Source organism: Dipodomys spectabilis, unplaced genomic scaffold (assembly GCF_019054845.1).
Source record: "Dipodomys spectabilis isolate Male_0828 unplaced genomic scaffold, ASM1905484v1 ptg000036l, whole genome shotgun sequence".
In the NCBI taxonomy this organism is placed as follows: Eukaryota; Metazoa; Chordata; class Mammalia; order Rodentia; family Heteromyidae; genus Dipodomys; species Dipodomys spectabilis.
In genome coordinates, this window is record NW_024870713.1 from 530,040 (window position 1) to 602,128 (window position 72,089).

General features: G+C 40.2%; 2 protein-coding genes and 1 pseudogene across 2 annotated transcripts; all 3 read right to left on the reverse strand.

Moving 5' to 3' along the window:
* Window positions 1–11,212: 11,212 nt before the first annotated feature.
* Sft2d2 (SFT2 domain containing 2) lies at window positions 11,213–23,286 on the reverse strand. The gene is made up of 8 exons (XM_042677319.1): window positions 23,120–23,286; window positions 18,447–18,533; window positions 18,123–18,208; window positions 15,250–15,331; window positions 13,823–13,861; window positions 13,680–13,735; window positions 12,597–12,626; window positions 11,213–11,955 (listed from the first exon to the last, which is right to left on the reverse strand). The coding sequence occupies exons 1-8, from the start codon at window positions 23,180–23,182 to the stop codon at window positions 11,916–11,918; spliced, it is 483 nt and encodes a 160-aa protein (XP_042533253.1). The 5' UTR covers window positions 23,183–23,286; the 3' UTR covers window positions 11,213–11,915.
* Window positions 23,287–24,852: 1,566 nt separating this feature from the next.
* Window positions 24,853–25,987, reverse strand: LOC122106057 (annotated as a pseudogene).
* A 2,029-nt stretch (window positions 25,988–28,016) lies between these two features.
* On the reverse strand, window positions 28,017–57,488 carry Tiprl (TOR signaling pathway regulator). Its single transcript, XM_042677318.1, has 7 exons — window positions 57,296–57,488; window positions 53,327–53,506; window positions 52,043–52,142; window positions 38,341–38,472; window positions 31,348–31,443; window positions 30,592–30,654; window positions 28,017–29,636 (listed from the first exon to the last, which is right to left on the reverse strand). The coding sequence occupies exons 1-7, from the start codon at window positions 57,397–57,399 to the stop codon at window positions 29,493–29,495; spliced, it is 819 nt and encodes a 272-aa protein (XP_042533252.1). The 5' UTR covers window positions 57,400–57,488; the 3' UTR covers window positions 28,017–29,492.
* Window positions 57,489–72,089: the final 14,601 nt, after the last annotated feature.

A 72,089-nucleotide genomic window follows, 5' to 3' on the forward strand; every position in this document is an offset into this window, starting at 1 on the left:
AATATCTGCTCTCTTTCTTTCAATGTAGTAACACACATTTAATATTCTTTCTGTCTCTTTATACAAGCCTGAAATCACTAATTCAAAGTAACACAACTGAAAAACAAAAATAACCTGATATAACAATCATAAATCCTAAATTATGTGAAAAAAATCAACAATATAAAAAATAAACTGAGGAAGAGGAAAAACAATGGCAGAATAACAACAGAAAATTACCGTAGCTCTCTCTAATGAAACAGAGATTTAGAGTCCTAGCAGGTACTCCACTTATAGAGGGTCACACCAAGTCAGCTATAATTATATATAGATATACAATTCAAAAGAAGATTTTATACTGTCTTCACAAGAAAACAGAAATCTATGAAAAGGTCCCCAGCCAGGCAGGTGACTGCTGTGACTGTGTTGGCCAACATATTCAAAACCACAGCTACATTGTGGAGATGAAAGGGCCACATGGGAAAAAAGCAGGAACAGAAGTGTACACCAGAGACAGCCTAATCCAAACACAGAGACAATTCAAAATACCACTGGACAGTCTGAACTGTCACTGGAACCACAAGTGTTAACATCACAACATCTCACTGCTAATGACCTCTATTTCTACATTTAATGGTCTAGACAAAAACCTAATTCCAGAAAAACAAATCACAACAGAAGATCAAACTAACACCTGGCAAATCAACCAAGAACATAGAGAGTCACCCATTAAGATCATAGATCCCCAAATGAAAGCCAAGAAATCCTCCAAATGGACAGAACAAATCAGAAAAATACAAGAAAAGTGATGTCAAGGTAGTATAATTCACACAGTAAATAACCAGGGATTAGAATAGACAATCAAGGACCTAGAAGATAGTTTTCAAAATACATTACAAATACTGCTGAAAAATGTGATTAATGAAAAGATACAAAACCTCTATAAGGAAATTTGTGAACAAGATGAGACCAACCAAAGATTAGCAAAATAATTAATGGAGTCTACAAACAGAAAGATAAATAAATTCTGAGAAGACAAGGGAGTCCAAGGAAAAAATAGATGCCTAGTTAAAAGATATGAGAGAAGATACACCTAAAAAAACAACCCTCCCAACCCCCCCACCCAAAGAAAAGATGTAAAGAAATCCATACAAGACCTCAAACAAGTTTTAATAAAGAGATAGAAGCCCTCAAAAACATGACCAACTAGAAGACAAGGAATACAAAAACAAAGTAGAGTCTCCACAGCAAATAGATGACATAGAAGATAATCTCAAGGGTCAAAGACAGAATAGATCTAATAGGAAAGAGGAGAAAATCATTTAGAACAAATCCAAGAAATAGGAAATAATTTTGTGGGAACTTCAAGATTCAGTTAGAAAATCAAATTTGGAGGACATAGGTATCAAGAAAGAGAAGAACAGGAAACTAAATGGATAGGAAACATATTACAGAATTCTAGCAGAGAACATTCCAAACATCCAGAGATGGGCTCATTCAAAGAAAAGAAGCCTTTATGACACCAAACAGAACACCAGAACAGAACAACCCACCACCACATCATAATCCATGAGAGGATCATTAGAGATCAAGGAAAGGATTCTTAAAGCTGTCATAGAAAAAAGATTGATTATTTATAAAGGATATACAGTCAGAATAAATACAGATTTCTTACCTGATATGGTAAAAAGCCTGGCATGGTATATGACAAATATTGAAGGCAAACAACTACCAACTGTGAATACGGACCCAAGCCAAACTCTCCTTTACTTTTAAAGGATATATAAAATATTTCATGAGAAAGCAAACTTGAAACAAAGGATCTCCTCCAAATCAGCAGAATAGAAGTTAATCAAATATATCCTATATAAAGAAGACAAAAAGAACAAGAACTGGTTATTTTAAAAATGCTCGAGAGTACAAGGTAAATATATTGAGTAGGTGAGGCACAGCTCCTAAGAGCAGGTGTATAACATAGCAGGACTTATATTTCACAGTCTTAACACTCAATATCAATGGACTTAATTTTCCAATTAGAAGACAGATTACATAGTAGTATCAGAAAACAAGACAAATCCATCTAGTATCTACAAGAGACACATTTTATTGACAAAAACAAACATACTCAAACTGAAAGGCTGGAAGGACAATTTTCAAGCACACAGACACCATAAACAGGCCACAGTAGAATTATTAACATAAGATAAAATAGAATTCAAATTAAATTAGCAAGAAGAGAAATTACATATTAATAAAGGCAACTCTCCATTAGAAGGATATAACAAGTCTAAGTATCAATGCCCTGAATCCTGGAGCACCCCACTTCTTCAACCAAAACACATCTTAACTTAAAAACACATCTCAACACATCATTGTCATCTATGGATAGGTCATTCAGGAAAAACTCAACCAAGAAACTGCAGACGTAAATAACTACATTGACCATTTAGCCCTAACAGACATCTACAGAATATACATTCAGCGTCAGAATATACATTCTTCGCAGCAGCTCATGGAAAATTCTCCAAAATAGAACATATCCTATGTCATACAGAAATTCTGTCCAAATTGAAAGAAAAATAAATTGACTTCCCATATCTTGTCAGACCACAACAGAATAAACTTAGAATTAAACAGCTAAATCAAAAAAAACCCTCTCAAACCCATGAAGACTGAACAATATGTTGCTAAATGATCAGTGGGACACTGAAGAGATTAGAATCGAAATCTTACAGTAACTGGAATTTAACAAAAATGAACAAACAAAATACCAAAATACCAAAATACTGGGACACAGTAAATGCAGTACATAGAGGAAAATTTATAGTTCTGAGTGCCTACATCAAGCAATTGGGGAAATCTCAAACAAATATTTTAATTATGTTCCTCAAGCTCCTTGAAAACAGGAATAAGCCCAAGCCCAAAGTAGTGAACAGAAAGAAATAAACAAAATTAAATCAGAAATAACTAAAGACTAAATAAAACATAGAAAGAATCAACAAAACAGAGTTGGTTCTTTGAATAAATTAATAGACTTCGCAGACCCTAACCAAATCTGACTAAGAAGAAAACTTATACAGATAGAAAGATAAATAGAAAGCCCACAAATTGGGAGAAGCTCTTTACTTGTTCTGTAACAGGCAGTGGCCTTGTATCTCAAATATGCTTAGAGCCCCCAAAAGTTAATCCCCTAAAAAAACAAATCCTCAAAGAAGCAACAACTCTCATAAGTGGGATAAAGATTTTTTAGAGAGACCTCTCTGAAGAAGAAATATGAATGGCCAATAGACACAGGAAGAAATATGCAACATTTCTGTCCATAAACGAAATGCATATCAAAGCAACATTGAGATTCCACCTCACCCCAGTTAGAATGACCATAATGAAGAAAACTAATAATAACAGATGCTTGCTGGTGGGGATGTGGCCAAAAAAGAACATTACTACACTATTGGTGGAAATGTAAACTTGTTCAAATACTCTGTAAAGAAGTACAGAGAGTCCTTAAAAGAGCTCCCCTATGACCCAGCAATCCTACCCCTGGGCATTTAACCAAATGACCACAAACAAGAGCACTCTAAAGTTAACATCACAACTATATCCACTGCAGCATTATTCACCATAGCTAAGATATGAAACCAACCCAGCTACCCCTCAGTAGATGAATGGATGAAGAAAATGTCGTATATATGCACAATGAAATTCTATGCTTTCAATAGAAAGAATGGCATTGCCCCATTTGTAAGAAAATGGAAAAACTTGGAAAACATAATAAGTCAAACAAGCCAGACTCAAAGAATCATAGGCTGCAGGTTTTCACTCATTTGGAAAAACTAGAATATGTCTAGGATATTCTTAGAAAAGATCACAATAGCTCAATAACTATATGCATATCACCATATAAAATGATGCTTATTGAAATGAGCTCCAAGAAATGGATACAAGATTATTATACAGTGAACTGTTTTTAGTTATTTCTATTTACTTTTTTCCCCTTTGGTTTATTCCTCGTCGTCACTGTTTTTTCTTTCTGTACCCATTGTCTTATATGTAAGTTAATCTGATTTGGGAAAGGGAAGGGAAATCACAGAAATGGTGGGACAAAGATTAACCAAAGCAACCGTGATATACACTAGACACTATGTTAGAAATGAACTTTACAACTTTGGGGGAGTGGGATGTAGGGGTTGTGGGAAGCAGGAGAAAATGAGGAAGGGGTAACACTGTTCAAAAAGAAATGTACTCACTACTTATGTAACTGTAACCCATCCCTCTGTATATCACCTTCATATTAAAAGAAAAAAAAAAAGCAATAAGAGAACTCACACAAATACATAAAATTAGAGGCAAAAATGAGACATCACAACAGAAATAAGCAAAACTGAGAATAACAGAGTACTCTGAAAACCTTATGCCAGTCACCTGACAAATCCTGGAAAAATTGATGTTTTCCTATACTCGAATTGAACCAAGAAGTGATACATAACAAGTAATGAAAATGAAATGTCAATAAACCACTTCCCATACCAGAAAAATCTAGGACTCTGTTGTTTTGATTTGCATTTCTTTTATGGCTAGAGAGGTTGAGCATTTCTTCATGTGTCTATTGGCCATCCTTCCTTCCTCTTCAGAGAAGTTTCCCTTTAAGTCTTTAGCCCACTTATTTATTGGGCAGTTGTTTCTTTGAAGATTTGTGAAGATTTGTTTTGGGGAGATTTAATTTTTTGAGTTCCAGGTATATTTTAGATATGAGACCCTTGTCTGTTGTATGGCTAGTGAAGATCTTCTCCCAATCCGTGGGCTTTCTATTGATCTTGCCTAGCTATCAACGTCGATAAAATGGCAATACTTCCCAAGGCTAGCTACAAATTCAATGCGACACCTATCAATAATCCAACCTCCTTCTTCAAGTAAATAGAAGAGGCAATCCAAAAATTCATATGGAACAATAAAAGACCCTGAATAGCAAAAACGATCCTCAACAGAAAGAACACTGCTGGAGGAATCAATACCGAATTTCAAACTCTACTACAAAACCATAGTAATCAAAACAGCTTGGTACTGGCACAAGAACAGACCTCAGGACCAATGGAATAGAATTAAAAACCCAGAAATGAACCTACAGACATATAGCCATCTAATCTTCGATAAGGGAGCTAAAACAATAGAATGGAAGAAAGACAGCCTCTTCAGTAAATGGTGTTGGCAAAATTGGTTAACTACTTGTAGAAAACTAAAGCTAGATCCTTATATATCACACTGCACCAGAATCAACTCCAAATGGATCAAAGACTTCGGAGTCAAAGCAGACACTCTGAAAACATTACAGGATGGAATAGGAGAAACCCTAGGTTTCCTTGGCGCAGGCTGAAATTTTAATAGAGACCCAGAAACACAACAAATCAAAGAAAGGTTGGACAAATGGGATTGCATGAAGTTGCAGAGCTTCTGATGGCAAAGGACATAGCTAGCAAGATCAATAGAAAGCCCACGGATTGGGAGAAGATCTTCACTAGCCATTCAACAGACAAGGGTCTCATATCTAAAATATATCTGGAACTCAAAACATTAAATCCCCCAACAACAAATCCTCAAAGAAACAATTGCCCAATAAATAAGTGGGCTAAAGACTTAAAGAGAAACTTCTCTGAAGAAGAAAGAAGGATGGCCAATAGACACATGAAGAAATGCTCAACCTCTCTTGCCATAAAAGAAATGCAAATCAAAACAACATTGAGATACCACCTCACTCCAGTTAGAGTGGCTATAATCAAGAACTCTAATAACAACAGATGCTGGAGGGGATGTGGACAGAAGGGAACCTTACTGCATTGTTGGTGGGAGTGTAAACTTGTTCAACCACTTTGGAAAGTAGTATGGAGGTTCCTCAAAAGACTACACATAGAGCTCCCCTATGACCCAGCAATCCCACTTTTGGGCATTTACCCAAGTGTTCACAAACAAGACCACACTAAAGCTACCAGCACGACTATGTTTACTGCAGCATTATTTACCATAGCTAAGATATGGAACCAACCCAGATGCCCCTCAGTAGATGAATGGAACAAGAAAATGTGGTATATATACACAATGGAATTCTATGCCTCCATCAGAAAGAATGACATTGTCCCATTTGTTAGGAAATGGAAAGACTTATAAAAAAGAATAGTAAGTGAAGTAAGCCAGCCCCAAAGAAACATAGGTCCGGGGCTGGGAAGGTGGCTCAGTGGTAGAGCGCTTGCCTTGCATGCCTGAGGCCCTGGGTTCGATTCCTCAGCACCACATAAGCAAAAAGAAAAAAGCCGGAAGTGGCGCTGTGGCTCAAGTGGTAGAGTGCTAACCTTCAGCTGAAGAGCTGAGGGACAGCGCCCAGGCCCAGAGTTCAGGCCCCACGACCGGACCCAAAAAAAAAAACAACAACAACAAAAAAAGAAACATAGGTCCCATGTTTCCCTTATTTGCAATAGCTAGGATATGTCTGTGTCAAGCAGAAAAGGTCAGCTAAGTTGATGTTAGGGAAATGAATCCTAAGATATGTATTCAAATGTTTTTTTCTTTCATGCGATTGTTTCTAACACATTTATAAGATTATTTCTTTGTTGCTTTGTATGTCCCTCCCCTGCTTTTACTGTATTTGATGATGTTATAATTTGTGGAGGGGAAGGGAAAAAAACAAATCATTTAAATAGGGATACAGGTGGACCCATTGCAACAATGAGATGTACAAGTCATTATGTCGAAAACGAACTTTACAACTTTGGTGGGGGAGGGAGGGTAGGGTGGGGGGGCCGGGGAGAGGATGGAATGGGAAGGGGAAACAAAGGAAGAGGCTACAATGCTTGATAAGAAATGTACTCATTATCTTGCCCACACCCCTCTGTACAGTATTTTTACAATAAAAATTAAAAAAAGAAATGTAGTCATTACCTTACTCATGCAACTGTAACCTCTCTGTACAGTATTTTCACAATAAAAAGTTTAGCAAGAATTTAGATTAAAGACATAGCCCTGAAAGGAGTAAGGGTGAGTAAATGCACTCACTGTATTTGATGGACATCATGTAAAAACTGAAACACTTGAGGGTGGAGATGGGATAGGGGAAATGAGAGAGAAGGATGGGAGGGGTGACTGTTCAAAATGCACTGCACTCATAATCTGACATGAAATTGTAATCGCCTTGTAAAACTACTTAACAAACAACAAAAAAACACAATTTTTTTAAAAAGACATTACCCTTTTTCTACTTAAAGTTGACTCAGTGACAGACACAACACACTAGATGTATTAAAGGTCATAATTCTATTATTTATTGGAGAATGGGAAAAAAGGCACAAAAATTGTGACAGGAAGAAGGGAAGAGACAGATTTGTGTCTAGCAATGTTCTTTATGAAATCAGTAAAAAGAAAACAGAGTTTATCATATGAAACAGATTCTCAAGTAGGAAATACAGTACCTAAGAATATATTTCTGGATATAAAAATGCAGTTAGGCAATCAGTAGCATTAAAATTATTTGTATGTTTACAATTATAAAAATCGACTCATGCTCTAACAAAGTGTGTTGAAAGCTCACTGTATTAGAATAGGCACATTATTCTACAATACCCAAATCACAAGCTTTTTTCTTTTTTATTATAATGCTGGGAGTTGAATGTTAAGCAAGTGCTTTGCTCTTGAGTCACACCTCTGCTCTCACCATAGGGTTCCCAACATTTTCACCTCAACTTCACAATCCAAATTCACAAAAATAATAAAAGAGCTGAGTTCAGAAAGTTACCTTTTCCTTTTCTTATTCAAGACTCCTAAGTCAAGCAAACTCATCAAAAAAGGCAAAACAAAAACTTTTCGTAACACAAAGAGGACAAGATTCAACATATAGCCACTATAGCCATCCTTTAGGGATTAATTACAACAAACACACAGTCCATTTGTACTTAGAACAGACTCATTTGTGCTGCAGTGTGGATGTGTTATAGGCAGAGTCAAATATCTCATTTATTCTTTATTTTAATTTTTTTGCCAGTCCTGGGGCTTGAACTTGAGGTCTGGGCACTGTCTCTGAGCCTCTTTTGCTCAAGGCTGAGCCACAGCGCCACTTCTGGCCTTTTCTGTTTATGCAATACTGAGGAATCAAACCCAGGGCTTCAAGCATGTTAGGTAAGTACTCTACCACTGAACCACATTCCCAGCTCTCATTTATTCTTTAAGGAAGCCTCAGAAGCTATTATACCTGGGTAACTAGCTCACTAATAGCAGGAACTATGGATTGTCTTGCTGTCCTGGTTTGAGGATGTTTATTAAATGTAGTAAATTAAATGTTTTGAATACCTACATTATTGTTTATTATGATGCTGTGAACTGGCCTTTCATTTATTTCTTTATTCATTCTGAGACAGGTATCTCACTATATGACCAAAGCTGACCTCCAAACTTGTAATCCTCTTTGCCTCTGCCTCCCAAGTGCTGGGATACAAGCATGCACTGCTGCACCTGGCTCTGGCTTTTCATTTTAAAATAGCAAAGTTTCTCCTGCCTGTTAAAGCTTATTTTTTCCTGACCTCCTATCAGACTATGAAAATTATTTTGTACACTCTAAATCTAGTGTTAATTAGCAGCTCCTGTTAGAAAAGATCTGATTTTTACCTTTGCAGTTTACATTAACGGAAGTTCTACTACTCCCCATTTGCCTTCCTGCAACAGAAACTGATAATCCGACATCAGAGCCTCAGCTTCCAACATTTGAGAGTAGTGTCCTGCATCTGGGAATAACCAAAGTGGAACTTACCAAAGTGAACTAATCAAAGTAGAACCAGATGCCCAATCTTGAGTCAGCTGGTATCAAATAAACCCTTTTAAACAACCTCTCACTAGATTAGAATTACCCAGGGTCTCAGAACTTCATACAATTAGGAGTTAGAAGGTACTTTAGGGTCACCTCCTAACCAATTTTTTAAATAGACATTTCTAAACAATTTAGACTTCTAAGTTTATTTGGGAGATTTTTTTTGCTAACTTTAAAATAGTTATATAGATATAATTCTGCATTTAATTATGGCTGAAAGTCCATTCAGTTCTTTTAAAATGCTATCTATAAACTATTGCATATATTAAACTTACTCAAAAAATCTTGGACGCTTACCTTCTAAAACAATGTCAAAATTTTTAGCAAAATGCTTCCTATAGCTTCAAACATTGTTTCCACCCTAAAAAATGAAGTTTTTAGACAAGGTGGTGAATTTTATTTATAATTCTGCAATTGATTTGGTCAGAAGTTATATGAGAAAAGACAAGATAAGGTCTGCTGTGAACTATTCCATAGCAAAAGGAATCCTCTGCTACAGGGTGCATTTTCATTTCCCAACTCATCTCCAAGTCTCATCCCATATGTCACGTGTCACAAGCCTGCAAAATCAGAATCCCAACCAGCCATATCCTCCACACTTTGTTCACTATCTGCTCTAATGTAAGTATCAAAATAATTTTATTTAAAATGCATTTAATGACTTTATCATACATGCTCTCTCTGCATAGTGAAAGGCAGGTGGCACTCCCCAACTTTAGATGAATCTATGAAAATTATTTTGTACACTTCTAAGTCTAATGTTAGAACAGCTAATCCACAGAATCACCATACTAGGGAAAGGATATGTGCTCCAACATGAGATCATTGCCAGGGGAAAACAAATGAGGGATGGTATTTCAGCTTTCCCAGAGACAAGGCACCTGGAGCTGGGAACTGTACAGCAGCCACACCAAATATGAGGAGAACTACAAAATCCCCCAGAACTCATTCTATAAAACAGCAAGGCTTCTGGATAGTGAAACACAAGTCAGTGAGCTAGCACCCACTCTGCTGGCCACCCAACAAGTCTAAGCTTGGACAAGGGGAAGAGGGTCAAGGAAACTACAAATTACCACCCCTGGTCTGCAGGGGAATTCTCCTCCCAACAACTGATCACTGACAGAACTGCAGTCCAAGAGAGGAAGTGCTCCAGCCAATGGCTCCACTAGAGTGGAAGCACATCACACCCCCATCTGTAAGAGACATCTAATGGTTCCCTACCTTCCCAGTGATCTCTACTAGGTAGTGAATGGCAGAAGTGGGGGAGGCTAGGGACCAGGAAACAGACCACTAACAGCCAGTCTGCAGCCCTAATTCTCCACTCTCACTTGTTAGATTTAAGCACATTTGAAGTGAATTTCTTCTTTCCACCACCTAAGCAAAAGCAAGACAACAACCAAAGGCAAGGCTTAGAAGTTAAAAAAAAATCTGGAGTTTTGAAAATCCTGGAAAAAGCTGCTTTGTCCAAACTGAAAGCTGCCTGAGCAAACCAGTCACAGGCTATGGAAATTAGGGTAGGTGAAGCAAAAGCCTTTATGCCAAGAAGCCCTTCTTTGATGTTCCAAGGTGGGAACTGGTACAAGCCCCTTTCTTTCTCTAATGATGGCAATACCTCTGCCTGGCAGTCACTGTGAACAGTCAATGAGACAACAGGTGATAATGTTATACATTAGTACTCAACCTCTGCCCTATTATAGCTTTGGGTAAATGCAGAAAGGGATCTGAGCCTCAATTTCCTTGGTTGCACAATGGGGTGACATTCTCTGCTTGGCCACAAAGCTCTTAGGAGAACCAGCAAGGTCACAAACACAAAATCACTGTGCATGTGATTGGATATCTCAGACTGAGACCTCACAGTGTATAGTCTTATGTCCCCTCAGGGCCCACAGCACAACTGAGTACAAAGGCTGGAGCTTAAAGGCATCTAGGCAGGCGTGCCTCCTACCTGATGGTCCCACAGCCAGGATCTGTCTCCCCACCCAATCTTCCCTGGCCCCACTCCAGGAGAGGACAGAAAATAAAATCAAAACAAACACATAAATAATGAAGAAAAAATATATCAAAGCTGGGCGCCCATGGCTCACATCTAGCTATTCAGGAGGCTGAGATCTGAGGATTGCAGTTCAAAGCTAGCCTGGGAAGGAAAGCCTGCAGACTCTTATCTCCAATTAACCCCCAGAAAACCAGAAGTGGTTCAAGTGGTAGAGGACTTGTCTTGAGCTGAAATGCTGAGAGACAGTGCCCAGGCCCAGAGTTCAAGCCCCACAACTCACACACAAACAAAAAAAAAAACAAAAAACAAAAAAGCATCAAGGAATAGCAAGATTTTTCACCTCCTATGGGCTCTTATCCAAAAGGAAATGGCATGTTTTCCACAACTGCTCTGTTCTCTCTCCATCTAGAGTCAGGTCATAAGTAAGATATGGGCAGGGTGAGGTGGTACCTAGAAGAGAAAGAATCTGAATCGAATGCTAAAAAGACATTCTATAGTCAGACATAATTCAGAACAGCAGGAGGATGTACATCTAGATTAAGAAACAACCCATTACTGAAAGGTGCTTATTTTTACTTCAGTCCACTGCCAGGCACAGCACAGGCTTAGATAAGACAGAATCATCTGTTTTCAGACCCTAAGGTAGAACCATGTCCACGCAGCAGTGATGGTCTCCATAGTACGGGACAAGTCTGAAAGTTCCTGATGACTCCAAACTTCTGTTCCTTAACTGTTGTAATCTGTAATGGAGTTGCCTGCTGTCACTGGGATTCACCTCCCGAGGCTTATGTGCTGCTATTGCACAAAATGTTTATTTATGAGACTCCAATGGGACACCATCCAAGGAGGAAATGGTTCATGAAGAAGATTCCAACTCCATGACATACAGAGCCTGTGTTGTATATTGTGCTACAGATACTTGGGTTTGGGAACAGAGAGTTACTTCCAAAGACAACCCTCAAATGTTCAAATTGCAAGCATCACACTGCTGTAAGATAAAAGGCACGTGTCTGTAAGACAGAGGTGTAAAGGATCTTTACAAAACTGTCCATTAGTTTCCATCCACAGGGCCTTCCAAAAGCTTTGCATATTGGCAGTGTACTATGCAAGACACATGGTAAAGCACTTCTTCACAGCATCCCTATAGGGAGGAAAAATGCAAAAAGATGAATGAGGTATCATCCCCTCAAGGCCCCTGTCAGTGGCAAAGACCCTCTGTGAATGTCCCACAGTGGCCTGTTCCTGAGAGGAAAGGGCCTGGACTGCAAGACAGACCTCCACCCTCCTCAAAAGAGCTGCCCAAAGCCACACTGCAACTAGGAAGTTCTAGTCCTCCAGCGCCCCCTTTCTGCTCACTTTCCCATCACAAGGTTTCCCCACGTGAGATACTATAAGAAAACAAGCATATAATTAGATTCCTCCATCTCTTAAAAGCAGTGACATTAAACTGATGCTCACCTCTATAATAAAAAATAAGTACATAAAACCTCAAAACTATGGATTAAGAAAGATAATGTGCATATATTTATTCTATATTACAGATGATGTCACTGAGGGACAGTGATGCATGTTAATACATTTTAGTTGTATAATTAGCTTCAATGGACAGGTGCCCTTAACTTCTTAATCATAATAAAACAGTCATATAAGCTTTGCCTATTTAGCTCAAAGAATTTTGACAGGTACTCTCTAAAAATAAAACTTTCTGAACTAAAAGGCCCTATGCAAATATATCACCAACTATAAATGTTAAAAATTGCATTTCCAAATAAATAGTCTTACCTGGCAAATGGAATGAAGGATAGGCTGTACCTATAATGAAAATCAAAAGGCCAAATAAATAAAGATTTGTGGAGATTACACAGTAGTGTTCCTGAGTTCTCAATGTACCTAAATTTATTTATCCAGGCCCACTGTCCTCCATGGTCTAGGAATGTGCATGCACACGTGCTCATACAACTTTACCATATGCAAAGCTGTAGCCATCAAAGGGGGAAAAACCTTGTGACACTAATCCTAATGGCCTCAGTTTCACTGGGGTTCGGCTTTTACCAAGTGAGCTAACAGCAAGCACCTAAAATAGGCAAATTTCAGATATCCAGATGGCCTAGAAGCTCTATTCTGAAAGAACTGCAAATATAATCCACAACAGTTGCTTTCAAAGATTTTATAAGCCCTTAACAGAGTTTAACTTTGACTCAGCTACAATACATTTTCTGTTCTTCTACCATTAAAAAAGAAAAAGAAAAATACTACCCACTCTATTCCCACAATGGAGTGAATATCTATGAGAGGTCTTCAAGATCCCAAGCCCTTGCTGAGTCCCAGTGAGATCAGGATGGTGTGAAGAGGCTCTACAAGTCAAAACTCTCAATAACTAGACTCTATGTGTTAGACAAACCCTTCAGCTGGAATCCTAAAGCTAACAGGCCTCCAATGTATACACTGACCTTGGTACCATTATGTCAGTCAGCCTCTGCTCCTCATCTCCCACAGAAAGTTCCCACTCTGCCCTTCTGTTCAATGATTCACTCTATCATAACTGTAACAATTCTTGTTTTTCTTACCACTTTCCTTTTCTGTTAATGTCTGACTCACAGCCTCATTATACCTATTATTCCTGTTCTTAAAATGCTTTAGCAGCCATCCAGTAGCTGCGTAGGACCACTCAAGACCACTAATGCCATCTATTGGCTGTAAGCTGTGGTACAGGAACCTGATTTCACTTGAGTGACTGAGAATTCTTCAGTGGCAGAACTTCTGTATGTTACTAATCCTCACACCTACAGCACATTGAGTTTTTATCTCCTTTGTTGCATGTGTTAGAGGTTTGAGTGAGAACAGGCTACTACAAAGGTTACTTACCACGTCAAGGCTAAAGACTGCAAAATGCAGAAGATGAGTGCAAGTCCCTTGTTAATCTGAAAGAAAGATAATAGGGTCACAGGACAATGCGTGACAATGGGCATGAACCAAAAAATTTACAGGATTTAACAATCTACACTTACCCACCAAAAGGCAGAACACAGTGTCAGCACAAAACACACCTAGAAGGAGAGAGGAAAGATTTAATTAATATACTAATAATGAAAGCCTTATTGTTCTTGACAAACTCACAGCAGTTTCTGTTAGGCTGCAGAGTTCAGAGTCTATGATTATCACGACAACCCCCTGCATCCTTTGTTTCAAAGCAGTTAACCCATCTTAATGGCAGAAGTGCTAAAATCTCCAAGAAATCAGATCAGCCAACAAGATTAAAAAGGCAAAGACGCTTCTCTATTTACAAGCATTCTTCTGACCCAGCCATTCACCCATCCATCTTTTCATTCAAACAAACAGAGCTTCCCACAAACTTGTGTACTTTAACTCTGGCAAAACACCAGTGTCTGTAATAGAAGAATATGTGAGGACAAGGGTCAATGTAACATAACAATTTCACAGTCAGCAAGCCAGTTATCTGTCTACATGTCATCTGAGCCTTTTCCTAACTCCTTTCTTAGAAAGCTTTTTCCACAAGAGACTGATCCAGGTCATCCACTTACAAGGCAGTAGCAGTCCCTGCCTTTCTCCAAAATAGTACCTATATTAATCAGTAAGTCCTTAAACATTTTCTGTGTCTAGCACTGTACCTGGTGCTCTGTAGGACACAAAATAAATAAGCAAATAAGTTCATGCCTTAGAGAACTTACCTATTTAAGCAAATGAGATATATATAAGTGAAACTAATAAGAGAAGTATGCTTATCTAGTCTAGGGCCATACCACCCTGAACGCGCCTGATCTCGTCTGATCTCAGAAGCTAAGCAGGGTCGGGCCTGGTTAGTACTTGGATGGGAGAAGTATGCTTATCTAATCCTCCATGTTGTAATAGGATATGAGATCAGGAGTCAGAAGAAAGAAGTCTAAAAAAATTTGTGTGTGTTGGTCCTGAGGCTTGAATTCAGGACCTGGGCACTATCCCTGAGCTTTATTACTCAAGGCTAGTGGCCTACCACTTGAGCCACGACTCCACTTCCAGATTTCTGCTGGTTAATTGGAGATAAGTCTCACCTATTTTCCTGCCCCTGGTGGCTTTGAACTGTGATCCTCAGATCTCAGCCTCATGAGTAGCTAGGATAACAGGCATAAGCCACTAGCTTGGGATGATTTTGATGGCCATGTGTCCATGTGAGACAAAGAGAGGCATTCTGGATCAATGGAAATAAAAACTCCCAAATGGTCAGGATGAAACATTCTGACATTCAGGGGGCTAAGGCAGGAAGATTTCAAGGTCAAGACTGGCCTGATACATAGCATGACTCTATCTCAAAATAAGAAGCACTGAGAATATAGCTCAGTGGTACAATGCTTGTCAAGCATGTGCAAGGCCCCAGGTTCAACTTCAGGGAAGGAAAGAAATTCGCTGGTGAGAAGCTCAGCTAAAAACCAGAACATACCAGCACCAGAATAGTTGCAATGAGACGTGTAGGCTCAAACATGCGCTTCAGTTGTTTCAAAGGTCCCATGAGGAAGATGGTACTAAGATAAAACACACAAACCATTCAGAACAGAATCATATGTGGCACACCAAGCCAACTCCTCATGATTTCCTGTGGCAAAAATATAGGAAAAGCTACAAACATTTTAACAGCTCTTACTATGTGTCAAGAACTGTGCTTATATATTCTGTGCATTGCTCTCAAGGACCTATGGGATAGCAACAATTATCATGCTTACCTTGGACAGGAGGAAAAATGAAGCCTAGAGGATTATGCATCTAGCCAGTAAACAACAGAGCTAGGCTAAAAAGCCGTGTGAGTCTGGCACTATACCACACTCATACCATTAAGCTTGATGACCCTTCTGAGAAAGGCTTGACTATCAACCCATAAAATAACCAACCATGTATTTTTTTAAAAAAGAAATACCATACCCATACCTTAAAGGCTTAGGTTGTATTAAAAAAATTTAATATTTCATTTTCTTACATACCTCAGGGACTAATTTTAATGATGATCACATTAGTTGTTGAATGTCTACTAACTGGCAGATATTACATACGTTATTCCCCTCACCACCTCTGAAACCAATATTACATGTATTTAAGAGACATGGAAAATAAAGCGTAGAAAGACTCATTTAAGTATTCAAGATCACATAGCTGGTAGCCCAAAGAGCCAGCATCTACCCCAACTCTATCCTGAAAAACACCCCTAGCATACTTTCTGTAGGACTGAAAGAAACTGTCTGGGGAGTAGAGGGATCTGAAGTGCAGCAGACCCTCATGCCTAACAGTCAAGGGCCAGGGCCCAGGGCCAGGTCATATGGCCTAAGTCCCAAGGATGTGCCCACATGGTATCAATACATTATTAACTCCTCACAGCTAGTATTTATTTAATACAAGCCAACTGTAAGATGACATTAGCTATTCAGAACTCACTAAAAACAAAAGAAAATATAAATAAGTCAGCCTCCCTCTGAAGTGCCAAGAAGCTATAACCTGAATTCAAGGCTACTTTCTCAACTCAAGTGTCTGTGTAGATCGATCCCTGTAACCAATAGGAAATGAAGAAGCAATAGCCAAGACCAGTTCTAAAAATTAAATATAGCATATATAAAAATAAAACAGGGAGCTGGTAATGTGGCTTAGTGGTACAGAGCTTGCCTAGCATGCATGAAGCCCTGGGTTTGACTCCTCAGTACCACATAAAACAGAAAAAGCCAGAAGTGGGGCTGTGGTACAAGTAGTAAAAGAGCTCAGGGACAATGCCTAGGCTCTGAGTTTAAGCCCCAGGACTGGCCAAAAAATAAAATAAAATAATAAAAATAAAAATATAACAAATTGGAGGTATGGTTCAAGTGGTAGACCTGCCTAGCAAGTATGGAGCTCTGAGTTCAAACCCCAGTAACCATCACCAGGGATGGCTGTGTGTATATATACATAAGAATACAAACACACACACACACACACTCACACACACACATATATATATATGTTCATATAATCTCTTTACATACACACATAAATCTCTTTATAAATCTCTTTATATGTGTATGTAGAGATTATATGTGTATGTAAAGAGATTATATATAGTGACAATAGGTAAAGCCACAATTTCCTGATAATACTCAGAAAATGATTTATACTTTCATTTCCCTCCACAGTGCTCTGAAGAGTCTACCCCATAAAGATTAGCTAAAAGGCTCTTTTAGACTAAGCCACACACTGAAATAAATATGTTCAATCTAGACCATACATTTAATCCACACAGTCTTCCCAAAGCAAAACCTCCCCAAAGTGACTATTTTATAAAGCTTTAGCAGCACCCTTAGACATTTCTAAGGGCACTGGCACACACATGAATAAGTTCAGCTTAAAGAAGGTGACCAGTGTCATGCATTCAACATCTGTTTTACTCCTCCAGCCAAACACATTGGTGGGGGCAAGTAAGACACAAGCACAGCCCTTGTCAGGAGACTGTAGTAAATTGGTGTGATCCCTGTGCTGTCATATCAGTATATATGGGAAAAAGAAGAGGAGGCAATCCAAGAATGTGTCAAATTAGAGGTGGCTTTGAGATGTATTATCCACCAAACTAGGTGAAGAAAGAGGAAACAGTACTACAGGCAGAGAAGAGATCAAGTAATATAAAGATGCTTGGAGACATTTGAGAAGCAGAGCCTAGCTGAGTAGGAGCTGAGGGAAACCAAATCTCAAAGGTCTCTGCTGGTACACATGTGAGGAGTTTGGATTCCATCAGTAGAGGAGACTGGGAGCCACTTGAGGGGCTATATATGAATGGCTTATGACCTCAGTGAAACTGGCTTGGAGAGGGACAACAGAGGAGGCCAAGACACCCAGCAGAGAAATACTGCAATCGTTCAGGTGAAAGGTTATGGGGGTTCAAATATTCCCTTCTCTAGGAACTCCTCTAATTCCCCAGCTTTGCTTTCCACATCCTATTGTGTCATCAGTTTATCTGCCTGCCTGGCTGGTCACTGAGCTCCAATGGAACAGAAATCAAATTGTACTTATTGTCTTTGAAGTCCTAATTCAGAGCCCAGTACTATATGACCTACGCTTACCTAGTCAATGGCCAGCCAGGCTCACACCTATAATCCTAGCTACTCAGGAGGCTGAGATCTGAGGATCTCAGTTCAAAGCCAGCCCAGGCAGGAAAGTCCATAAGACTCTTTTATCTCCAATAAACCACCAGAAACTGGGAGTGGCACTATGGCTCAAGTGGTAGAGCACTAGCCTTGAGCTGAAGAGCTGAGGACAGCACCCATGAGGGACAGCGCCCAAGATCAACCAAAAAAAAAAGGTTACCTCCCAATTGATGCGATGTTACCGAAGGTATAAAACACTGCGAAGAGGAGGAGCCCTTTCCTGGGCACCCACAGCAGAAGGGTACCCTGGAAGTGAAAACACAGCACATTTGCACATGAGTACAACAACTCTTCCCACTAATCACCAACCAGGAGTTCACAGAAGGAGGCTTGAGGAGCCTGCCATTCTCCCTACCTCCCCATACCATTTCTTCTTACCCATACCATTTCAGGGAAAGGCAAAAGGGGAAAAGAGGTGAGCAGAAGGGAGAGGAGATTTCAAAGAAAAGTAGGAAGAAAAGACAGAAAAAGGAAAGGATCTTACCAGCAGGGAGAAGAGAATTCCTACAGCAAAACACGCAATGAAGCCCTTTATTCTGGTCCCCCAGCTTAATGAAGATGCCTCAACAACCTGAAATTTCAAAAAACGGTGATTACATATACGCATATGCACATATAACCCAAACAAAGAAAGCACACATTTACCTTCAGAAGTGTTGCCAATCTAGATTGGGGAAAGCAGAGAACAGGGTCCTACATGCTGATAGCTACAGGAAGTCATCACATTAAGCAAACCTCAAGACCTGTTAAACTCTAACTTGAATCTCCTCTCCAAAGGTGATATAAGATGCTGGGCATCTCCAGAGGTGGAGATTCCTGCCTCCAGTACAATCAAGGAAACAGGCAGCAAATCAACCCAAAGCTTTTCCACAATCCAGGCAGAATGAGGAAACTGGAAAAGCAGAGCTCCAACGAGGCACAGTCTGAATCACAGAGGAAAAAAGACAAGGTCCCTGCACTCAGGCATCTGGGTACTGGTCATCCAGCCCAGATGTAGCTCTGTGGCATTTCTGGGACTCTAGAAGGAGAAAGCTGTCGTCCTTACCAGGATTTGTCCCTGCTACTTGCTCTCAGGCAGATTTTTTTTTATCAGCCAAGTCACCCAAGGGTCAGACAGTTCCTCGTTAATTAATTACTGCTCTGTTATTCCAGGTTCTCTGACACGATTAATGCTTCCTTGTAACAAAGTTCAGGGGAAGCTGATATTTCCAGAAAAACTCTACTGAACTTACAAAAGCCCATGACAGTTTCTTTTTCCATGTCAAAAAATGCAATCAGGTCTCTGAAGCAGGCCCTGCCTAGGCTATCTACTTGATCCAAGAGGGCTCAACTGCCCCTAGTTGGACAAAGGCAGCTACCACTGAGGAACAAAACCAAGTGGGGCAGCCAGACCCAGTATTTGTTTACACAGAGACACTCTTATACAGGCAGCACAGTCTCCTCCCAGACAAAGTGGTCTAAGTCAACTCCCACATTTCCACCCTTCTCATGGAGGAAGGTACTGTGCAGAAGCTGCAAGGGTCACCTGTTTTCAAGCTGTCAAACCAGAAACTTGAAGGACCAAAAGTTCCCCAGGCATTGCAGGTACTACAGCACAAGGATTTAATCTCTACTCAGTAGGAAGGTATTTAGGTCATCATAGGTTCTCTTCACACTCCCATATGGTCACATTTACGACACAGAAGTTAGGCTTACAGTACTCCAACAGAACAGATACAGAAAGGTATGACATAGATGAAGCCTGCACAGGAGGAACGATTAGGAAGGAGATGGACTGCCTAGCACATGCAAGGTCCTGCATTCCATCATCAGCACCACAAAAATAAAGGTAAGTGGGGGAGAGGGAAGGCATGCACCAGGGAGCATGTTATAATGTGACAGTTGAGCCATCTAGCCTCTGAAGAGTCTGTCTCTCTGGTTCCAAAATGATCCAGGGGATGTTGTTCCCCTGCTTTCCTGAGCCACAGACATTGAAGTTGGACCACTTCTAACTAACCCATGTAATTTCCACCAAGGGCAGACAAGAATGCAAAGCTACTATTCTTCCTACTCCTGCAAGAACCAAAGAATTTTCTTGCCAGGGTAAAAAGGGGAACAAAGCCCCATGGAGGGAGAAAGGAGTGGTCAGCCGGCCTGGACTAGATTTGTCCTAAACTGCACTCCACTTGGCATCAACAGGAACATTCACAAAGACCTTTTTGGCTGTTTATTTTTAGGAAGATAAACCATAAGGTTAAGTGTCAAATCTGAATTGTACTTGACACAGTGCTAACTCATCTCAACAGGACAGTGAGATTCAACCCTGGTTAAAAAAAAAAAATCATGGACAAGAAGAAACAATTCCACCAAAACTATTTCTGGTTTCTATCTTAAGAAAAGAACATGATACTTTGGTTCTACAAGCTGAAACCATCTGTTTGCTTTTTGGCCAAAATGAGGAGGATTTAGGCAACTGAATAATTTCACCACTGTGTTTTTCCACTATCTGTATGGCTACCAGTTCTTTTACACTTGCTCAGAGAAAGCAGAAGCTACTTTCCACTTCTTCCAACTGTACTCAATGAAAGCAAAACCTTCCTTTTTGCCAACTTTTGAAAAGGAACTCAGCTGATGTAAAATATCTCTCTAAATCCTAGTTACTTAAAGTTAGACCAGCACAAAGTTTTTAAAAAAATTCAAAACTAGCTAAAACAGACCCTCGATAGAATTGGTAGGCAATGTGTTCAAAGCTGTCTGCCTGACAGTCATGCACAAAGGCCCCTTTGACTCCAGGATGTGGAGGGAAAGAGGGCTCCTGCCAAGAAGTAAAGCTAAGGATTATTAGGGCTACTCGATTATACCAGAAGACAGCCAGACAGGCATGCTGCTCATTCCTGTGCCCTCAGATCAGATACCATTCAAACTTCCTCATCCAGAGACTTCCGCACAGGGAACAAACAGTCTATCCTTTCAGCAAGAAAGGTGTGTTTACAAACACAAGAGGTCAATTAGAAAACTCATCATGAGGCTGTTGATGATTAGACAAACTTTATAGCTACCTACAGTAAATAGAGATGTTCATACTTTTGTGGTTGGTATTAAAACAATAATTTCAAAAAATTAAATATCTCTTAGTAACCGTTTAATGATTATGTCATTGAGTTTGAAGAGATTTTTTTAAGGCCACCTCATCCAGCTTACCACATAAAGTAGGAATTTTACCACAGAATCCTGCTTTGCCAGCCTCAAAACCATGGAAAATGAAAATATGGTCTCATTATCACCAGTATTTCAAAGGAAGCCCTTCCTAAATAAGTGAAAGCTAAACCAAAACAAAACCTAATGACTATAAAATGTCTCCAGAAGTTCCAAACTCTGGAACTGCCACAACAATGCACATAAACAGAAATCTCACTCTAAAAGAGGAAACTGATAGCAGTATTTAGTAACAGGAGAGAAGATCCTATTCTTTTCGAAATAAATGTTATATGTGCCTGAGCACACAAGAGAACAAGGTCCTTAATTTTATCCAACACAGGGAATTCACTATTTGGGACCAAACTAAGCTTTTTTTTTTTAAATGTTTTAATGATGTAATAAGTCTTCAATGGTATTTAATCATTCAGTCTTGAGGGTCTACCTTCTGCTTCATAATTTTCTAAACGTATAACATCTGCATAATCTGTCAAGAATCTTCTAGAAGAGTGTGGCTCTCTTAAACTCCAACTGCTCCAGCAGTTGTTGGTGGTCTACAAGGTACAGAGCTTTAGATGACAATCAGTGTGAAAAACTAAGTCTCAATGCAGTGATAAAATTCAATGTAGGCTGGGAAGGTGGCTCAGTGGTAGAGCGCTTGCCTTGCATGCATGAGGCCCTGGTTCGATTCCTCAGCACCACATAAGCAAAAAGGAAAAAGCCAGAAGTGGCACTGTGGCTCAAGTGGTAGAGCACGCCCAGGCCCAGAGTTCAGGTCCCACGACCGGACTCCCAAAAAAAAAAAAAATTTCAATGTATATCCTACAAAATTAAGAAAACTGAGGGAAGAAGTTGGGTTGAGAAGAATGGGAGATGCATAGTATACATGACCTGCTTTTCTTCATTACAATTCCTTTGTATAACTGAAGATAATAAAAATACATTTTTTTTTAAACCAAGTCCCAGACCTCAGGTGCCATCAGAGGTTCAATTCCTGAGTTCATAGCAGAGGCCAGAAATTGAGAAAAAAATTAAATCACTCCTGAGCCTTGACCAATTAATGAAGTCAAAAACCACAAAAGAACCCTGAGAATTGTCAAAAGAAGTGAAACTTCCATTCCTCTAACACTTAATTCCTACAGTGTTTTAGGGAATGATTCAAAAGATAAGTTTTACATTCTGAGTTTTACTTGGAGGGGGTGTAGTGGGCGGTAACCATATCCAACAAAACAAAACTCAGAATAAAATCAACCACAAGGGTTGATACAAAGGTTGATGCAAGCAGCCTGCTGAGAACATGAGTCACAGTGATTTGAAGGGAAACTCAGGTTTCGGCTCCATAAAACAGGCTTGTTTCTAATAAAAACAGGCAGGCAGGTATTGTCTTGTGAGCTTCAGACCTGCTAGGTCTTAGATCCCAGACCCCAGAAGGAGAGTTCTACAACCAGAGGAAGGGCACCAGGTAGGATGGGCGTGTCAACCCGGCCTCTGAAACCCAGGAAGGACCCAGGCCCCAGCCTCGGTGGGCTGTGAGCCTGGGACGATGCGAGGCCCCGCCCAGCACCGCACAGACCCGCCTGGGAGACCCCGGCCTGGGAGATCTCCGCCTGGGAGATCCCCACCTGACCTACGGGACTGTCGGGTGGCTCGGTCTCTACCCTGCCGTGCGCTCCGCAGGAGTGTTACTCCAATTTTACTCCCGGCCGTCCAGCTGGGATGGGGGTGGGACACGGAAGGGGCGCTGGGCAGGGAAGGACCCAGGGATCGAGGGCTCCAAGAATGGTGCCTGGGCTGCGCACCTGTGGCGGAACCTGCCCGAACCTGCCACGACAGATGGAAGAGGGCACCGAGCTACTTTACAAGAAATCTTGGACTTGGGGCACCGGCAGGCCCCAAGTCCTCACGTCCCGCGTCCCGGGTCCCCGAGCTCGCGGCACTCGACGCCTAGGCGCGCGAGCCGCGGGGGACGCAGGGGGCGCTCACTTCGGACAGGCCGCTCCGGTCCTCGGTGTCCTGTCCACTCAGCACCTTCTTTAGCTTGTCCATGGCTGGCCCCGGTTCCCACCTTCTCCAGACCCGGCGGCCACCGGTTGCGCAAGCTCGCTGGATCCAGGAGCTTCCGGGCCGCTCGGCCCCTCGGCGGCCACCGCCAACCACAGCTCGCCCCGCCCGAGTTCCAGCCCACCTGGCTGCCCAGCATGCCCCGCGTCGGCCCCGCCCCGAGCCGGCCCGCCCCGCCCTCCGGCTGGGCTTCAACCGGACGGGAGAATTACGATTAATGCAGACCCAGAGGTGTCAAACCCCTGGCCTTGTCGGTTTGATGCTGCATTCCAAACCGGAACATGAAACCTTGTGCGGACTTGTGAACCAGTGCTGTGGTTGGCTGTACTTACAATCTAAAAAGCATGGGGAAATGTAATAAATATATATATATATATATATATATATATATAATGTTTCTATTGTATATGTAGCACTACTGTAGATCTGGCTGAAAATGTGTGAGAGGTAAATTTGGCCAAAATCAAGGAACTGATTAAAATTTACCTGAAGGGAAAGGAATTGTACATTGTTTTGAACTTGGTGAATCATTTGTTCTACTGGGTGTGGGGAGGGAGAGGAGAGACAGATCTACAGTGAGGTTGTCAGATCAATTACACACCTCCTTCAACAAAGAACATTTATGAAAGGTTGTGGATATGTGCCTGTAGGAAAATTTGAATATTACCAAGAATCTTGGTCTGTTATAACTTAAGGGATTTGCCCCAAACCCTGTTTACTACAGTCAAGTGGTTGTGCTTCAGCAACTCAGGACTAGGGCACTGTCCCTGAGCTTTTTTGCTCAAGGCTAGCACTCTCACACTTAAGCCACAGCTCCATTTCCACCTTTTTGCTGATTAATTGGTAATGAGAGTCTTGTGGACATTCCTGCCAGGTCTGATTTCAAACCTCTCCCCTCAGATTTAATCTGTGAACCGCTGGCACAGACTGGAAAACAGGACTTTTGACTCTCACTTTAAACTTTCCTGCATGTCTGCATCACTTTTTTTTAACAGTGATAAAATAGACTTTTATTTACTTTGTTGAATCAGAGGGTTGTAAAAAAAATTATTGCTAATGTAGATATCAGGCCAACAGAAAGGTGTTTCAGAAGTCCAATTATATTGGAGTTTATTTAAACTAAGAGGAAAAGGTCATAATGTTTTCATGCAATACATACTCGGTTCTTTAAATAACAATTGTGACAAACGGTAGAAAGAATTAGAGAATGCTCTAACCTGTGATCCATACAAAACACCAATAGTCTGACATGTATATAATTAAAGTAGTATCTCACTTTTGGAAACACTAATAGCCAATACATACGGGCATGCCTTAGGTGGGCGTAGGAATGCAGGTTTTTCTAAAGAAACACACACACACTCACACACATACACACACACACAGAGGACCTATACTATTCAATTTAGAAACACACACACACTCACACACATACACACACACACAGAGGACCTATACTATTCAATTTCTTTAAAATCACTGAGCGAGAAAAGCAACAATGAGCTTCCATACTGATTTTACGCACCTTCTATACAGTACCTTGACTTAAATCCAAGAGCAAAAGTTAAGACTCGCCTCCTCTATTTTTGGTAAACAACTGCATGGTAAACTTAGATGACTTTTTCCCCTGGGTTTTACCTGGGAGTGGTCTTTTTAATATTTTACTTAAAAGAGGGCAGGTTTGGCACTTTTATACTGATGTCACCAATGTTAATATTTCTTGGGATCTCGGGAAGGTTCATATTCTTTACAGCTGATACAGCCCGAGCTGGAGCACCTGCCAAGCCAGCCTCAGACTTCTCCAGTTTGTTCTGCGCATCGATCTGCGTGACAATTTCATTCATGTTGGTCTCCAGCACCATTCCGCCCATCACCATTCCTGCCAGGATATTGTGAACCTTGTCTACATGGAATATTAAGTCCAGCTCACATACATTCTCGAAACATTTGTCTAAGGTCTCCAACGAACACCTGAATGAGGTCTAAAATGCCAAGTTCGCTTTCTGAGGAATCCACACAGAAGACAAAATACAGCGTTGCATAGTGTCTGTAGATCAGCTTGTTGTCAAGAGTCTCCAATTAACTGGATGTAACTCCATAGGCCACACAAAGTTACACAGCTTAAGACTGATTATCAAAAGCCTCCTTCCAGGAAGTTGCAGACATTCTCGTCTCTCTTGGACACTAGGTGGAAGGTCTCCCGGATGATCTGCTGCTGGGTGTCTTCACTGTAGGACTGGTAGAACTTGGACGGCCGCCGCTTCTTGTGGTTTTGAAGATGAGGATGGCCTTGATCATGGCTGGGTCTGGCCGGCCGGAGGGGCGCTGGGGAAGGACGGCTCGGGCCAGGCTCAGGACAATGCCAGCGCCCAGCCCGCGCCGTCTGCATCACTTTGAATCTATTATTTACACTCTTCCTGTTTTCTCAGCAACAGACTGATTTCTTGTCACCAAATTCATAGCAAATTGGCCTTGACTAGCCTGCTTCTGTAGGCCTTGTGTCAGACCTGTGATATAGCTTAACGTTCTTTCCTCATTTCCCAATAGCTAAACTACCTCATCTGCGGTTTGTATGACCCCCCCTCCCCAATAGCAGCAGAACTGGTTACACAGTGGGGTCTTAGAGCCAGATTATTTCATAGTCCCTCATCTAAAGTCAGACAAGTTTTGTTCCTTCTCTACCAGCGATTATTCTTTGTCCAGAAGGGAGAAATTTCCCTCTCTTCCCCCAGAAACAGGTATGTTTTACCAGTGTTCTTCAGGAACAATGGATTTTGCCAGGAGTGGTGGTAATAGGGTTGTTGCTTCTCTCTACAGCACCCTAAGAAGCACCTGAGAAAAGTGGACAGGATTTTTTTGGGGGGAGGGTCCGGTTGTGGGGCCTGAACTCTGAACCTGGGCGCTATCCCTCAGCTCTTCAGCTCAAGGTTAGAGCGCTCTACCACTTGAGCCACAGCGCCACTTCCGGCTTTTTCCTTTTTGCTTATGTGGTGCTAAGGAATCGAACCAGGGCCTCATGCATGCAAGGCAAGTGCTCTACCACTGAGCCACCTTCCCAGCCCCTGGACAGGATTTTTAACTCTCCCACATTCCAGAACTACTGACCAGGATTTTTGGTGGTCCTCAGCCCTTAATCTAGTCTTTCTTGTTCATCAACTGTAGGTAGGTCCCTGGTCCTTCAGATAGAAATTATGAAGGTATCTAAGTCCCCTTAATTGAGCCTTTCTGCTATTCTAAACTGATAGGCTAGTCCAACGTAACTCAAGAATTTTAAATGTCTGCTATTTTCTTATCCACTTCTATTATGCCACTCCCCCTTTTTTTTTGTCAGTCGCGGGACCTGAATCTGGCCCTGGGTGCTGTCCCTCAGCTCTTCAGCTCAAGGTTAGCGCTCTACCACTTGAGCTGCAGTGCCACTTCCTGCTTTTTCTGCTTATGTGGTGCTGAGCAATCGATCCCAGGGCCTCATGCATGCAAGGCAACTTCCCAGCCCCATGGCCATATTTTATAGTTCTGATGACACTCTATGTCCTCTCTCCTTGGAGGAATTATTACTCTTTTGGATTTAGAATACTTATTTCCTTAGTGATTTGCTGAAGAAAAGCAGTAAGTTTGTAGATTGCCTGGTGTTTTCTCCTAAATTGTAAACAATCTCAATGTTTCTGCATCTTCCAAAGCCGTATTCTGATTATCTTTTTTCTCTTAGGTCCTTACTATTTCCACCACTGCACTCAGTAAATTTTGTAATTATTTTTGTCTCCTCCATTCAGCTTTAGGCGTGTGGAAACAAACAGTTGCCCTTCTGTATTCACTGGGACTGCATACACAGAATCCCTTTCTCTTCTAGGATACCAAATTTACAGATGTTCAAATCTATAGATAAAATGTCACCGAAATATTTTCACATATTCTTTAAATTATCTCTAAATTCTTTATAATACCTAACACAATGTAAATGTCATATAATATTGTTCAGAGAAGATGACGACATATGGTCAATACAGGTGTGATTTTTGTCAAGTACTTTTTTAATTGAATTTATGTATAAAACCCATGTATATGGAGGGTTAACTATATTATGTATTCTGATCACTGTAATCTTAGATGTTGGACACATAGTAGTCAAAAGTTGAATAGAATGACATTCAACAGGTTCACGTTTTCAAAAACAGGAAAACATTCCACCATAAATTATTGGCTAATTAAAATATCCATAGCAGTATTGGAAAACATAAAAAGGGAAGGGATTAAAAGCCCAAAAGTAAACTACCTCTTCAGTTTTCATTTATAGCCTAGTCTGCATGGATAATTTGTCTACAATGTTGGCCAAGTTTAGAACATAAAGAAAAAATTATTAAGATATACTCCCAAACCACTCTACTTCAATGAAGAGAAGCTGAAATAAATTTTAAAAAAAAATCAAGCATAGATCAGGAATTCCTCATTTTTATTCTTATAAAAGACATTGCAACAAATAAATATAAAATGGTATATGTCATATTTAGCAATGGCCAAATACATTTTCTTAGTATTTCCCCACAGGAGTAAAACTAATGAAATTTTCAGAAGTATATTCACCCTAACCACCTTCTACACTCTTTAAAAAAAAATTAAATTCTGAACTGGGAATGTGGCTTAGTGATAGAATGTTTGCCTAGCATACATGAAGCCTTAGGTTCAATCCCTCAGTACAACATAAACAGAAAAAGCCAGAAGTGGCACTGTAGCTCAAGTAGTAGAGTGCTAGCCTTGAGCAAAAGAAGCTCAGGGATAGTGCCCAGTCCCTGAGTTCAAGCCCCAACACTGGCCAAAAAAAAAAAAATCTTCACAATGTTTAGCAATGCATTATCAAAATAAGTAATCTAAGACTACTTGGAGACCAAGACATTTAAATCAACTAAGTTTTAAAAATACATGTGGGTATACACACACATATACACATAATATACATTGCCCGGAAACACCAATTAATGAATATTCTTACAAGTTTTTCATTTCTTATAATCTGCATGAATAGACTCTGTTCTATTTAAACTTAAAATGTATATATGTATGTATGTATATTCACATATATATACATGTACACACATCATCACACTTTCCTATCCTAAGAGAAAACTTTAAATACAGGTATATTTAATATACAATAAACAACAAAATCCTAATTTCCTATACTTTGGAGGTAATTAAGACAAATACTAAAATTATGTGTGACAAATTTAGCTATTAAGACAGACCCTGCCTGTTTCACTCACAACTATATATCAAAGTCTGGGCACTGATGAATATTGAAATGTATTTTTTCACTGAAATTTATCTTCAAGCTAAAATCGAAGGGCTTTGCTAATACTTTGAATTAGGTAATCTTATTTAATGGCTTACCCATCAAGTGGAAATGTAATAGTTATTTCAAGGTAGAACAAAGAGGTAATTACCTCCTTGTTCTTTAAAAATTTACTTAAGAATCTGCTTCCTTATTTGATGCTTAAATATTTTTCCACTTTATGAAGACCATCTAGAAAGGTAGAAAAGAATATAAAAATGTTAAATATTCATCATCAAAATAACCACATTATTTGAAATTTACTTTTGTATCTGTATTAATGAGGCCCTGTACTGAAAAGATGGAGGAAAGACAACTCTAATAACCCAGGAAATTCTGTCCAAGTTTCCAGGTGCATAATAGCCTAAGTTTCCCACACTTGGGTTTTTTGGTTCTATTTCTAAAACTTGCTTTAAGTTCCACAGTTAACTTAAAATGTGGGGCTAAATACATTTTTAAGTTTCTGTGGGTAAAGATCATTAAACCATAAAATTAATTTCCTAAGTGACAAGTCACAACTCTCCGTAAGTTTGAGTAAATATCAGAAAGCCCAAAACGAACAGCCAGTATCAACATGCACAATCAGGAATCCTATTAAAGTCACAAAGTATTGTGATTTATTTAAATTAGTCTCTTCACAGTTGAAGACAATGTTTCATGATGGATGCATACTATGTCCACAGCTCATGATACATATACATATCACTACTGCTGAGGTCATACTTTGTGATACTTTAGGAATCCAAATTTAATTCCAGAACATTCAAATCTGGATTATGAATTTGAAGATAGACCGTACAAACAGCAGTTGAGTGAACCTGCCTACAACATTTTATTTTTATTTTTATTTCCTTTAAGGCTACAGAAAATCTGTACATAAGCAAGGTAATTAATGCTCATAACAAAAATACCCCCTACAAATAGCCAACATGTCCAGTCAAATTCCACAGTGAAAACATGTTATATCACATTCTATTCCACGGGTGTACTTTCTTGTGAGTCTGAAGAGTTAGGGTCAACTCTTTCTGGAAATATTAGCTTCTCACATACTGCCTCCTTTATTGGTAAATACTGTGATATTTCATTAGGTTCTGTGAAGAGGGCAGGTGGAAGATGCTAGAAAATACATAAATCATATTAGCATATACTCAATTATAGCATTGATGTTTTTAAAAAATATTCTAGTTCAAGCATTCATAAAGCATACCAATTTCCAAATCAAATATATAAATATATACTTAATGAATATATATATCATTAAGCACTCCTAGAAATGCCCAATATTTCCTGTCAATCATTCCATTTTTCTACTGATTTTCAAAGACCACAGGGTTATATAATTTATAAATGCTGGAATAAATGTAAGAATCTGGTTTATGATGCTTTATTAACTTGAAAGCACTGGCCTTAAATTACAGCCCAGTGCATAGTCTATTATCCACAAATATATCAAGGTAGAAATAAATAGTAAGAGGTTGGAGGCATGGCTCAGTTGGTAAAGCACAAGCCAATGAGAAAATTCGCCAAGTACCAAGTTCAAATCCCAGTCTCAAAACAAAAAGAAATAAATAATAAGGGTAAAATAATATTGTTTATGGAAAGGTATTACCTTTTAGCCACTCATGATAAAATCTTAAGTACTAAGAAGCTCTTCCAAGTTCCAGAGGAGCAAAAACTAAAGAAAACAAGTCATAGTGCAGAATTGCCACATTTTAAGAAGAAAAAAGGACAATGTAGCTAGAAACTCTAAAGTGGTAGCAAGTGGAAAGAACACATATTCACATATTGGTGCTAGCTGTAGCTCCACCACTACCAGTTGTGGAACTCAGGTAAAATTACTCCACTGGATCTCAGTTTCTCCAGAACAAAATGTAGAAATTAGACTGAATGATAGCTAAGATAGCTAACAACTCCTGATATTCTCATGAGTGAGATGAGCTCAAAAAGTTATGCTTTTGTAGGATTTACCCAATAGAGCCCTATAAATGAATGCATTTGCAGATATAAATTGAGGTGAATGGGTGGGATTGAAAGATTATAACTCAACTTCTAAAAAAACTTAAATATTTACCATTAAATTAGCAATTTTGCTTTCTCGTGAAGTATATTCTCGTAGCATGTAGGTCTTGTCAGCCTAATTTAAAAATAAAAAGTTGCAATAACTTTATTTATGTTGATATATAAAAGCTTCTCTAATTCATCATGCTATGTTATCCCAAATCTAAATTTAAAAATTCATTCAGAAAAAACAGACTACTATACATCTATGGAGAAATTTTTATGAATCAATTTAAACACTCCACTTTTAAAATACATTAAAAAATAAACTATAAAGCATCACCACCCCCTCACTCTTTAGCATTGTCTTTTAGAAAACATTTTGAAAACCGGGCACCGGTGGCTCATGCCTGTAATCCTAGCTACTCAGGAGGCTGAGATCTGAGGATCACAGTTCAAAACCAACCCAGGCAGGAAAGTCCATGAGACTCTTATCTCCAATAAACCACTAGAAAACCGGAAGTGGTGCTGTGGCTCAAGCGGTAGAGCGCTAGCCTTGAGCTGAAGAGCTGAGGGACATCGCCCAAACCCAGAGTTCAAGCCCCATGAATGACCAAAAAAAAACAAAAAACAAAAAAGAAAACGTTTTGAAAAAAAGATATACTATTAGACAACAGTGTACAGTCAACAATAAACTGAAAACCTCAAGATTACAGATTTTAAAACTTTCACATAATACCAAGCATTACTGAATTTCAAAGTCTCACACTGAAAACAAGCAGGCCCAATTGATATTGCATTGCATTATGATGATTCTTTGCATAAGTACCTCATGGTAAAGCCTCGTGTCATTCATTCTGATAAGTACCCCATCAATTCTCAAGAAAAACCGCAACAGTAGAAAAAAGCTAGAAGGCATTACTCTCTAAAAAACAAAAAACAAAGTATATTAATATTTAAATGAAAATTGAAAACTTTATTACTGTGCTAAAAGAAAAAATATTTTTTGAAAAATCACTAAAGATGAAATTAACAGTATAAATACTCATTGATTTATAAGGTCACTACCCAAATAAATCTATAACAAATTGAAATATGGAAGTAATATATAACCATGCTTAGCAACACAATATACACTAAAGTATCAGTGGTTTACCCAGTGATCATGTGGCTGAATGAAAGCTGAGGTACACTGCCCAGCATCATGAGCGTATCATTCCACAATGCTAGCCTAAAAGAACATCAAAATTTAAAATCCAAAATACAGTTTCTACTAAATGTATGTCACTTTCATATCATCATAAAGTAAAATCCTAAGCTGAGCCATTCTAAATCAAAGACCAACTGTATATAGAATCTCTGAATTATATGTCCTAAGTCTAACCTCAAAACTTGTACAAATTACTTAACAACATGATTTCAGTTTCCTGCAGAAGTAGAACAATTATTTTCTGGGTCAAAAGAAATTGAAATTTAAGATTTAAAACATATTCAAGTAATGTAAAAATTGTAATGTTCATTTCTTTTAAATATTGTACTGATTCAAATGAAAGAAGCACTTAGTTCTTTGTTGCTACTATTTCTATTCACTACATACAATAAAAGCAAGAGAATTTAAATAATATGTTCTTGTCTAATTTCACATTGCCAAAGATTAGTTTATCACAGCACTATAACATTCATAACATCTTTCATCTGTAGCACCTTTACAAATTCCCATGCTTTCCAATTGTAACTACTGAAGAAAACCAAATTTAGTTAAAAGTAAAAGGTGGGTCTTAATGGCAGGAAGAGAAGAGTTGTACAGAATATGAGGTACATATTTAAAAAGAATATGCTGGAGCCTGGGAATGTGGCTTAGCAGTACAGTGCTTGCCTAGCATGCATGAAGCCCTGGGTTTGATTCCTCAGTACCACAGAAACTGAAAAAGCTGAAGCAGCACTGTGGCTCAAGTGGTAGAGCACTAATCTTGAGCAAAAAGCTCAGGGACAGTGCCCAGGCCCTGAGTTCAAGCCCCAGGACCGGCATAAAGAATATGCTGACTGAGAGCTAGTGGCTCATGATTGTAATTCTACCAACTCAGGAGCCTCAGATCTGAGGAAAATGGTTCAAAGCCAGATGGGACAGGAAAGTCTGTGAGACTCCTATCTCCAATTAACCACTAAGAAGCAGGAAGTAGAGCTGTGGTTCAGGTGGTAGAGCACTAACCTTGAGCAAAAATGCTCAAGGTGGCTGGTGGTTCATACCTAGCTACTCAAGAAACTGAGATCTGAGAATTGTGGTTTGAAGCTAGCCTAGGAAATCCTTGAAAAAGCAAGAAGTAGAGCTGTGGCTCAAGTGATAGAACTCTAGCCTTGAGAAACAAAAAAGAAAAGCTAAGTGACAGTGGCTAGGCCTTGAATTTAAGACCCAGGACCAAAAAGAAAAAAAGCTTAATGATTTAATAAATAATTATTGCCTACTAAACACCAAGTTTAGGGCTGTAAGTATAGCTCAAGTGGTAGACAAGTCTGAAACACTGAGTTCAAACCCCCAGTAATAAAAAAAATACCAATAAACAAAAATCAAGTTCTTAACTACAGTAAATCTTAGATTTATATAAATCAAAAGATAAAATTACAATGTTCAAAAAATTTACCAGCCAGGGGCTGGGAAGGTGGCTTAGTGGTAGAGGGTTTGACTTGTATGCATGAGGCCCTGGGTTCTATTCCTCAGCACCACATAAGCAAAAAGAAGAAAGCCAGAAGTGGCGCTGTGGCTCAAGTGGTAGAGCGCTCTAGCCTTGAGCTGAAGAGCTGGGGGACAGCGCCCAGGCACAGAGTTCAGGCCCCACGAACAGACCCCCCCCCCAAAAAAAAAATTTACCAGCCAAACTGATAAAAATCATGTTGTATGTAGCTGCTGTAATAAAAGCTCAATAAGCACTCAGAAAAAGTACACAAATCTGCTTAAGAAAGTCAGGCACTGCCTCTAGTCCTAGCTACTTAGGAGGTTGTGACCTGAAGACTGAGGTTCAGTGCCAGCCTGGATAAACTAATCTTATCTCCAATTAACCAGCAAAATGCTAGAAACAGAGGTACAACTCAAGCTGTACAGTGCCAGTTATGATGAAAAAGCTGAGTTAAAGAGAGAGGCCCTGGGGCTGGGAATGTGGCTTGGTGGTAGAGTGCTTGCTTGGCATGCATGAAGACCTGGTTTCAATTTCTTAGTACTACATAAACAGAAAAAGCTGGAAATGGTACTGTGGCTGAAGTGATAGATGCTAGCTAGTCTGGAGCAAAAGAAGCTCAGGGACAGTACCCAGGCCCTGAGTTCAAAAGGAAAGAGGCCTCAAGTTCAATTCCCAGTACCAGCACAAAATAAAATGTCAGAGAAGGTAACACTTCAGATGTGATATGATTTTATTTGAAAGATTTTTTTTCCAAGTTTTAGGGCTTGAATTAGCACCTGGAGCACTCACACTTTCTTGACTTTCTTGCTGACACTCTACTACATGAGCCTAGATTTTTGCTGGTTAACTAGAGATAGAGTCATGAATTTTTCCACCCAGACTGGCTTTGAACCATGATCCTCAGATCTCAGTCTTCCAAATAGTTAAGATGATAAGCATGACAATGTACATTGCATTAAATCAAGAAAAGCTCTAAGGGAATAAAATCAATCAGATGACCTTCTCAAGTGAGCTTTAAGATGGAAAGCACCTAACAATGTCTTTGGAAACAATTACAATATGTCATTCTCTAGCAGTACTCAATAATATGACATGACAGCCTGAATTAATTATCTATTCTCACAATCAGTAGCTCAGAAAATATATCATTATCTAGTTGGAGAAATTTATGCATATAAATAACAGATCAAGAATCACTTCCATTCTCACACGTCTGTCATCTTCATCTTTCCAGTTAACAAACATACAGCAAATATACTAACAGCAAATATACTATGTACAGTAAGACCACTTTAATTACAGATTTATTACATGCAGTTTTGATCAAGTGCAGTCAGATAAATAGATAGATAGATAGATAGATACTCTGGAGACTGAGGTGTAAAGAACTGCAATTCAAAACCAGCCTGGGCAGAAAGGTCCACAAGACTCCAGCTCCAATTTAAACAACAAAAAGCAAAGAAGGAGGCTTTGCCCAAGTAGCAAAGTGCTAGCCATAAGAAAGAAAACCAACCCGGGCACTGCTAGCTCACGACTTTAATCCTAGCTACTCAGGAGGATGAGAGCTGAGGATCATGGTTCAAAGCCAGCTCTGGCAGGAAAGTCCATGAGACTCTTATCTCCAATAAACCACTCAGAAAACCAGAAGTGGTGCTGTGGCTCAAGTGGTAGAGTGCTAGCCTTGAGCTGAAGAGCTGAGGGACAGCGCCCATGCCCAGAGTTCAAGCCCCACGACTGACAAAAAATTAAATAAGGAGGAAGTGGAAGAGGAGGAGGAAGGAGGAAGGAGGAGGGAGGAGGGAGGAGGAAGGAGGAGGGAGGAGGAGGAAGAGAAAACCCCTGTTCTACCCCTTCCTCGTCAAAAAAACAAAATCTAAAGAAATTTCAAAATTTAAAACTTTAACTTAGCTAGGCACTGGTAGTTAATGCCTATAATCCTAGGTACTCAGGAGGCTGAGATCTGAGAATCACAGTTGAAAGCCAGCCAGAGCTGAAACTCTTTTCTCCAGTTAACTATTCAGAAAAAGCAGAAAATGGGGCTACGACTCTTATAGAATGCTAGCCTTGAGCAAAAGAGCTCAAGGACAACATCCAGGCCCAGCATTCAAGCCCCAAATCCAACAACAGCAACAAGAACAAAAAGGTTTAGAGAAGCTCTAAGTCAGTCTCTGCTATCATCATTATCCTTTTGTGAAAAGAAGCCTCCCAAAAAGCAGGGTGCCTAAAAACTAAGGTGAATGTGCTTAATTTAAACAAAACAAGCACAGTACAGTACAGAACCCCATGCATCCTGAGCAAGCATAGTTTTTCCTCATAATGTCTCCTTGGAACTAAATATATTGTCAAATACTCCTTGCCTTATACTATTATGACAAATTTCTAATCTGCTTTTAAAATTCTGATAAACTCCAGGTTTATAAATGACTAGAATAGAGACAGACTTACCTACATCCCATTCCCTTTCCTCCTATCACCATCAAAGAAGCTTATCTCTCTTCTCCTGTCAAAGACTAAACCTTCTCCCCAGGACCTATATCCTAGAGAATGATGAGCAAGAGCAGAGAGTCAAACTGATTCACTGACTGAATGATCCTGAGCAAGCTATTTCTAACAAACTATTTCTTCAATTACAAAACAGGGATATGAAAAACTAGGTTTTCTTCAGATTATGAAACTGATGCACTGCCTACTGCGCTTAGGAGGCAACTAGGTTTTCTTTAAAATTAAATGAGATCATGTAAGTATCTAACATAGTATCTACCATAAGTCTCAAGCCTTTTTCTTCTTTGCCTATTCCTCTCATTCTCAGAATTCTCACAGCATTTTCTCCCCTCAATCTACTATAAGCCATTTTCCACTCATCATCTAACCATGCTAAAGTCTTCCCCATATTAAAACACCCCTCATACCCACACTCCCACCCCCCTCCCTTTTAACTTCATGTCCTCTATTAGCGGTATCTTTGTGCTTGATTTCCTATAATTCTGAAGTTTCCTTTTTTCTGAAGTTTGGGTCTAAATCAACACATTCATCTTTATCTTTCATCTTCTATTTATGTGATTTAAATTGTTCTTGCCAAGTGAATAAGAGAATCCTAATTGCTAAAAACTATATAAATAGTTTTAGTGTAACCACAACCCCATTCTAAGATTATAAGCCCTCTCTACAACAAGACACTGACCTTAATGCTCTCTGTCTTGAAAAGGTCTACTTCCTCAGCTTCCCAAGAACCATTTTTGCTGGCCTGCATCCATAATTACCAGACTAGTCTTTGCTTCTGTGGAGGGAACTGAATTTGTCCATCCTCATTACTTAAGCCAGAAACTATAGTATTTATTTAATAGAACTGATCTGTTAACAGTGTTGAGAAGAAACCAACCAAGGAAGAGCACTATTCTAATATAATTCTTCCAGGCATTCTAAAATATGCAAGCTTATAATTTACAAAACTTATACTAGCTTTAAATCACTACTCTTCCGTTGGAGACTTAACTCTACAGAATATATTTACTTCCCTATCTTACATCCTCAAAAACATGTGTTCCCTATACCTACCTAATTCATAGACTTAGCCACCCCTTTAGATACGATGCAGATGTACAAACTCATAATGAAAATTCCACACTGCAATTCAGTAGGTAGGTTGACAGGTTAAAGAGACTGCATAAATGGGAGTGTGAATTAAGCTAAATGAAAAAACAAATTTGGAAAGAGTTTTAACTGGGTACTGTAGCACCGTACCAGGTGCTACAAAACAACTATCTAATCTCAGAATAGTATACCTGTCAGATGAATAGAAAAGTTTGCTAGCCAATTAATTTTATAACCTTAGATAAACTAATCTTTTAGAAACTGGTATAGAAGTTAGACTAAATAATTCTCTAAAAACATCATAACAATTCCAAATTCTATAATTCCACAGGCCAAAAAAATCAACTTTAAACCATATATACTAAGTAAGGAGCAGATGGCTCACACCTGTAATCCTAGCTACTCAGGAAGCTATCTAAAGATTACAATTCAAAAACAGTTGGGAATGAAAGTCTGTGAGACTTTTTTTTTTTTTTGGTCAGTCGTGGAGGCTGAACTCTGGGCCTGGGCACTGTACCTCAGCTCTCCAGCTCAAGGCTAGAGCCCTACCACTTGAGCCACAGCACCACTTCTGGCTTTTTTTCTGCTTATGTGGTGCTAAGGAATCGAACCCAGGGCTTCATGCATACCAGGCAAGCACTCTACCCTGAGCCAACCTCCCAGCTCACCCGTGAGACTCTTATGTCCAATTAACCAGCAAAATGCCAGATGTAGAGCTGTGGCTCAAGTGACTAGCACCCAGGCTTGAGTTTAAGCTCCATGACTGTTACTAAAAAAACAAATAAATAAATATACACATATATACTGGCCCCCTTTATTATACTTTCAATGTTTTATTACCACAATCAATTTTGCTCAAGAATATTAATGCTGAAATATCTGTCTTTGACAGATCTCATGTAAGTGCTAGAAATTAAAGGTTTTTCAAAAGACACTTATGCAAGAATGAAGAAGGCATATTTAATTCTACCGAGGGCTTGTGAAAGGTCATACAGAAAAGGTAACATTTCAGCTGGGAATAACTGAAACATTTTAATAAAGTTTCACTTCAAGTTTTTCTGGAAAGATTAGAAGCCTAATTATAGTTTACTATTAAATAAAACTAACTGCTATGGCTTATTATTTCTTGTAAGCATGTTCCATCAAAGACACTGTTAACAGAAGTACTGTTTGTCCTCCATTGCTAAAAAAAAGAAACAAAAGGAAAAAAGAATTATACTTATTTGTTTTCTACTTCTATCCTAAAAGTTGTAGTAATTTAATTATACACTAAAATTTTAACATATGGTTCATTTTCTTAAATTAAATCCATCTTGATGTCTGCAGATCATATAAGCAGAATCTCTAATTCAAGTTGTAAAAATTAAGTCATAGTTTTCATCGCAGTTAAATAATATACAAATAATCTGCTTTGCTAAACTGAAATCTTAACAATATATCAATATTTCTCATAAAATTCAAATTCCCAAAAAGATACACTCCGAACTACAGATAAACCACACATGATATCATGCTAATGAAAGAATGTTACCAATTTAAACAAAAATCACAATACTCACAATTTTCACACTCAAGCTCGAAACTCCATGATCATGCAGTTCATCCTCAAATAGGAGAACTTCTTCAAAAAATTTAATCTGCTCTCTAGCTTTCAATTTCTCTGTATCAATATGATCTGTTGTAGGTACAACCTGAAAGAAAAATTTAAAGGGACACATTTTTTTTTTAATATAAAAGGCTTGAGCATTTGGTATATGCCTATCAGCTCATAATACGGGAGCTAAAAATAGGAGAATCAGAGATTTGAGGTCAGCCTGGGCCTCAGAAAAATTTCATCTCAAAAAATAAATAAATAGGCTGGGAATGTGGCTTAGCAGTACAGTGCTTACCTAGCATGCATGAAGCCCTGGGTTCGATTCCTCAGTACCACATAAACAGAAAAAGGCAGAAATGGCACTAGTACTAGCCTTGAGCAAAAGAAGCTCAGAGACAGTGCCTAGGCCCTGAGTTATGGCCCAGGACTGGCAAATAAATAAATACCAAGGAGTTACTGGGTTTCAAGAAAGTAGTTTTACTTAGTTTCCTCTGCACAGCCAGAGCATATAGTTCTAAATATGGATGTCATTACAAGAAGACATCAAAGATCATAATGTACCTTGACTCCAAAACTAAGATACAATTGATTATTCATTAGAAAATAGTGTCAGAGCTTCCTCACTGTAACTCTGTAAGAGGAGTTAGGATAACCAAGGACAGTTATTTCAAAGAGTCAAAAAACTGACACAGAGAAAAATTAAACAGCTTTGGGGCAGAAGACACAATCACAAGGTAGGCCAGGCAGCCCTGGTGACAAGGTACTCCTAGCTACAGTAGACAAACTCACAATTCTGTCTGACAGTGACTCCTTTGCATGGCAGGCTAGCATTGGAGAAAGAATCCATTTTACCACTCCCAATAGCACAAAGTTTTATACCCAGGTGCCCTCGAGAAGGGACCCTTTGTCTTTTGAGACTGAGCTCTGGGGACCTGAAACAAGGAACAATCATGTTAGGGAACCTGGGGATACCTCACACAGTGTCTGGGTGGGAGATGGCCATGAAAGGTATTTGTGGAGAGGAGAAAAGTCAACAGACTGCTGTGTTCATTAGGCTATAGCGAGTAAGGTATTTGGTAGCCCTTCTCTGTGGCCAGAAACAAGCCTATGGATTACTAACAGAGAAGTTTAACAGGCACCATCTTGGCATCATGGTAAATCTCCAGAAAGCTCTTGGAGGTGGAGTCAGACCCATCCCTCAGGTAATGGGTATACCTCAATTCCTAGAGGCAGAAGTTGGGATGTGGAAACTCAAGTTCCCTGTAACCCTGCCCCCGAACTCTGGAGCTGCTCAGCTCAGCTGCCCTTTCAAGCTGACGTGACTCATAATTCTGTGACCCTACCCCTGACCTGACCCTGTCTCCTGGACCTGCCCAGGAGACATTATGGCATGCCATATGTTTCTGTGCTCATGTACTGTCTCCAGTTTCCTGAAAAGTTTTGTTTGTTGGCAAAGCTTTTGTTTTTTAATGGACCACGTGGTTCCATCATGATTGGGAAAAATGTCATTTTGCTGCAGGAATTCCAAAAAACTTAAGATAGCTGGTGATTTGTGCACAAACATGTCTGTCTCTATCTGTGTATATGTAAAATTGTCATGATAGTTTCAAAGTTAACTTGCTTTCAACTATAATTGTAACTAATATAAACCTTGTAACTACCAAGTATTCTGCTTAAAAAAATCTTTGTCAATGGAAGCTGTGATAAGCCTAATTTGAGTTGCCTTGAGATTCTGAGATCACTTGGCTGGTACAACCAAGAAAAATAAAAGAAGAAAATCCAATGTAGCTGCAGAAATAGGGCAAAACATTTAAGGCAGAACCTTGTAGTAGGAAGACCCCTGCTCAGGCAGGCAAGCCCACCTACTCGTCCGGAGTGACAGAGCCCACCACAACAAAGTTGTTAACAAAGAAGCAACTTTATTGAGAAGGTTCCTACACTGACTAGTCAGGGCCGCAGCACAGGCTCGGGAACTGATACTGAGACCCCAAATGGCCCCCATTCTTTGGTTTTTAAAGGCAAAATCCATGAGGTCGAGCCTGGTCACGCACAGGTGACCAATGGGATCATAACACACACAAAAGATTGTACAGTCATACCAGACCACACACAGGTGGCCAATAGGCAGAGTTTACCATAAGCATGTGCAAAAGGCAGGGTTTACTGTAAGCACATGGTATTGGCTGTTGGGGCCAGATTACAACCTATCTGTTTTAACTCAACAATCAGGGTTGGGTTAGGTTGTTAAGGGGAGGGGGACCAGATGCATTTTTTTCATTCTGGGAACTAGGCCCATCAAGTCTAAAATCCCTAAAACAAAGGCAAAGCTTAAAATGGAATCATACCAGCTTGGGCCCCATCTCAGGGTCCACTTCAATCCCCACTTTGACTTGTTCCTAAGTCAAATCATTGACTCAGTTCCTCTATAGGGGGAGAGTTGTATTAGGTCTGCATTACCATTAATTTTATGGTCCCAATTCTCTTCTACACAAATGACATTAATGCATTTAAAACACAAGGGCCAACCAGTAACATCAGGAGGATAAGAACCAGGGGGGCAGCAATAGCTGAAATCAGGATCATCATCCATGGAGACCAACAGTTAATGTCAGAAGCAAGAGGAGAACTACGCCAGCCAGGACAGTTATTAGGGTTGTCGCCCATGGGGACCATGAGAAGAGAGACTTATAGCATGATTCAGTCCCTCAGACTCTTCTGAGGCCAAACTTTCCCTAATACAAAGGCTACCTTGCTTCATGAGAAGTCCAGTCCCCAGTGACTACCTCTGCCAATGAGTCTACCTGGCTGCTCTAACTAAACCAGCATCTAGATTTCAGTAGGCCCATCCTTTCTCCCCACCATACAGATAGACATAAAGAATGTTCAACATTAGTGGAACATTGACTCTATGGATATCACAGCTAACTTAATTTTATACCAGCTTTACTTATAACCTCCAATTTTAAGACACACTCATACCATTTGTTACCTACTTAAACTTACAAACATTTTAAGACAATCCTTACTTTTCAAACCCTTTCTTATCCAGGAGTCCGTTTTTCCCCCAATTCCTTTCCCAAGGCTTTCTTTACTACCTTCTTTCTTTCCAAAACCTTGAGTTTCTTTGTGGCTAGAGTTTAAAACTGCCCAATGTTTTTCCTTGGGCTTGTGAAACCAAGTTATCTCAGAACAGCCTCAAGGCACCACTGGGGTGGAGAAGCTTGCTCGATTTTAAGGCTAAGAGCAGGGCTGGGTCTCATTCCTTTTACTACCTGCATTGATAACACACACTCAAGAGGAAGCAGGTTATTACCATGCCAGAGTCAAACCAGGCTGTGACTATGAAGTAGATTTCCAGTCACTATGCCCTGAAATGCCTAAGGCAAGCCAGTGATTTCCTTGCCCCCAATATCCAATATGGGAGTAGAGAGGGTTACTGGATATCACCAAAAGAATGTCCCACAAGATCTTAAGTTTTAGCAGCTTTCAACCAGGATGCAGTCTCAGGTGATGGAATCAGGCAGGAGTTCAGTCTACTTTTACCACGGTGGAGGTGGTCTGGGTGACAATGTAGATTTCCTCCAGGTGACTGTCAGGCTGTTGTTGAACTTTACCCATTAGGGTGTGCAGCAGCAGGGTCTCTCAGTAGCTCCAAGGGACTGTCACACCTCGTGCTGGGCTGCAAATTCCTACACAGACTGGTTAAGGATACAGTACATCGACTTGGCAGGCTGTGGCCCCACTGGTTTTTAAGACTGTTTAGACAATGGCCCGGGACAATTTACCAAGACAACAACTTTTATCTAGTTTGCCTCATTCTTTCAAAACTGACTCTGGACCTTTGATCTTAAAAGGGATTTGATGGGCAAAGGTCTATTTTCTGTAATTTCTTCAAGCTAACTTCAGGGCATTGATCCTACCTAGCCAGGAAGCTATAACCTTAGCCTATTTTACAAAGATGTTACCAGGGTTACCTGTCATTAAGAACAATATTTTATAGCCCCACAAAAAATAAAATACCTAGGAATTAACTTAACTAAAGAAGTGAAGGACCTCTATGATGAAAACTTTAAAATCTTGAAAAAGGAAATCAACACAGAACTAAAAAAATGGCAAAGCCTCCCATGCTCCTGGATTGGAAAGATTAACATCGTGAAAATGGCAATACTTCCCAAGGCTATCTACAAATTCAACGCAATACCTATCAAAATTCCAACCTCATTCTTCAAGGAAATAGAAGAGGCAATCCAAAAATTCATATGGAACAATAAAAGACCCCGAATAGCAAAAACGCTCCTCAACGGAAAGAACACTGCTGGAGGAATATCAATACCAAATTTCAAACTCTACTATAAAGCCATAGTAATCAAAACAGCTTGGTATTGGCATAAGAACAGACCTCAGGACCAATGGAATAGAATTGAAAACCCAGAAATGAACCTACAGACATATAGCCATCTAATCTTCGATAAGGGAGCTAAAACAATAGAATGGAAGAAAGACAGCCTCTTCAGTAAATGGTGCTGGCAAAATTGGTTAACTACATGTAGAAAACTAAAGCTAGATCCTTATATATCACCCTGCACCAGAATCAACTCCAAATGGATCAAAGACCTCGAAGTCAAAGCAGACACTCTGAAAACATTACAGGATGGAATAGGAGAAACCCTAGGTCTCCTTGGCTCAGGCCGAAATTTTTTGAATAGAGACCCGGAAACACAACAAATCAAAGAAAGGTTGGACAAATGGGATTGCATAAAGTTGCAGAGCTTCTGCAGGGCAAATGACATAGCTAGCAAGATCAATAGAAAGCCCACGGATTGGGAGAAGATCTTTACTAGCCATACAACGGACAAGGGTCTCATATCTAAAATATACTTGGAACTCAAAAAATTAAACCACCCAACAACAAATCCTCAAAGAAACAATTGCCCAATAAATAAGTGGGCGAAAGACTTAAAGAGAAACTTCTCTGAAGAAGAAAGAAGGATGGCCAATAGACACATGAAGAAATGTTCAACATCCCTAGCCATAAAAGAAATGCAAGTCAAAACAACATTGAGATATCACCTCACCCCAGTTAGAACGGCAAAAATCAAGAGCTCTAACAACAGATGCTGGAGGGGATGTGGACAGAAAGGAACCTTACTTCATTGTTGGTGGGAATGTAAACTTGTTCAACCACTTTAGAAAGCAGTATGGAGGTTCCTCAAAAGACTTCACATAGAACTCCCCTATGACCCAGCAATCCCACTTTTGGGGATTTACCTAAATGTTTACAAACAAGACCACACTAAAGCTACCAGCACAACTATGTTTATTGCAGCATTATTTACCATAGCTAAGATATGGAACCAACCCAGATGCCCCTCAGTAGATGAATGGATCAAGAAAATGTGGTATATATACACAATGGAATTCTATGCCTCCATCAGAAAGAATGACATTGCCCCATTTGTTAGGAAATGGAAAAACTTGGAAAAAATTATATTAAGTGAAGTAAGCCAGGCCCAAAGAAACATAGGTCCCATGGTTTCCCTTATTTGCAATATCTAGTATATGTATGAGTCAAGCGGAAAAGGTCAGATAATGTGATGTCAGGAAAATGAACCCTTAGATGTGTATTTTAATGTTTTTTCTTTCATGCATGTGTTTCTAACGCATTTATAAGATTATCTCTTTGTTGCTTTGTATGTCCCTCCCCCACAGTATAACCCCTGCTTTTACTATACTATATTTGATGTCAGTATAACTTGTGGAGGAGATAGGGAAAAACCAGTTGTTTAAGGATACAGGTGGACCTGTTGCAACAATGAGAAGTACAAGTTGTCATGTCCAAAACGAGCTTTACAACGTTAGTGCGGGGGGGGGGGGGGGGGGGGGAGGGAGGGAAGGGGGGGAAGGAGAAGGATTGGGATTGGGGGGAGGGGGGAGGCTGGGAAGGGAGGTGAAGGGTAAACAAAGGAGGAGACTGCAATGCTTGGTAAGAAATGTACGCATTATCCTGCCCATGTAACTGTAACCCCTCTGTACAGTATGTTCACAAATAAAATAAAATTAAATTAAAAAAAAAAGAACAATATTTTAACTTTTGACAAATGCGCAGAACTTTTCTCCAGCTACAGCAGTATAGCTTGTTTACCACTCTGGGTTGCAAAAGCATCTTTCTGGATGCTTAGGAATGTGATCTCTAGTGACTCTAACAATGCCTAAGTTACCTGTGTAGGCTCTCAGACAAATGTCAATAGAAACACTCTCAGCTTTATAAACCCTTTTTTTTTTGAACAGAAGAATTTCATGTAGCTGGTCTCAGCTCAGGTACTGCCAGTTAGGGCTTTTGGCACATACAGGGGTTGGAATTTAAACTATCCCCCACATTTTATAACTTTAGCTTTTTACTACTATCACAGAGGACTGCCAAGTTCCTGTCCCTTACAAGGTAGACAGTCATGGACATTAAGCATGCTTACAAACTATCTCCCATGACCTCCTGGCTCTGACCAATTTTTGAAGGACCACACACAAATGACTCTAGGATCTGACATTATTTCTGCCATCCAAGCAGTGGCTTACTGCCTCTGGATGCTCCTCCACTGCTTTTGTCCCAGGAGTGTCTTCTCCACAGTGTAATAAATGCCTCATTGGCATTTCCCTTAGTGGTTGCTGGACTTGAGCTCGGGGCCTGAGCGCTGTCCGTTGGCTTTCCAGCTCAAGGCTAGCACTGTCACTTTGAGTCCCAAAGCAACTCTGCTTGCTCTTTCAGCACTCTGCTGGCTGATTAGAGGTGACAGTCTCACAGGGAGCTTTTTCTGCCCGGACTGGCTTCAAACCAGTTTGCAGATCAATTAGTCTTATAATAGGCCACTTTACTCCAATTAAAAGCAACAAGGTGGTCAACACAGAAGTAGCTTTTAAGCATGCTCTTACCTGGAACTTATTAAGAGCCAAAGTTACATCTGACAAACTTGTAATAATCCTCTGTGCTTGCTGGAAACTGATAAAAAAAAAATCTATAAGAGCAAATTGGAATAGCAATTATTTTGGTAATCCTCGTTTTTCCTTTGTGCACTCTGAGGCAAATGTTAAGAACAATTTTACTTTTAAACTTTATATCCAGAAATCCATTCCTAATTTTTAAGTCTCTTATTAACCCTCTTTTAATATTTTATACTTTAGTTATCATTTGCGTTTTGAAAAGATCACTTGAAATCTTGAGGCCAAGTGTCACTCACTGCCTTTTGGCTACTTGTTATAAAACAGATACACATTAAACTTTTAAACTCAAATGACAATTTTTCCTTAATATAAGAATTATAATCACCATCACTGTACCAAGAAACTAGACTGAACACCTTTATGACTTTTAAAAACATATTCTAATTGTAGAACATCATTAAAAGCAAGTCACATTATATAAATAACTTCTTAACCCTCCTTTTAAGGCCTTCTTAATTTTAACACATCCAAGGGGCAGTTTTAGCAATACTAATCAGATCACCACATCACTAATTTTACCATCATGTTTCCAGTGTCTATCTGCAGGGAAAAGGGATAGAACAAAGATGGACCACTCGGCCCCTCCTATGGAGTGGGCACACACCCAATCTAACTCTTTAGGATTAGATGAACTGTTTGTGCCAGCTTGCCCTCTTTCACCATGCGTGGACTCCTCCCAGGGCCTGTCCCACCATGCATGACCAGCTGAACTGCACTTCTGCCTGTTCACCCCTAACCCCTAAAGATAGGTCTTCTGTTGGCTTCTAAGTTTTTCCCCTTTCTTTTCTCTTGGTTCTTGAATGAATAGACAGAACAGGTAACGTCTTTGATAATATTAAACTAACCTTTACATTTAAATTTCTAATTATTTATCCCCAAATTTTAGCCAAGGGAACTAAATCCCAAACAGCCAATGTATTTTTGTTAAGCCAGATAACTTGATTACAGGATAAACAGCCTTACGCATTTTAAAATATTAAGATTTTAAAATACCAGATTTTCTAATTTTCAAGTTAAGGAATCCTTAAAAAGTCTTTTAAAACAATGTGAAGATTCTTTAAATTTTTGGTAATGGCCAAACCTTTTGAACTTTAAACTTAAACTCACCCAATTGTTACAGCATGCTGACAATTCTTATCTTGAACATGTTCACATGCATACAAAACACACTCACATAGATCTTAAAGCACATGCATACAAAACACACTCACATAGATCTTAAAGCACATGCATACAAAACACACTCACATAGATCTTAAAGCGCGCAAAAATTAAAACCGTACGGTACATTTTCTAAAACCTTTAGATACAAATATTTAAGACAAGATATCCTTTTTTTAACAAAGTACCTTTGTTGAGCTTCATTTTCCCTGGGCTTGCTTGTTTATCAAGGCATTTCACCAGTCTTTTTTTTTTTTTTTTTGTCTTTTCTTTTTTGGTACTGGGGATCGATCCCAGGACGTTGCACTTGCTAGGCAAGTGCTTTGCCACTGAGCTACATCCCAGCCCCAATTAGTCTTTTGAATACCTTTAGTTAGAGGAAGGCTGGGGGTGGGGGAGGTCACCTGAAACTAAACAGGACCAGCTGAATGTCTCTGAACCAGGCTCACAGCAGTCTACACCTTCCCCTAAGGCAGCCTCCACAGGGAGAATATTCAGGCTTAGGCTTGAAGGGGACCAAACTAGTCCAGCCACCTTCCATGCCTCACAGGGAGAAGGACATAGCAGGTCTGTGACATAGCCCGAACCTTTATTCCCCCAGAGATGTTCAAATAAATAACAAAACACAAATAAACACAAAAACCAAGGATCCACATTTAAAACTGGTACCAATTCTAAAACAGGACAAGACAACACAAGAACCAAAGGCTGAGTTGGGCACTAATGGGCCTCCCGGCTCATCCCTACCAGAACTCTGTGCTGCTCCTACTCAGCAGGCTGAATCCAGAGTCTGCTCAATGAGCCTGCCACTCTCACCCAGAACTTCCCTACCTCAAAAAACAGAACAGAAAACACACCGAAGTCAGACAAGTGGCCACAAAGACAAAATCAGGTCTCAGTGAATGGGAAGACATCTCACCACCATTCACAAGTAGGACTCAAATCCACTTACCAGGGGACTCGAACCCCCTCTACTCACCTCCGGAGGATTTTTCTTTTAGATTCCTGCAAACGTTGACCCAGGGGCCTTCCAAGGCTGAGGAGAATTCCCAGTCATCTTGGAGCAAGGGAAAGAAGTCCCTAGCAGCCATCCCCTCAGACTGGCAGGTTCTCCCCCATACTCAGACCTCCTGGGCCAAGGCCTAAGGCTAAGATCTTGCTGGGGCCACTTGCAGGTGGTCAGTGGCAGTTTCATAATTGACAAAGAAGCAAGTTACAAAAGCAGAACTAGCAGGGTTTTTTGTTTGTTGTTTTGAAATCTTTAAAATGAAGTAGGACAAGGTCTAGGAGTGCCCCGGGAGTGGACTCACTTTGTCTCATATTTTTCCTGTAAAGTAAATCCAATTACAAATATGGCAAGCAAAAGCACAAGCACAGTGAGATACAGATAAACATGATTACACACAGAATGAGGAAGGATACCAAAACGAAAAGTTACTTTTTCTCTCAACCTATTTTCTTCACAAGCAAGCCCCCATCCAACTAGGACTGCTAGGACTGGTGGAATTGAGTGGTCCAGGCGTCCCTGGACCTCCTCGACCATAGGGGACTCTGCTGCGTCCAGCTTCACCCTACTTTTGGCCTCACTCTGGGGCCTTCTTTACCTAGGTTGACCGCACTTACCTCGAAGCTTTTCTCAGAACTTCTCTCCAATAACACACTGTCCTCCCAGCCGGGGATTCAATCCCCCTCAGGTTGGAGCAGCTAAAAGCTCTACCCAAGACGAGCCCCCATTAAATGTAGTAGGAAGACCCCTGCTCAAGCAGGCAAGCCCACCTACTCGTCCGGAGTGACAGAGCCCACCACAACAAAGTTGTTAACAAAGAAGCAACTTTATTGAGAAGGTTCCTACACTGACTAGTAAGGGCCGCAGCACAGGCTCGGGAACTGATACTGTGACCCCAAATGGCCCCCATTCTTTGGTTTTTAAAGGCAAAATCCATGAGGTCGAGCCTGGTCACGCACAGGTGACCAATGGGATCATAACACATACAAAGGATTGTACAGTCATACCAGACCACACACAGGTGGCCAATAGGCAGAGTTTACCATAAGCATGTGCAAAAGGCAGGGTTTACTGTAAGCACATGGTATTGCCTGTTGGGGCCAGATTACAACTTATCTGTTTTATGGGTCAATCTTTAACTCAACTATCAGAGGTGGGTTAGGTTGTTAAGGGGAGGGGGACCAGATGCATTTTTTTCATTCTGGGAACTAGGCCCATCAAATCTAAAATCCCTAAAACAAAGGCCAAGCTCAAAATGGAATCATACCAGCTTGGACCCCATCTCAGGATCCACTTCATCTCTTCATAGAGGGAAACTGAAGTTTAATTATTAAAGAAAATTCTCAAAGGTAGAGACTCAGAGTAAATCAGGAAGTTGAACAAGTTAAGTGCTGTAAATTACATTGAAACTCAGAAAGAGCTGGAAAACGTGGAAGGTGGTTTCATTTTGGGTTTGGTAAGTAAGAAACTTAGAGTATGTTCTGGTAAATGTCAGCTAAACCCTTATCAGGAATGAAACAAAAGGGGACCTGAAATGTGGTTTTTGCTTCCATGACTTATTGGTTTACTTATTGAGACTGTAATTGCTATTTTGCTAACTGCTAGTTCTGTTTCTGTAAACCTGCTTGCTACATCACATACACCACCGCCTGCCTACCTGCGTGTGGCTTTAAAACCCAGCCATAAGAGTTTGGCTGCTGTTCTTCACTGTCCCAATATAGTGGGGAGCAGTTTCCAAGGCTAATAAAGATTCTTAGCCCAATTGACTGAGTTTTAGTGACTCCTTTCACTGATCATGGGTTTGAATCCCACCGGCCCCAGGAAACTACGATACTTCATGACTACAAGCCAAAGGAAAAAAAGTTTTATAAAGGCCTTGGGAACCAAAAAATGTTTTTCTTTAAGGTTCAAATATGAGTGAAGCTGGCAATTAAGTTGGCTGTGATTTTTTTGTCATACCTTATGTCTATCGATAAGTTAAATGTTGTACATCTAATCATAGCTGGTAAAATAAGGTTAAGGTTTTGTTTCTGTTTTCTCTCCTGTGTTCTGATCAACTCCCTTTAAGATCAAAGGACCAGAACATTGTGGAATAATTGTGCAAGTGTGGGCACTGTGGCTCACAAAGTCCAGCCACTCCAAACACTTTTTCTACACTACTAGTGACCCAGGATGCAGCTTGCTCTTGTGCACAGGAAAATGTCCAGGGAGCAAAACAAAGTTGTCACCCTGCCTAAACCCATGGGCACCAGCCTGCAAAAGCCAGTGCATTCAGAGTAAACAAAATACTGGAAGATGTCTTTAACCATCTGTGTAGAAATTTGCAGGAAAGACAGCAGGAGGTGCAACAATCCATATATGCTGAGAGATGCTACTGCAGCCTAGCCCAGACTGCCTGGACCATCCTGACTACCTGTATTGGACCATACAGGGTTTATGCTCCACATGGAATTTTTCTGGCCTGTGGCCAGGATGTGTTCTTCGGTGTCTCATCATCTTGTTACCTTATCAGCCTTTTGCGGGACCTTTTCAAAAGTTTTTTTTTAACAGGATAACAATCCCACCCAGGACATCACCTGAGAACAAGTCAAGTCCATCCAGTTACTACTGGCAACCGGAGACTTCACTTACTCTGCCCTGCCTTGCTCAGGGCAGACCCAGACCCTAAAGACCCCAGCTCCAGTGACTCCTTGATGGCCCAAACCAGCAGGAAGTAACCAGAAGAGCCCATGACACCTGTTGGCTCTGGTACCTTTACACAACTCTGCTACCTCCTCCTCCTCCTAGGTTCCTGTGATCCTAAGATAAAGCTGGAAAAGTCTTAGTCCCCCCTCCAGGATAAAGGGAGTCAGGTACCATGCTATGTCTCCAGTCCAAGAGAGAAAAGGCAATCTCAGGTCTTTGATAGCCCCTTCTGGGAATCAGTCCCTCCCTGGCTTATTTCTCTCTTGGGTCTGCTAGTAGCAATTTTTACCTTTTACTGATTGTGCCTTGCATTTTAGATAACTATTCTCATAGGAAAGATGAGGACCTTTACTAACCAAACTATCAAAACAAATGTTTCTTGGATGGTACCTGGCCAAGCAACAAATCAGGGATCCCTGACTACTTCCTCCCCTTTACAGCAGGAAGTAGCTGCAGAAGAAACGACCTCTACCCATACTCCCAGCCTGGTACCCCTAGTTATTTTTATTATTAAACATCAAAACAGGGAATGTTAGCATTATCCCCACCTCTGATCCTCAGCTCCACCCAGACCTGAGCTCCTCCCTGCCCTAAAGTTCCCATATAGCTGGCTACACCCTCTCTCTACCCAAACCTACCTGCTCCCGGACCTCACCACTGTCCCAGAGTTACCCACCTGGATAGGGGCAGATGCCATATTGCTCCCTCTCCTGGGACATATGGCCCTTCTAATAAACCTATAATAATCTTTCTTCTGTGCCTGCCTGCCTCTGTGTGGTCCCCTGGGATGGTCATGATGTACCAAGAATGCGTATGCTTTTTGATCATGACACTATTAATACTAAGCAGTGAGCCATTCTGAAACCATCAATACTTTTAAGAAATATCATTTCAATCTAAGCACAGTGGTACACAGGAGACTCTGGGAGTCCAGTAACTCAGGAAGCAGACACAAGAGGATCACTAGCCCAAGAGTTTAATTATCTCAAAAAGAGAGAGAGAGAGAGAGAGATAAACATGCTAGGTATTGGTGGCTCATGCCACCAATCCTAAATACTCAAGAGGCTGAGAACTGAAGATTACAGTTGAATACAGCCTGGGAAGGTTATATTCTTATCTCCAAACTACAAAAAAAACTGCAAGTTGAGCTGTGTAGAGTAGTAGAGTACTAGCCTTAAGCAAAAAGAGCTCAAGGACAGTGACCAGGCCCCAAGACCACCAAAAAATAGACAAAAGAAAGAAAGAAGGAAGGAAGGCGTAAACATTATTCCACTAGGCCTTCTTTAATTTGAAAAGAATCAATAAAGCCCTATACATTTGGTCCTGCAACCTGCCAAAATAGAAAATAATACTAAAAATACTGGCAAAAAGCTGGGCACCAATGACTCCTATCTGTAATCCTAGCTATTCAGGAGGCAGAGATCTGAGGACTTCGGTCTGGCTCAAAGCCAGCCCAGGCAGGAAAATCTATGAGACTCTTATCTCCAATGAATTCCAAAAATAAGCTGGAGGTGGAAAACAAAAACAAAGAAAAGAAAAGAAAAAAGCTCAAAGATAGCACCCAAGTCCTGAGTTCAAGCCCCAGGACCAGCACACACACACACACACACACACACACACACACACACACAGACACAGACACACACACACACACACACACACACACCACACACACACACACACACACACACCACACACACACACACACACACACACACAAATGGCTAATACCTTACTAGAAAAAACTGATTCATTACTACAAAGTTCTAGTGCTAAGAGTTTCCAAGACAAGACTCATATGAGTAAAATAAAGATTTACCTTTAACTTAAGAGATTCTCCAAGTAATGTTCCTTTGTAATCTGTTGTATAGGTCCAATCATATGGTTTTACAACCTCTTTGGAGTGTTCACCCTCCGTCCTCAAACACAAAGTGGGAAGGATCATGTTTAGTGATGCAAAATATAGATGACCAATGTTCATATATCACAGATAACATGAAATGTCTTAATATACATATATACTTGTTAAAATTCACTAGTATAGGAAGTGGCGCTGTGGCTCAAGTGGTAGAGTGCTCGCTCGCCTTGAGCTGAAGAGCTGAGGGACAGCGCCCAAGCCCAGAGTTCAAGCCTCATGGCTGACAAAAAAAAAAAAAAAGTTCAGTAGTATAAGATCTTCCAATTTGTTATCACAAACATTAATGTTTTTTTTTAATTTTTATTTTTTATTGTGGAAATACTGTACAGAGTGGTTACAATTACATGGGCAAGATAATGAGTACATTTCTTATCAAGCATTATAGCCTCCTCCTTTGTTTCCCCTTCCCATCCCTTCCCATCCTCCCTCCGCCCCCCCATCTTTACTTATGTGTTGATGTAGTCTTTCAGGTAGTCAGCACACTGCTTGAGAACATGTCAAGAAGGCTTATATGGGCTGGGAAGGTGGCTCAGTGGTACAGCGCTTGCTTTGCATGCATAAGGCCCTGGGTTCAATTCCTCAGCACCACATAAGCAGAAAAATCTAGAAGTGGTACTGTGGCTCAAGTGGTAGAGCAGCAGCCCTGAGCTAAAGAGCTGAGGGACAGTGCCCTGGCCCACAGTTCAGGCCCCATGACCAACAAAAAAAAGAAAAAAAAGAAAGGCTTATATCCTCCAATGCTCCTACTTCATGAAAGGCCTAAAATAATAGCTGATTTGATTACCAAATATATTTTTGTAACTTTAATAACCCAAAAATGTAAATCACATGTAGATGTAAATCACTTGTGATGTAAATCACAAGTAGACTTTTTTCTTTAGGAATATGAAAGTAATGTTGACTAAGGAACCTTGACTAAAAACACTGATGGTTTAAAAAGTAAATCTTACTTATCTCAACTTACTTATCTCAACTCAATTGTATTTCAATTTAACTCAACACGTATTCAAGTGATGAGGTTAATTAACTTTAATATTATGGCTAAAAAAATTAACTCTAGAATAACCAACCATAAAGTTTAATAATAACACAAGCCCTTCACTATAATAACACATTCACATATCATTTTGCTGAGTCTTTCAATCCTTTTCTTTTTGGTTTAACCATAACACCCTAGATTCTCACCTGCTTTCCTGCCACTCTTCTGCACAGGCTACTTTAAGCATCCCTTGGTAATTATTTACACATCTTAATGCATCTGTAGCATTGAACTCAATCCCAAAGCCAGAGCCGTGCTGGATTCTTAAAACGTTGTCTCCAAACATCATTTCAGGGAGAGATGGCATATGTAATTCATCAGCTAACCTACACATAACCAAAAGTCAATTAAAATTATATCACATATTTTTTTCTTTTTTTTGGTGCCGGTCCTAGGGCTTGAACTCAGGGGCCTGGGTGCTGTCTTTGAGCTTTTTTCTCAAGGCTAGCCCTCTACACTTGAACCACAACTGCAATTCCTCACTGTTGGCATTTGTTTCATTTTCATCCTAATTATTCCTACATAATAGATGAATTAAATAACATATGGACTAAATAAATATATTCACTAAACTCTAGAGCACCTTCATCATCCATTCTTTCAGCATCAAATCTTGACAGTACTAGAGTAGGTCACTTAAATGAAACAGATGTCATGCCAGCTCATGAGAAGTGACATATAAAAAAAACAAGATAGATAACACATGTGATAGACAATATTTTAGGAAGAATGACCAAGGATCACTTAAGTGAGAGTGAAACTACTTTGTGAGCTAAAAAAGACCTTTAGACTTAAAGGCACTTTAACTCAAAATTTCAGAGTTGCAAGGAGTGTGTATGCTTAAAGCTGTTCCAGAATGCAAAGCACTTTTGCCTCTCTTCATTTGGTTTGTGAGCTATTACTACAGCTTAGGAAAAAATCAAAAAGCATACTTCTTAAGATTGGAAAATGAATGAAAGAACATGAAAGTTAATAATCCATTCATTTGACCAAAGAGGCTATAAGGATCTTTTTTTCTCCTTAATTCTCCAACATATAAGTACAACATGTGTAAAATAACTCTAAGTTCTAACAAATGCTGAAGACAGTGCAAGATTTAAGCAGAAGTGCTCTAGCACAGCTACTTTAACATACAAGACTTCTCATTTTTAGCAGCTTTACCTATAATTACAAGATAAGGCAAAAAAACACCATATTAAAGAAAATATTATTAGGCCAGGCACCAGTGACTCACACCTGTGTGAGTACACCTGTACTCAAGAAGACTGAAATCTAAGGATAGTAGTTTGAAGGCAGCCCAGGCAGAAAAGTCCTCATGAGACTTATCTCCAATAAACTACTCAAAAAAAGCCAGAAAGTGGCACTGTGACTCAAGTGGTAGAGCATGAAGCTTTAGGACAACACCCAGGCTCTGAGTTCAAGCCCCAGGACTAGCAAAAAAGAAAAAAAAAAAGTAAGAAAAATTATCCTTAATGTCCAATATAAAGAAATAAATGGTTATGCAAAGTAGATCATATCCATGTAATGAAATACTATGAACTATTAGGGGTATTTTAAGAATAATGTGGGAAAAGATTTATGACAAAAAATTAAGGAAAAATGGATACATATTGTGTATTTGTTGTTCGTGTATATATATATATATGTATTCATACATCAGTGGACCTAAAAGTTCTGAATTGAACATCTTTAGGATGATTAATAATGGCAAACTTTCATTATATACTTGAATAAAATTTATTGTCTTTAAGAGACAGAAAATATTATCTAAACAACATAGATAGATATAGATAGATTCCATAGGGATCCTTATAGGTTTTAACTACTGAATAATATATACCAAATATAAACAGTAAATATGATTCTGTAGCTTTATCCAGTTTATCTAGAAAAATCTGATAGTCCTACAAAATATTCCAATTATATATGTAAAAAGATAAGTTATTATCTACATTATTTCAAATGTTCTAAATTTAGAATATCTTAAACACAAAACCAAATACCCCATTTCTAATGTTAAGCTTCCCTTTTAACAAACTGGAATAACCAGTTATAGTATAGAAAGAGAAAATACTCCTAAGACCTTAGGATACCTTAAGTATTATTAAGTGACATCTCCTTAATCTTTTACCTAATCTCTCTGTTTAGTACCATAGAGTTTTTTCACTTAGATGCTTTTAGAGAGAAGCATCACAGAAAAATTTAGGATGTAAGGGTATGCCTTCCTTTCAGTACATGAAAAAGGACTAAGTATATACTCAAATAAAAATAACAGGGAAACTGTAGATCGTGCACTTGTTTCCCTTATAACATTCTACCATACAACATCTCTTAAGACTTCATAAATAAATTATGAATATCCCAATTTCAGACTAATTTTTATATCATAATATGGTACAATATGTAACAAAGTTATACGAAGAGGAAAAATTCACGTCTGTGGTTGTGATAAAGGAAAATCTTTTTTCTGTATTTTTCTAATCTTTTGAATAAGTCTCCAAAATGTTATAATTTATTTTTCTATATAATTACAAAGCTAAACATTTTTTATAACTCTCATCTCTTCCCTGGCCATTCACCTCCTGAGCCTCATCTTTGTTTTGCATTGTTTTTGAGACGGGGGTCTCTCAAAATGGCCTTCACCTAACTGTATAGCACAAGCTGGCCTCAAGGTCTCAGTCTTCCTACCTCAACCTCCAAGTACTGGGCTTACTGGCCACCACTCCCAGCTCTCTGCATGAATCTTAAAATACAAATGTTCCATATGATTGGTCCAACTCATGACCTTTTTCTTGTGGATAACTTATAGATGATCTTAATTCACTTCCAAGAGTCCAAGTACCAACTCTAAGCTGATGATTCCTGAACTAAGCCCACAGATATCATCTTTTTTGGGTTTACAAGGTGATAAATCTATCAAGTTCCTGCTGAATGTCTCTAATGTTATGGCCCCCACAAACCTCACACTTCAACAAACTAACTCATCTTCTGACACTTGGTCTTCTTCCTGTGCTCCCGTTGAGTACAAACAGCCCTGGCCAAAAAAATCTTATCAGAATTTTTTTTTTCCTTTCTCCCCATATCAACTAGCTACCAACCCAAGGACTTAATCTAAAGCCTCTTTTATCCTTTCTATTGGCATTCCTAGCACTGTAGCCCGGAACACCATCCATCTTGTGCATCATCTCAAAAGAAATCTTTCAGAACATCAATAATGTAGTGTCTCTGGATCAAATTACAACTAGTGGTTGTCCTTTAGTTTGGCATAAAAATTCCCCCAGAAGCTCAATTCCCTGGAACTCCTTTTGGGAGTTCTTATTTCACTCTTCAACCACAAGGGAGCAGTTCTTTAAGCATATCAGCTCTCACTCTCCTCTTACCACCCCCAAACTTTCTCAAGATTCCATTCGGGCATCCCAAACACCTCAAAGCTTACTCTCCCTACTCGCTGGCTTTACGCCTCCACCCGTGCTAAAGACTTTATCTTGATTCAGCTCAGACATACCAACTTCCTAGTTTCTGATCCCTCTTAAAACATCTGAGAGAGAGAAAGAGAGAGACAGAGACAGAGACACTCAGAGACAGAGACTGAGAGACAGAGAATCCTAGACAGTTATTCTCCGTGTAACTTAATTGCCTGTCTGTCTTACGAAACTAGGAATCCTTCAGGTGTAGTATGTCTTTCATGTTCTTTATAATCTCAAATGCCCTGTACAGACCTGACATACTAAAACCTAAGTATATATTATTATGCCATTAGTTCCTAAGGTCACTAAGTACTCGGAAGATGGCGCGGGCTGGAATAGGTCGAGCAGGGAGCTGAAAGACCACCAGAACAGCCAAGCTCAACTCAAACCCAGGGCTGGTGACAGTTTCACTCCGGCAGTGCCCCCGCGATCCAAATCAAAAGCGGGGACAGGACCATTCACCCAAGTTGTCAATCAGCGGTCGGGACCGAGAGGGCCAAGCCTCCACCCCGAGGAAGCAGGAGAGGCAGCCCGGCCTCCGGGGCGGCCCCGGCCCGGCTTCCCGCCCGGCCGCCCGCCCGGCTGCTCCCGCCACGCCTCCCGCTCCGGCCCAGCGGCCCGGTCCGCTCCCGGGCCCCAGAGCCTCACTTCTCCACATCTGCCGACTTCATGATATGAGTCTTGGCCGCCGTCAGTTTCCAGGGGCCGAAGGAGAAGTCCTGGTGGCTGCTCTGGAAGCCGTGGATCATCATGGCCTAAGAAGAGCCCGAGGGGAGCACAGCAAACAGGCGGCAGCGGCAGGGGCGGCCTTCACCGGCTTCTCCGCCTCCCTGAGGCCCAACCCCCGAGGCGACCGAGCCGTTACCATACCGCGCCCCGCCCCCTGCCCGCTGACCCGGACGCCGGCCTCCTTGCCGTCTTCTTGTCCGCCCTCTCGCTGTTTTTGCTTCCGAGGTCAGGTATTTGTATTGCGTGACCCACGTCTTACGACTCTACGTACAGAAGAGGAGAAAGGAAGAAAACGCCGAAGGGCGGAGCTTCTCCCGAAGGGGGTGTGATCGGGGGCGGGCCGTCCTGGGAGCTGAGTGACGTCATCCCTGAGGCGCTCAGGGAGTAGGCCTGAAACACTCCTCGTCTTCCTATCGCTTTCCTAACACACCACCCAACGCGGTGAAACTCAGTGGAATGTCAGTGAATGGTGGTAGGGGGAAACGGCCTCTTTTCTGTTTAAGCCAAAAAACAGTAATCCCTTACCGTTTAGGAAATCCTGCACCGACGTGATTTTAAAATGATCTTCTAAGGCGGGCACCGGAGGCTCACACCTGAACTCCTAACTACGCAGGAAGCTGAGATCTGAGGACCAAGTTTTAAAGCAAGCTCTGGCAGGAAAGACCGTGACATTCTCCAAGTAACCACCTAAAAGCTGTATGTGGAACTGTAGCTTAAGTGGTAGAACGCAGTCTTGAGCAAAACAAAAAGCAAAAATAGCACCTGGGCCTTGAATCAAGGACCAGTAGGAAAGAAAAGAAAGAGGGAGGGATGGAGGGAGGGAGGGAGGGAGGAAGGAAGGGGAGAGGGGAAAGGGGAGGAAAGAAGGGAGGGAGGGAAGATAAACAGAAGAAACCCTCTGCTATTGATGCCTATCACCAATTTCATCCCTGGTGCTAGGTTCCAGCCCCAGCACTGAGATTTTTTTTTTTTTTTGAAAAGAAAAGAAAGAAGGAGGGAGGAGGGGGAATGAATCCTTGAAGATTGGTCTGCTGGACACCAGAATAATGAAAACAACACTGGAAACCTGGTGCTGAATCTGCTTAAAAGAGATGGTTTGATGGTAGGGGATTTCTCCTGCCTAACAGATTCCACCCATTACTTAACCATCTCACCTGCACTCAGCTCTATCTCCAACAGTGACAAGCTTTTAAAAACAGAGATTCTCCAAATTCTGTGCCTGGAATAATATGCCTTCCAAAATTGCATCCTCACAAGGCTTTCCACAAACACTAGGGTTCAATTTAATTACTTCCTCCTGTAATCAACATGCTGATTTTGGTCAATTTCTTTTATTCCAGTGAAATTTATTCCAAATGAATGCCAAAAACTGCCTTCAACCTGGCACCACTAGCTGGGAGCTGGTGGCTCATGTCTCTAATTCTAGCTACTCAGGAGGCTGAGATCTGAGGATTGCAGTTTCATGCCAGCCTGGGCAGGAAAGTTTTACCTCCAATTAAATCACAGAAAAAGCCAGGTGTGGCACTGTGGCTCAAGTGGTAGAGTGCTAGCCTTGAGCAAAACAAGCTCAGGGACAGCACCCAGGCCCCAGAGTTCAAGCCTCACAACCTGAAAAAAAAAAAAAAAATGTAAAAATCCTGGTACCACTGGCTCATGTCTGTAATCATAGCTACTCAGAAGACTGAAATGCAAAGGATGAATGTTCAAAGCCAACTTGTAATAACCAGCAGGGCTGAAGCCTGCCCTGCACTGACATCATCACCCTGCAGCCTGCCCACTGGGCAGGGCATCAGGTTGATGTCACTGCCCCACAGGGCAGGTTGTCAAGAGGTGTGAATAAGTGGTTGGACAGGGGGTGATTTGGGGGAGGGAGTGGCAGTTGAAATCCTTAAGAGTATTTGGAGTGGGGGAGGGGCTCAGCCTATGTATAGGCTGCACTTTCTGAGGAGTTGGGGTTGAGGAGAGGAGGGAGAGAGAGAGAGAGTAGAAAAAGACAGCAAGAGGCGCCTCCCAGAGGGGGACAGGCCTGCAGAGAGGCCTGCAAAGAGACCTGTGGAGAGGCCTGCAGAGAAGGAAGGAAGGAAGGGAGGGAGGGAGAGAGGGAGGGAGGGAGGGAGAGAGGGAGGGAGGGAGGGAGGAGGGAGGGAGGAAGGGAGGGAAGAAAGGAAGGAAGGAAGGAAGGAAGGGCCTTCCCCATTGGAGGTTTGGAGCTTTGGAGGTCTGGGGTTTGGAGGTTTGCAGACCAACTAACAAAGGTCCAGGGCTGCCCATTGGAGGCTTGGAGGTTTGGTAGCTGAGTCTGCTCTTGCTTCTGGGTAGCTAGCCCAGGACAAGTTAGTCGCAGCTTCCTTCTCTGGTGTAAATAGTGTTAATAAATCGTTTTGTTACCTTTAACAGCGCCTCAATAGACTGTCTCAGCCTTTGGAGGTCATAATAGTAGGGGGGGGGGCCGGGGGGGGAGGGGGGGACAACTAAGAGACTTTTCTTCAGTTATCTAGCAAAAGGCAGGACTAAAGGCATGACACCACTGTGGGAAGCCTGCCCTGAATTCAAACCCTAGTTCCACAAGAAATTAAAAAAAAAATCTTGAACACTCATTCCATTACAAAATAACATACCTTTTCCTTTTTTATTTTTTTTTTATTTTTTGGTCGTGGGGCTTGAACTCTGGGCCTGGGCACTGTCCCTCAGCTCTCTAGCTAAAGGTGAGCACTCTACCACTTCAGCCATAGCACCACTTCCAGTTTTCTGGGGTTAATTACAGATAAGACTCTCACACACTTTCCTGCCCAGGCTGACTTTAAACTGTGATCCTTAGATCACAGTCTCCTGTGTAGCTAGGATTACAACTGTGAGCCACTGATGCCTGGCCACCTTTTCTTTTTTTTTTTTTTTTTTTTAAATTTTATTTTATTTTATTTGAGAACATACTGTACAGAGGGGTTACAATTACATGGGCAGGATAATGCATACATTTCTTACCAAGCATTGCAGCCTCCTCCTTTGTTTACCCTTCACCTCCCTTCCCACCCTCCCCCCTCCCTCCCAACCAGTCATACCCCCCTCCCCCCCCCCCACCGACATTGTAAAGCTGGTTTTGACATGACATTTTGTACTTCTCATTGTTGCAACAGGTCCACCTGAATCCTTAAACGACTTGTTTGTCCCCGTCTCCTCCACATGTTATACTGACATCAAATATAGTGAAAGCGGGGGTTACACTGTGGGGGAGGGACATACAAAGCAACAAAGAAATAATCTTATAAATGCGTTAGAAACACATGCATGAAAGAAACAAAAACATTAAAATACATATTTGAGGTTTTGTTTTCCTAACATCACATTATCTGACTTTTCTGGCCACCTTTTCTTTTAACAGAAATTAATAACAGAGTTCCAAGACATGCTTTCAGTGATATAAAACTCCTTCTTCCTGGAGCTGGGAAGGCGGCTCAGTGGTAGAGTGCTTGCCTTGCATGCATGAGGCCCTGGATTCGATTCCTCAGCCCCACATAAGCAGAAAAAGCCAGAAATGGCACTATGGCTCAAGTGGTAGAGTGCTAGCCTTGAGCTGAAGAGCTGAGGGACAGCGCCCAGGTCCAGAGATTAGGCCCCATGACTGACAACAAACAAACAAAAAACCTTGCTCTTTCCTCTTTAAAATGTATATTTTTCCACCTGTCCAATTTCATCTAAAATGCTAACTGCTTCTATAGAAGGTAGCATGCTGCTGCTTTGCTTAGTCATTTCCTTCTTTTTTTTTTTTTTTTTTTTTGGGGGGGTGGTCCAGTCGTGAGGCCTGAACTCTGGGCCTGGGCCCTGTCCCTCAACTCTTCAGCTCAAGGCTAGCGCTCTACCTCTTGAGCCACAGCGCCACTTCCAGCTTTTTTCTTTTTGTTTATGTGGTGCTGAGGAATCAAACCCAGGGCCTAAGGCATGCAAGGCAAGCGCTCTACCACTGAGCCACCTTTTCAGCCCCAGTCATTTATTTCTTAGTCTAAGTCATTTGACTATATAATTTTCTACGAGCTTGCCTTGATAAACAAGTGCCAGGCCACCCTACCCATGACTACCCAGGACCCAGTGATTTTCTAACCTATCCTCACAAAATATTTATCCCAGGTGGAAGGCACAACTCAAGTGGTAAAGCACTTCCCTGAGAAGTGTAAGTAAGTCCCAGAGTTCAAATCTCAGTACCACCAAAAGAAAAAAAGTTGTTTTAATTTCCTAAAATGTTCAAGAACCCTGGCAACATTCGTGCTCTCAAAAAAGGGTGAGTAAAGGTTGGGAACATGGCTTTGTGGTAGAGTGCTTGCCTAAGATGCATGAAGCATTGGGTTTGATTCCTTAGCACCACATAAACGGAAAAGGCCAGAAGTGGCAATGTGGCTCAAATGGTAGAGTGCTAGTCTTGAGCAAAAAGAAGCTCAGGGACAGTGCCCAGGCCTTGAGTTCAAGCCCAAGGACTGGCAAAAAAGAAGGAGGGTGAGTAAGACAAACATTAGGGTACTAAAAGTGCAGTCAAACTTAAAAACATACTTAATATTGTTAAAAACAGTTAATATTTGTAATATTAAACATATGCATATTTATAGTACATGTATATAATGTATATCATGGAATGGTAGCATACAAGAATATAAAACATATGTAAATAGCCCTAATTTGAAATCATTTCTAAGTAAATGTGATTTATAAGTAATTATAAATATGGTATCATTATGCCTCTAACTAATATTAAGCAATGATGTAACTATCCATTTTGCAGAGAATTGATGTTGTTTTACTATAAATGAGCCTTCATTTCAAGACTTTTGAAAATATAAACACATAAAAGACAAGATTTCATGACTAAAAGTTGAAACCAGTCTCATTAATTTCTCTTCAGAAATATAGTTTCCAACTTGTCCTCTATGTACTATTATAATAAAACTTCTAAAAAAAAGCCTGGGAGAATATGCTAGATAATTACTTTTACAAATTATATATTTAATGTCTTTTTATAGCAATAGCCCTTAGTAAAGGACAGACTTTATATGTGAAGTATTGACCCCCACGCTATTGTCCCAGGTGCATACTGATGCCAGGCAAAATCCCAGGTATGAGTGCACTTGTTTGATGTTTACAGCCCAGCTGTAAACATTGCATTGTGGGCCCAACTAAAAAGCCCCCACCTCCCTGGACCTAGTGGTTTTTTCATTAACCTCTTTCTCCTTGCTCGAAACTCATAAAAACCCAGCTCCTGGGCTGGGAAGGTGGCTCAGTGGTAGAGTGCTTGCCTTGCATGCATGAGGCCCTGGGTTCAATTCCTCAGCACCATATAAGCAGGGGAAAAAAAGCCGGAAGTTGTGCTACGGCTCAAGTGGTAGAGTGCTAGCCTTGAACTAAAGTGCTGAGGGACAGCGCCCAGGCCTAGAGTTCAGGCCCATGGCCGGACCCCCACCCAAAAAAAAAAAAACAGCTCCTGTCCCAACTCTTTGGCACAACCTCCAAACCCACGGAAAGGTTTGTGCCCCTTGCTGTTCCTCAATAAACAGTCCTTGCCCCTGTTGATAATGGGAGTCGGGCCTATTCCTTTTCTGTTCTCCTCCATTTTCCCAACACTATATCTGTTTTAATTCAGACCAGCCTGAACTTAATTCATCCTGGGACAAAGAACAGTTCCAAGCTATAAAACTTTATGAGAAGAGCAAGGTATTATTAGAGAACATTTTTGAAGATAAAAGTGAAGCAGATAAACTATGAATTAATAAAACAGCTACCAGGGAAACACATATTAAGACAAAACCAAACAGAACAATAACAGGAACCCATGCTCCATGTTCCCACAGATATTGTATGGTAAAACATCCTTCCTTTCTTCCTTATTTATTTTGATGAAGAATGAAGGATAAAAAAAAAAGGACAATTTACATATTTGGAATTTGCATGCAAACATAATCTTTCTGAAATCATAAGATCAAGTTTGAAATTTAAAGCCAATATTGAGTTTTTAAAGGACAGATGAAAGAAGATAAGGCTAAGATTTAAGTAAAGGAAGGAAGAGAAAGGAAGGAGAAGGAAGAAGAAGGGAGGGGAGAAGTCAAGGGGTTACTGCTGTCCCCATCAGACCAAGCTAAGCAGAAAGGAAGAAAGGACTGGGTTTTGTCAAGTGGATTTTTCAACATTCACATTGAAAGTCTAAGAAGGCTCTTGGAGAGGAATTTCAGGTAAGCACTTGGGATTTGGAGTTAAAATACCTAGGTTCAAATCTTTGCTTCCCACTTTCTTGGTGCTGTGTGATTTATACCAAGTCTCATCTCATTTTTTCTCTTTATTATTTTGTAATACTATCAGATCTCATGGTATTGCTGGTAAAACTGGATGAGATGCTATATATGAGTATCTAGCACAGTGCCTTACAAAGAGGCACGTTCAACACATTATACAATAATTGAACTGACACCAGTGGCCTAGTACCTGCCAGTTCAATGATAATGTTACTCAAAGTAAGGTCAAGAGTCCACTCAAGCATCAGAATAATCTGGAATGCTGGATAAAAATCAGATCCAGATGCTTCATTCAGAACCACTAATTCAGAAGCTGTAACAGGAATACCTGATTAGTAGAGCAGTCATCGTTTTTAACAAGCTCTGCAAACTAACTTTATAACTTTATGTACACTAAACTTGGAAAAAACCTCAGACTAAGGTAATCCCCAAAACTACTTAAAAGCTAGTGCATTCACCAGAGAGCAGAGAAAGACACCCAGATTAACTAGGATGCTCCTACAACTTGCACAGTGTTGTTCATGTGTGTGTGTGTTTGTGTGTGTGTGTGTGTGTGTGTGAGTGTGTGTGTGTGTGATGTTATGTATACACAGTTAAAGTTAAAAGCATTAGGATCTGTAATTTTTTTTCTTAAGTTTTATTATAAAAGTGAGGTACAAAGGAGTTAGTTACACAGTTAGTTAGTTACAGTCAGGTAATGAGCACATTTCTTTTTTGGGGGGTTTATTTATTTATTTATTTTTATTGTAAAGATACTATACAAAGGGTTACAGTTACATGAGTGAGGTAATGAGTACACTTCCTATTGAACATTGTTACCCCCTCCATTTTTTTCCCCCTACCATCCCTTCCCTCCCTACCTTCCCCGAGGTTCTTTTTTTTTTTTGATTGTGATTAAGTGATTACATAATTTCCCGAATTTCACAGTATTGTGGAATAATGATGCTCATTTAAAGTCCCAAGTTCATTCTAACTTTCCTGGAGCAAATTGTCTATCACAGTCTATAACATATAGGATCTGTAATTTTATATAATTCCAGCATAGAGATTTCTGGAAACTTGATTCTAAACTCTCAATAATGAAACCATATCCCTAATTTAGTTTTTTTTTTATTTACTTATTTTGTTGTCGGTCGTGGGGCTTGAACTCTGGGCTTGGGTACTGTCCCTGAGCTCTTTACCTCAAGGTGAGCACTCTACCACTTGAACCACAGTACCACTTCTGGTTTTCTGGTGTTTAATTGGAGTAAGAGTTTCACAGACTTTCCTGCCCAGGCTGGCTTTGAACCATGATCCTCAGAACTCAGCCTCCTGAGTAGGAAGGATTACAGGTATAAGTCTCTGGCGCCCGGCTTAATTTCTTTTTAAACAAAGTAATTTGAGAGGCATTTGCATTCACCTTCCCTTCACAATCTTTAATTGGAGGAATGATACGTAAGAACTTTTCTGAGAGTCAGGAAAGTTAGCCTAGATCCCAACTTCTCTGTGGATAATTTCAAGGGAGATAAAGGGCACATATAATACAGATGGGAAAACACAAAAACAGAGCTTTTTTTTTTTTTTTCTGAAGTAATCAGTGCAATGCTTGCTTTCTCATCCCAACAGAACTCACAAATGCACCATACTGAAGCAAACCACACATCTATAGGGCTATTTGTCATCCAAATTATGTTACCCTAAAGCCACAGACTCTCTGCTGCCTTAGGTCCATTTGTAATCCTCTTAGCATTTTCTCTTCCAATTCTCGATTAATTTTTCTGTTGAGATGATTCCATTATAAAAATTCCTCAGGCTGGGGCTGGGAAGGTGGCTCAGTGGTAGAGCACTTGCCTTGCAAGCCTGAGGCTCTGGGTTCGATTCCTCAGCACCACATAAGCAAAAAGAAAAAAAAGCCGGAAGTGGCACTGTCACTAAAGTGGTAGAGAGCTAGCCTTGAGCTGAAGAGCTGAGGGACAGCGCCCAGAGTTCAGGCCCCACGACCAGACCAAAAAAAAAAAAGAAATAGATATATAGGATAAAAATTCCTCTAGCTTAACAAAATTCCTCTTTGAGGGCAAGGTCCTTTTCCTTAGTCATATCTTCTTGGATTTATTTGGGGCTATAAATGATGACACAATAGTCATTCAACAAATGATTTAAAGGAATGGATAAATGATCTAGTGCTTAGTCAGTGCAAGGGAGCCTATGGTGGGCATTAATGGCCTCACCAAGTCAAGAGGAGGACAGATACCAAAGGCAGTCCATAAGGAGGACACCCATAATGACAGTCAGCTCTAGAGTTAGCAGAGATACTTCCTTTCATAGGGGAGCAATTGCTGAAACAGCCAATTCAGGCACAGACTCAGCCAGCCACATGGAAGAAATATCACAGAAATGATAATCAAGAGCAAGGCTCTAGTTCTGCAGAGTTAAAGAGAAGAAAGCAATTCCATGTGTAGAAAATTACTGTGCCAGGCAAGGAACTGAATCAGAGCATCAGAGGTAAAGGAAGAAAAGAGAAAGAAAGAGAGAGAGAGAAAAAAAACAGTATTAAAGACAGAGATTAAGTCACAGGAAAACGGGGAGAACTTCTTTCTCTCTTATAGACATCCTTAGGTCAAGCATATCTTGACTGAGTCTCTGTTCCTTTCAACTAAAGAGCTCAAGTGAAAGCAAGGATCTGCTTTTAACAACTCCTTGATTATCCCTACCCACAAACTTTTTACTCCCAAAATATTTCCATGTAACGCCAGTGGCTCACACTTGTAATCCTAGCTATTCAGAAGGCTGAGTTCTGAGAATCACATTTCAAAGCCAGCCTGGGCAGGAAAGTCCATGAGACTCTTATCTCCAATTAACCACCAGAAAACTGAAAGTGGTGCTGTGGCTCAAGTGGTAGAGTGCTAGCCTTGAGCTGAAGAGCTGAGGGACAGCACCCAGGCCCAGAGTTCAAGCCCCATGACCGACAAAAAAAAAAAAAAGAAAGAAAGAAAAAAGAAAAAATTCCATGTAAAATATAGGCAGATGATAGGGCCTGGGGTTGGGGAGAGAGGGAAATAGAAAAAAAAAGAGAGAAAGAAAATTAAAGAGAGAATTAAAATTTGAGGAAATTGAGGGAGAAGGGTTGGGGGCACATCTGTAATGCTGGCTACTGAGGAGCTCAGCTAGGAGGACCTCAGGTCTAAGGCCACATGGGTAAAACACAAGACTATCTGAAAAACAAACTATAAGCTAAAAGGTATGGGACATCAATCAAGTAGTAGAGAATTTGGTACAAGGCCCTGAGTTCAATTCTCAGTACCAAAAAAAAAAAAAAAAAAAAGTACAAGGTAAGGTACAAGGGATATGAGGCTACAAATATTTCAGCTGAGTGAAGGAGTAGGAAAAGAGGAAGTAGAAAGCTCAGAGGACTTGAGGAACCAAAAAAAGAACAGAAGTTGATTGTATTCAAACTTATTCTTTAAAAATAAATATGTCCTATTGTCACATGTGGTGCTACTTGAAAACAAGACTAACTCATTCATAGGGAAATAGTACCCAATCTTTCATTTGTTTATTTTTGGGTCCAGTCGTGGGGCCTGAACTCTGGGCCTGGGCTCTGTCCCTCAGCTCTTCAGCTCAAGGCTAGTGCTCTACCACTTGAGCCACAGTGCCACTTCTGGCTTTTTTCTTTTTGCTTATGTGGTGCTGAGGAATCAAACCCAAGGCCTCAAGCATGCAAGGCAAGTGCTCTACTACTGAGCCACCTTCCCAGCCCCAACCCAATCATTTCAAATGCTCAGAAGATTTCAGAGAAATCTATTTGCTATCTTAAGTTACAAAGCAAATAAAGAGATCCAAATTAGATTGACTTTATTATTACATCAACATGAAAACAATTATTTTTTCCTAACAGAGTTGGAGCTAATTGATTTCTGCATAACCATAATTCAGTTTAATACGTTTTTCCTAATAAAGGCACAGTTACCAAATCAACTCAATTGCAGTATCACATAGTTTCTTAATCTCTTTCCAAATAACTATCCTATGAAATCCCTTCCCCTGCCTATGAAAGCTGTGTTAAAACTTAAGTTATAATGGTTTCTTTCTACACAAGGGGCAGTGTGTCTGAAACCAAGCTGTCTACTCAAGTTTGGTTATAAACCAGCTCTGTCAAGAAGTGATTTGCATGCCTGAGCCTCTCCTTGCCTGAACTCTAATAAAATCCTTGAGAACTAGCTTAGGTTACCTCTGGGACTGTAAAGGAAAAAAGGAAAAAAGAAAAAGAAGAAACCTGGATAATATAATATGAAGAACATGGAGTTCATGTCAGTAGACCTGCTATATGTTAATTGTGTAACTTCAGAAAATGTTACAGAAATTGCCATTTCTGTAAAATTTATGGTAATAACAATAACTTGAAATACTATTACCTACCTTAGTATGCTTGTAGCAGTGAGGTCCCTGCATGAAACACTCATTACTATGCAAGTACCAATTATAATTATGGTTTAAACTGTTTTTTGAGTAAGGGACTCAGTGTGGAACAGACATGAGTACTAATACTCAACTCATAGCAGTGCTCTAGAAACCCTCTTGACTTTGGATCTTGGTTTTGCCTCAAGTCTAATAGTAACTCTGGAGTCAGCTCAGATAACAGAGTAGGTAAAGAATGAGGCCCTGGGGTAGGAGTTGAATTCCAGAATTCACACTACAATCCTCAACCAGTCATTTTGCAAAGATCATATTATTCTGTATATTTTACAGTGTATTAATTTGGGTTTGCTAGATTGATTGTAGAGACAGGAGAGATAGATCATAGTTCACAGAAACAGCTATCCTAGAGTTAATGAAGTAAGGAGAATTTAGAGAGAGAAGCAAGGAAAGAGAAATAGCTTGACTGTAGGCACACTCATCCAAGAAAGCATCCATTATGTAACTTCTGTAGTTGAGACCTTGCTGTAAATAATATTGAGGGAAAACACAGCATAGTGGTGGTACATGACTGTAATTCCAGTCCATGGAGACTAAGGCTGGAGGATCATGGCTTCTTGGTCAACCTGTGGCACAGAGTAGGACCTTGTCTCAAAAAAAATAACACAGGGAAAGAATATTTTCCGAAGTAAAGACATCACTTCCTACCTTAGAAAGCGAACACTATAATATTTGGCAATGGAGACATCTACATATGAGAGATGTGAGGGCAAAGATTTTGTCTTTCCTGCAGCGTGTCTGCCACCGAGATGTGCAAACAAGGAAGAAGCCAAGGTCATGCCTCTAGGCGCAGAGAGAGTAATGTTGCCTGGCATCAGCCAGGGAAGAAAATAGACCATGTTTATGGTAAGACTTGAAAGACAAAATAGGATTCAGATGGCAGAAGAGGGAAACTCCAGTTGCTAAAGCATCATATTCAGATATCAGAAGTTAGGAATGAGAAAAGGGGCAATAGCAATGGTCAGCTAGAGATAGTCATAGACACCATTATAGAAAGATATTCATTCAATCTTTCCAGTAAAGTGTGTAAGAAAAAGAGAATATCTGCAGCTGCATAAGGTATGTCCTATGCATCTGCTTTAAATCACACTAAATCCAACTTAAACCCCTGGACAAACAGCATAAGGACACCTCACCCTCCTCACCCCCGTTGTACATTCCTTTTATTGTTCTAACACTGTATCTAGAGCCTCCTGGGAGTCTCTATTCTTTCTCAGAGATCCTACTTTTTCCCAGGTGGCAGGAGAGAGTAAGAGATCAGAGAATCGTGAGGAGAGTCTTTGCCATTGCAATGCCGAGGGCATTTCTCCTTTGGGAGAATCCTCAGCTTCTCTGACACCTTTCTCTTACCTACACTGTCCCCATCCCTCCCACCAAACTATGTGAATCTACCTTAAAGCACAGGAGCATGAAACCTCACCACTGTTTGAAGTAAGGGAGGGAAAACACTGAGAGCACAACACAGATTGCTCTTTTTCTTTGCTATCATTCCAGAGCAATAACTTTAAATAAAATACAAACCAATTCTTCTTTGAATTTATCTACAACCAGTATGTAACATTTCTGATGAGTTTGCTGCATGTGGAGATGTGAACAAGCCCTTAACCCATGAGTTAGATATAATTACTTTCCCCATTTTATAATTGAAAAACTCTATCTCACCTAAAATCACACATGACAGAATCAGAATTCAGGTCAAGTTTACTTCCAAGATCTTTTCACTACACCATCTGAGGGAAGCAATACTTCCTCACCAGAGTACATTTTTTTCTTTTCTTTCTCTGGAAGCAAAAACAAAAAGCCAGACACCAAAAAGCAAGACAAAAGCAGAGAGTACTGTATAATTATGGATTATGTATTTTAAAAAATCTAAGTCAAAATTTACTCTTGTTTTCATAAAAATCAAATCAATTTCACTTTTAGAAAATTCCATTTGCTTGTCTATTTAAGTAATTTATTTATTTTTGTCAGTCCTACAGCTTGAACTCAGGGGCTGGGCCCTGTCCCTGAGTCTCTTTGTGCTCCAGGCTCACCTTCTACCACTCTACTGTGCACCACTTCTGTCTACCCCTGAGTAGTTATTGGAGATAAGAGTCTCACAGATGTTTCTGCTTTGGCTGGTTTCAAACCACAATCCTCAGATCTCAGGCCCCTGAGTAACTAAGATTAAAGGCCTGAGTCACCAGCACTAAGCTCTATTAATTTTGTTTGTTTGTTTATGTTGGATGTGGAGCTTGAACTCAGGGCCTGGGCACTGTCCCTGAGCTTTTTTACTCAAGGCTAGTGCTCTACCACTTGGAGCCAAGGCACCACTTCCAGGTTTTTACTCTGGTGATTAATAGGAGAGGACTTTCCTACTTTAAACCTCAATCCTCAGATCTCTGCCTCTGAGTTGCCTAGAATTACAGGTGTGAGACACTGGCACCCAATACATATTTTATTATTTTATACTTAACACTATCATAGGTAGAATTTTATAGTCTACATTTTAAATTGCCAGATATTACAATCTCATTGTTTCAGTTATTCTGTATATTTTACATACTACATATAAATATATTACATTTATATCTTTTTATTTTACACACATATCAATATATTTTTATGCTTATGCTTTTTTTTTCTTTTATAACACTCTGGACCTCTCTCTATGTCCATCCCTTCCCACAAATTCAAACAATTAAGTCTGGTATATATTTTCCCATGTATTTCTTCATATACAATCATAAAACACAATTCCATTAGTCAGACTTTTCATCTCTGTGACACAAGACCTGACCTAACCAACTTAAACGGAATAAACATTTGTTTGGCTCATCATTGCAGAGGTTCAGCCTTTGTCTTTGGTTGGTTCTGTTTATCCTGGACCTATGGTGAGGCAGAACATGGCAGCTTGAGCCCATGGAAAGGAGGCAGCTCACCTCATGGTGAGCAAGAGGTTCCATGGCTTACCCTGGTAGCCACTTCCTCCAGCCAGAGCCCACCTCCTAAGGTTTCCATCACCTTCCCAAATAATACTACTGGCAAAGACCAAGTACTCAAAAACAGCTTGTGAAGGATATTTCGTATTCAAACCATGACAACTATTAAGGGATTGACCTTCATGTATTTCTTACACTGCATAATTTATATACTTATATGCTTTTATAACATTTTTGCATGATCATTGCTATTTTTTTCAGTCATACTGTAGATTTCTTTGTTGTTTTTCATTTGCTTGTTTTTTGTCCTGGTTTTAGGGCTTGAACTCAGGGCCTAGATGCTGTCCTTGAGATTTTTGCTCAAGGCTAGTGCTCTGCCACTTGAGCCAACAGTGCCACTTCTGGCTTTTTGGTGGTTAACTGGAGATAAAAGTCATATGGACTTCCTGTACCAGCTGGCTGTGGATTTGAACTCAGGATATTGCTACTGTTAGTCAAGCTTTCTAACATATGAGCTGCATCTTCATCTCCTTTTTGCACTGATTGTTTTTTTTTTAAGCAGAGTCTTACTTTATGCCCAGAAATGGCTTAGGCTACAATCTTCCTACTTGTGTTTCCTCTGGGATGACAGGCATGCACTTCTGTACCCAACTCTTGATATAAAGTCTCACAGATTCATACCTTGGCTGGCCTTGAAGTAGGATCTCTCAATTTCTATCTCCCAAGTAGCTAGGATTACAGGCTTGAACCACACCTGGTTGCTCCTTTTTTTCTGGGTCAGTTAATATCATTTTAACTCCTCTGTTTGATAGTATAAATCATTTGTATGGTTGTTCTACAATTTATTCAGTCCTCTATGAATGGACACTTTGTTTATGCTTTTTGTGTCAACAGACAATGTTGCAATAATCATTCTTAAAGAGGTATGTCTTCTGTACTTTTATATTTTTAGGCTAGATTTTAGGAGTGGGTGTTTCTGGGTTACAAGGTATACATTTATTGTAAAATCAAATAGATATCCCCAGTTGATTTCCAAGTGTTTACACTCATATGTATCTTTACTGGTAGAGT

Excerpts from the sequence above, each read along its gene's own strand:
- Sft2d2 (XM_042677319.1), bottom strand. The coding sequence starts at position 23,182 with ATGGACAAGCTAAAGAAGGTGCTGAGTGGACAGGACACCGAGGACCGG. Across the intron at positions 18,209-18,446 it reads GAATTCTCTTCTCCCTGCTG|GGTACCCTTCTGCTGTGGGT; the intron begins GTAAGATCCTTT and ends TTTCACTTCCAG. Across the intron at positions 12,627-13,679 it reads CAGTCTTTAGCCTTGACGTG|GTACAGCCTATCCTTCATTC; the intron begins GTAAGTAACCTT and ends TTTTCATTATAG.
- Tiprl (XM_042677318.1), bottom strand. The coding sequence starts at position 57,399 with ATGATGATCCACGGCTTCCAGAGCAGCCACCAGGACTTCTCCTTCGGC. Across the intron at positions 31,444-38,340 it reads CGAGCTTGAGTGTGAAAATT|AGAGTAATGCCTTCTAGCTT; the intron begins GTGAGTATTGTG and ends TTTGTTTTTTAG. Across the intron at positions 29,637-30,591 it reads GCAAAATTGCTAATTTAATG|CATCTTCCACCTGCCCTCTT; the intron begins GTAAATATTTAA and ends TGTATTTTCTAG.